General features: G+C 43.6%; 1 protein-coding gene, 1 long non-coding RNA gene and 1 other non-coding gene across 3 annotated transcripts; 2 read left to right on the top strand and 1 right to left on the bottom strand.

Moving 5' to 3' along the window:
• Positions 1–14979: 14979 nt before the first annotated feature.
• LOC122890350 (antifreeze protein Maxi-like) lies at positions 14980–16850 on the bottom strand. The gene is made up of 4 exons (XM_044225984.1): positions 16759–16850; positions 16318–16675; positions 16030–16256; positions 14980–15137 (listed from the first exon to the last, which is right to left on the bottom strand). Exons 1-4 carry the CDS (start codon positions 16848–16850, stop codon positions 15047–15049), a joined length of 768 nt encoding a protein of 255 aa, XP_044081919.1. The 3' UTR covers positions 14980–15046.
• Positions 16851–17555: 705 nt separating this feature from the next.
• LOC122889826 lies at positions 17556–41898 on the top strand. The gene is made up of 4 exons (XR_006380975.1): positions 17556–17595; positions 18499–18626; positions 40862–41005; positions 41810–41898. It is a non-coding gene; the product is annotated as an uncharacterized LOC122889826 (long non-coding RNA).
• On the top strand, positions 25443–25592 carry LOC122890781. The gene has a single exon (XR_006381203.1). It is a non-coding gene; the product is annotated as a small nucleolar RNA SNORA62/SNORA6 family (small nucleolar RNA).
• Positions 41899–72089: the final 30191 nt, after the last annotated feature.

The following is a 72089-nucleotide window of genomic DNA, read 5'->3' on the forward strand; positions in this document are numbered from 1 at the left end:
GCCAGTGGGACCTGTTCCATGAAGCACTAGAAAGACCAGAAAATTGAGAAAATGCTTTAGGAGCCTGGACTCCATGCTGGGTGCACAGTAACACCTGGACCTGTTAGCTGTGTTGCCCTGCAATGCCCGGGGTGACCGGCCTGTCCACTCCAGATGGACTCAGCTCCCCACAGGGCCCCGCAGAAGGGATGCATACAAACCTAGGCGTAAAACTATTTATTTCCATCTCTGTTTTATGCACGATACCCAGCTTTCAAATGAAAAAAAAATATCAAACCCACTGGAAAGCAGGAAATAACTCCATGGTCTAGAGCAAAGCAATAAACAGCATCAGACTCAGATGAGAGCCAAAGAGTCAGATGGAACTTCTAGACGTAAGCAGCAGTAACAACGAGGAAACAAACCCCTTAACATCAGTAGAAACAGCTGTGGGCATGTTCCGAGAACCCAGAGGTGCTCAATAGAAATGAACCAAACTGAAACACGAAGGAAAAAGAAAAGGAATTAAAAAAAAAAAAATAGGACAGGACATCCAAGAGCCAGGGGACACTGTCACTTGGCCTGATGTATGTAATGAGGGTCCCAGGAGAGGTGGGAACAGCGCTAGGGATGCGGGCAGCTTGAGTGAGGGGTAGGGGTGGTGATCATGATCTTTCCAGCTGTGATGGATTTCCACGTGGGCACCAGGCTCAGGCCTTGCTGGTCAGTGGTGGGGAGGGGCTTTATCAGCCCCACTGTATGCGCTTTGGAAAAAACCGAGGGGCTGCTGGGGAAGGAGAGGGAGTGGAGGGAGGAGCGGAGTCTGGGAGCGGGATCTGGAGGGTGTTAGTGATCTGCAGAGAGGGAGCTGACGGTGTGCACAGCTATTGTGATTTGAGTCACTGGAGGGTGAGAACGCTTAGGAAGGTTGTACTCTGGGGGTGGAATACCCCAGAGAGTGAGTTATCTTCTGTTTTTGGCTTTGGGGAGGTTTCTTTTTGCGAGCTGTGGAGAAGTAAGCCCCTCTGTAATAGTGCCTCGGCACCCACACTGTGGGGTCAGCAGCCTGCGGCCCTTGAACAGCCCTCCCCATGAGCGTGTGCCCTGGGCATCACAGGTGAGGTAAGTTCCGTACCACTCCCCCACCATCCTCGTGTCTCCTCTGCCTCCCAGATGGAGGCTTCCCTTTGTGTCCCCTTAGTGGAGACCCCCGTGAACCTTACCCAAACGCACTTTTTCACTGTTTGAATTGAGCAATCACGCCTTAGCCTGGGACTGCCAATGTGTACCCGCCCCCACTTGCTCTAACAGAGGCCTGTGCTGTAGGTCTTGCCCCTGGGCCTGCACCTGGCCTTGACCCCCCGCGTGGCACCCCCAGACATGTTGTGGACCTCCTCCAGGACCCTCAAGCAGTAAACTCTGCTTCAGGTTCTCTGGTGGTCTGTTGTTGAACCCTGTCTCACCACCCCACAGCTGGGACACTACTTGAGAAATGTTAATTTAACAAAACTCTCAAGAGCTATTGGTAGTCAATTGTGTGTGTGTGTGTGTGTGTGTGTGTGTGTGTGTGTGTTTTACAGATTTTATTTATTTGACAGAGCGAGATCACAAGTAGGCAGAGAGGCAGGCAAAGAGAGAGAGGGAAGCGGGCTCCCTGCAGAGCAGAGAACCCAATGCGGGGTTCGATCCCAGGACTCTGAGATCATGACCTGAGCCAAAGGAAGAGGCTTAACCCACTGAGCCACCCAGGTGCCCCTGTGTTTGGTTTTAAAAACTTGCTTGTGGTTTTGTGCTAAACTGCCAACTAAGCGTGGCCTCATTTAATCCTCCCCACAACACGTGGGGTTCCTCAGCTCCCTTCCCCGACAGGTGAGACCCAGCTCTGAGTCTCAGAGCTCCGAAGGCCCTAGGCCGAGTGTTTCCATTCCTGCTGAGTGAAGGATCGATATTTGGGCAAGGCTTAAGTATCAAAGCCCAATATTGCTTTGAATGTGCACAGCGATTTGGATTATTTTTCCATTTTTAGGGGGTGGTGTCAGACTGCGGTTTCTTTGATTCTGACTCTGTGCTAGGTGATCCCCCCCCACACACCCCTTGTCCGCATGGGGATCACACTTGGGAGGAGGCAGTGGGCAGGAATGCAGAGAGATGGGTCCACCCAGCGAGCCCCTAGAGGCGGGTAGCGGTCTTTTTGGCCCATGGGACGTGGGCGGTGAACGGAGGGACGTGAGGATGGGCTTGTCTCTATTCTCAAGATGCAGCAAGTCTGGGCCACCTCTTGTAGCTACTTTCTTAAATTTCTGGTCCCCAGCACTGGTCATGGTGACCCCTCACTCAGTTCCAGGCTTTGTAGAGAAAATCAAATAGCATCTGTCAAGGATCTGCCTTCTAGAAACTTCACGGAAGGAATCAAAGCCAGGTGAGAGAGGAGAAAATCATGGCATTATACAATGGTGACAGTGGGCCAGATGCTCACCCCTTGGTCACTGCCCCGGAGGAAGTTAGGACAAGAGAGCCATTTGTAGGTTTGGATTATTGGGGAAGGCTTTGTAGGATGTTTGGACTCTGTCCTCTTGGAAGGATCGGGCGTCCGTATACACATCTCCAGAGACAAAGGCCTGAACACGGGCATTGGAACTAAATGAGTTCTGGAACAAAATTCACCAGAAGGCACACCACTTCTGTCCCCTGGTTTACGCCCACGCTTCATGAGTAGGGACCTGGTCCTGCTGACCCCTCTAAGGGACATGAGAATGCTCCGGCATTAATTTATTCAACAAATGTTTGTTAAGTGACGAAACATATATGTTGAACCATTTGTATATTTCACTGGCTTCCAATGACTCCTGGGCACAGAAATTGTACCTGTAAAAGCTTGAATAGGAAATATTTTTAGGGGCGCCTGGGTGGCTCAGTGGGTTAAAGCCTCTGCCTTCGGCTCAGATCATGATCCCGGGATCCTGGGATTGAGTACCACATCGGGCTCTCTGCTCAACGGGGAGCCTGCTTCCTCCTCTCTCTCTCTGCCTCTCTGCCTACTTGTGATCTCTGTCTGTCAAATAAATAAAATCTTAAGAAAAAATAATAACAGGGCTTTCTTCCAATAAATGGATTTTGATGTTTTGGTATCAGACTCATGGCTGGTGAGTAGAAAGATAATGGTATTGGAACATGTGAGGGAACAGAGAGGTGTAGCGTTGGGAAGTCCGCATTCCCCGGGGAGGAAAGGCATCTTGGAAAGGGGAAGTACCTCTTGGAAGTCTGTTGGCAAAAGTAAAGAAGGAAGGGCCTGAAGATACACAACATGGTAACAGCAAAGAAGCAGAAGAATACAGAATCCTTCACTATTCAAACAAGGTGCCATTTAACTGCCCAGAAGAGGGCACTCTTGAACCAAGAAACAGAGTAAGCAAGTTGGACCCAATAGGCCAATCTGTTATTGCTGGTCAGGGAGAAGCCAACAGGAATAAACATAACAAACAGAATACAGAAAGTATAAATCAAACTTTTCAGCTAATGAAAATGGTATTTAAACTCACAAAGCAGAAAATGACTTAATACAACAGTTCAACGTGAGTTAAGTTTAATCCAACAAGTTACGGAAAAGCAAGAACACTGTACCTCACAAATGTAAAACTCTGGATAGGAACAGACAGTTGCAAAAAGAGCTGGCAGAATCCTGGAAAGAAATGGAATCAAAAGGCAAAAGTTATTTCAAAAACGACTAAAAGAAAGTTGTCTCTGAGATAATAAGTTAAAAGTATTTAGATGGATAGAAAGGACAGGAATTTGCACAAGACCTAACAAAAGGAAAACAAAGAAAGAAGGAAAGGATCCCCAAAGAAAATAATCATTGTAGAAGGCAGAGAATGCTCCAACACAGGGATAAATGGATACCTTTAAGTAAGCTAAACACTCAAAAAGAACTACTTGAAATTATTAACTATGCAAATTTCACTGAAATGAAATATGAAACTATCAAAAGAACCTATGATTATCACCCATACTATCAGAATTTGAAGATTTAAAAAAATTTAAAACCCTCTGGACCTGAAGACAGACTAACAAGTCATTTGATTGGGAAAGTAAATGAGGATGGTATTAGACTTCTTGATAGCAAAATGCAAAGCAAGAAAACAGTAAAGCAAAATTTTCAAGGAACGTTGGGAACGTAGATACAACAATAATTTATCTCCTGTATCAAAGCAGTGCTACAGAGGCAAGAACTGACAAAATACTGTAATCACAAACCTTACCCAAGGAATCTATTAATCAGGACCCAACAAATGATAATCCATTGGTCAAACCACTGCCTCCTGTTTTTGTAAATAAAGTTTTATTGGAACACAGCCATCCTCGGCTTGTATGGTTTATGTCTGACAGCTTGTGTGCAACGACAGCAAAGTTGAGTTGTTACAACAAGGACATATGGTCCACACAACTGCTAATATTACTTGTCCTTCACAGAAGGTTTGCAGTTCCTTTACTAGAAGCTGAACTTCATCCAATCAAGAGATGATTAGGGAAAATTTGGCAAAAGGACCAGTGGGGAGCTTAGAATATTTTTAATCTTGGTTCTAAGACTACCAAAAGGCAGAGAGGGGAGGAGGGTGGAAGTTCAACATCTAAATGAAGGTTCTGATAAAGTAGGAATAATACAACTTGTTTTTAAATATTTCATTTATTTATTTGAGAGAGAGAGAGAAAATGAGAGAGAGCATGAGAGGGAGAAGCCAACTAATTCCCCATGTTGCTGGGAGCCCGATGAGGGACTCGATCCTGGGACTCCAGGATCATGACCTGAGCCGAAGGCAGTCACCCAACCACCTGAGCCACCCAGGCGCCCCACAACTTGTTTTTAAATGGGAGAAGGAAGACAAGGAAAAATGAAGTAAGTTCACTGGTTTCATACAGGTAAGAGGTGTGTGTCTAAGGATATTAAATCTGACAAAGCAAAGAGTAGAAGCCTAATTAAGGAATAAGAAGGCCAAGGAAATTATATAAAGTATGAAGGTAACTGCAAAATTATAAATATTGTTACAAAGCAAAATTACAAATATTCTTAAATTAAAAATATATACAAAATTTAAAGAGATAAAATAATTCCGCATAATGAAAAACGTGACAGAATAATATGACAGAGCAAAGACCAAACATATTTTCTTTTTTTTTTAAAGATTTTATTTATTTATTTGACAGAGATTACAAGTAGGCAGAGAGGCAGGTAGAGAGAGAGGGGGGAAGCAGGCTCCCTGCTGAGCAGAGAGCCTGATGTGGGGCTCGATCCGAGGACCCTGGGATCATGACCTGAGCCGAAGGCAGAGGCTTTAGCCCACTGAGCCACCCAGGCGCCCCAACATATTTTCTTAACAACAAATGTAGATGAACTTAATTCATCCATTTAAAGAAAAATATCTTTAGATTGCCATGCAAAGCAGAGATAAACTCTATACTATATACAAGAGACAATGGCAAAAGTCGGAAGGAGGAAATAGAAGTATGCTATTGTAATGTTCGTAAACATTACCTAAAATTGAACAGTATATTAAAAGGACCATAGAGTATGCTCAAGGGGGATTTATCCCTGGGGTGCAGTGATGATCCAATATATGGAAATCAGTCAGGGTGATACACCACACTAAAAGAATGAAGGATAAATCAAGTGATCATCTCAATAGATGCATAAAAAGCATTTGATACCTTTCATGATAAAGACTCTGAACACATTAGGTATAGAAGGAAGCACACCTCAACATAATAAAGACCATATATGGGGTGCCTGGGTTTTGGGGTGTCTGCCTTCTGCTCAGGTCATGATCCCAGAGTTCAGGGATCCAGCCCCACGCCTGGCTTCCTGCTCACGGGGAATCCGCTTCTCCCTCTGCCCCTCACTCCACTCTCATTCTCTCTCTCTTTCAAGTAAATAAATAAAATCTTAAAAAAAAAAAAAAAAAGTAAAGGTCATACATGACAAGCCCAGAGCTAACATTGTATATAACAGTGAAAAGTTGAAAGCTTTTACTCTAAGGTCAGGAACAAGACAAGACTGCCCACTCTTGCTACTCCATTCAGTGTAGTTCTGGAGTCCTAGCCAGAGCCGCTAGGTAGAGAAAAGATAGAAAAGACATGGAAATTGGAGAGGGGGAAGTGAAAGTGTCTGTGTTTTCAGTTGATGTGGTCCTATATACAGAAAATCCTAAAGACCCCACCAAAAAACTGTTGAAATTGATAAATGAACTCGGAATTGCTACAGAACACAAAATTAACATGTAAAAATCACTTGTGTTTCTATATGCTAGCAACATACTATCAAAAGAGAAACTCTTAAAAAAATCCCATTTACAATAGAATCAAAAACAATAAAGTACTTAGGAATAAATTTAGCCAAGAATAATAATTGAAGATATATTGTGAAAAGTTAAAAATGCATATTGTAAATTCTAAAGCATCCACTAAAAGAGTAAAACAAGAACATACCGCTGGGCCACTGGGTGGCTCAGATGGTTAAGCGGCCGACTCTTGATCCTGTTCAGGTTATGATCTCAGGGTTGTGGGATTAAGCCCCGATTGGACTCTGTGCTGGGTTCGGAGCCTGCTTAAGATTCTCTCCCTTGTTTCCCCCCACCACTCCCTTTCTAAAAATAAAACAAAAAACTCACCTATGGCTAATAAGGCAATAGTGGAGAGAACACAGAATATTTTTTAACATAGTCTATTAGTTCACAAAGGAGAAAGCAGGCAAAATGGAACAAATCACAGATGGGACAAACTGAAACAATTTCAAGATGGTAGACTGAATGTAAGGGCATCAACCATTACATTAAAAATAAGTGTGGGGGGCGCTTGGGTGGCTCAGTGGATTAAAGCCTCTGCCTTCGGCTCAGGTCATAATCCCAGGGTGCTGGGATCGAACCCCACATTGGGCTCTCTGATCAGCAGGGAGCCCACTTCCCCCTCTCTCTCTGCCTGCCTCACTGCCTCCTTGTGATCTCTGTCTTTCAAATAAATAAATAAAATCTTTAAAAAAAGTGGGTGATTAAAATGTCATCTCGTAAAAAGTCCTTCTAGCTCTACTGAAAAATAACAAAACAAAGGTAACAGAATTTCTTACTTTAGAAATATAAAAATCATTTATTGAAGAGCCATCTTGAATGCCTATTATTAATTATCAGTGAAGAAATTCCTTACATGTTTCCAGTGTCCTATACATGCATGACATTTGGTCTTATAAATCACTTGGTGATGAAGAGTAACATACTTTCCAGTGAATTATGAATCTTTTGGCCCCATTTGGCAAAATAAAGGGAGCTATCTCCTGCTCAGGGAAAGCAAATCAGTCTAAAAATTGCACCGGGGTTTTGGTATAAGTAGTTCACAACTTTTTTAGTACTAAGGAGAAAATTCAGATATATTTAACATTACATAAATCAATGAACCCATCTGAACTGAAGTACGTTATAATGGAGATCTTTATTAATTATATGGAAAATATGTTCAAGTATAAAGTGAATGGCAATTTTTCCAAAAAGAAAGGCCAAATAGTGTTTTCATGCACTTGATTTTGACCATTTGAATATAAAAAAATCTGGGGGGGGTACCTGGGTGGCTCAGTGGGTTAAAGCCACTGCCTTCGGCTCAGGTCCTGATCCCAGGGTCCTGGGATTGAGCCCCACATTGGGCTCTCCACTCAGCGGGGAGCCTGCTTCCTCCTCTCTCTGCCTGCCTCTCTGCCTTCTTGTGATCTCTGTCTGTCAAATAAATAAATAAAATTATAGATCCTGGATATCAACCTTTTGTCTGTACTGTCATTTGCAAATATCTTCTCCCATTCCGTGGGTTGCCTCTTTGTTTTTTTGACTGTTTCCTTTGCTGTGCAGAAGCTTTTGATTTTGATGAAGTCCCAGAAGTTTATTTTCACTTTTGTTTCCTTTGCCTTTGGAGATGTATCTTGAAAGAAGTTGCTGTGGCTGATATCAAAGAGATTACTGCCTATGTTCTCCTCTAAGATTCTGATGGATTCTTGTCTCACGTTGAGGTCTTTTATCCATTTTGAGTTGATCTTTGTGTACGGTGTAAGAGAATGGTCGAGTTTCATTCTTCTACATATAGCTGTCCAGTTTTCCCAAGGTTGATATCCAGGATCTATAATGAACTCCTCAAACTCAACCCACACGAAACAGACAAACACATCAAAAAATGGGCAGAAGATATGAACAGACACTTCTCCAATCAAGACATACAAATGGCTATCAGACACATGAAAAAATGCTCATCATCATTAGCCCTCAGGGAGATTCAAATTAAAACCACATTGAGATATCACCTTACACCAGTTAGAATGGCCAAAATTAACAAAACAGGAAACAACATGTGTTGGAGAGGATGTGGAGAAAGGGGAACCCTCTTACACTGTTGGTGGGAATGCAAGTTGGCGCAGCCTCTTTGGAGAACAGTGTGGAGATTCCTCAAGAAATTAAAAATAGAGCTTCCCTATGACCCTGCAATTGCACTCCTGGGTATTTACCCCAAAGATACAGATGTCGTGAAAGGAAGGGCCATCTGTACCCCAATGTTTATAGCAGCAATGGCCACAGTCGCCAAACTATGGAAAGAACCAAGATGCCCTTCAACGGATGAATGGATAAGGAAGATGTGGTCCATATACACTATGGAGTATTATGCCTCCATCAGAAAGGACGAATATCCAACTTTTGTAGCAACATGGACGGGACTGGAAGAGATTATGCTGAGTGAAATCAGTCAAGCAGAGAGAGTCAATTATCATATGGTTTCACTCATTTGTGGAGCATAACCAATAGCATGGAGGACAAGGGGCGTTAGAGAGTAGTAGGGAATTTGGGTAAATTGGAAGGGGAGGTGAACCATGAGAGACTATGGACTCTGAAAAACAGTCTGAGGGGTTTGAAGTGGCGGGGGGGTGGGAGGTTGGGCTACCAGGTGGTGGGTATTATAGAGGGCACAGCTTGCATGGAGCACTGGGTGTGGTGAAAAAATAATGAATACTGTTTTTCTGAAAATAAATAAATTGGGAAAAAATAAATAAAATTTAAAAAAAATTAAAAAAATCTTGGGGATGAAGATGAAATTATCTATAACATTTAGTAAGTATAGTTCAATAGGCACATGTAAAGTGATATCAATGTTAATTTAGAAATCCCCTTTTTCACAATTCAGGGAATATTTTTATCTTAATAGTTTATAGAGGCACCTGGGTGGCTCCATTAGTTGAGTGCCCAACTCTTGATTTCATTTCGGGTCATGACCTCAGGGTCCTTGGATTGAGCCCCATGTTGCACTCTGTGCTCAGTGCAGAGTCTGCTTGTCCCTCCCTCTCTGCTACTCCCTTCAACTCGTGCATACATTCTCTCTCTTTCTCCCAAATAAATAAAATCTTTAAAAAATCGTTTACAGGCTGCTTCTATCTACTAGAGCCTGTATTCACATCATCTGCAAGTTTTTTAGAGCACTGGTTTCACTCCTTCTGAGTGTTAAATACAGCTTTTAATTTGCATATAATGTTGTCATTGAAAAGTTCCCCCAACATCCAAGCATCTGTTGTACAATTGCAGACAACACTGACTCCATCTTTGGCCCTCCAACATGTTTATGTTTGCTCTTGGGACTGTGTTCCAGGCCCCTTGGAGATTGATACAGACCTTAGAAATGCCCACTAAGGCTAGGGTTAGAGGAGACTTCTTTTGGCCATGAATTTGTTAGAGGTAACATAGTCTCTTCTCCTTGATGCACAGGTGATGACCAAGATCTAATTAAAGGTTAGCTGTCAATTAGGGGCATGCAAGCCCTTGGAGGTGCGTGTGAACATTTTGATCTCATGATCCGCACATCTCCTCATTCTGTAAAAATCTCTGGACTAACGTCTAGGTTTTGCAAAGAATACTTGTGCGACTGCCATGGACTGTTGCCCACCCGATGCCCTGAATACAGTTCTGTATAAACTGTGTGGTGGGGCCTCTTTTGGTTTTTGGTCTCAAAGTGCCTTCTCAGTTTGGAACTTATTTTCTGGTCCCTTCTCTACTTTTAATATCCATCCACTGAGTATGAGGATCATTTCTTTTTAAAAAATTCAACCTATATGTTTGGATTCATATTCTCCACAATCTAAACCCTTCCTATGAGGTTTTCAGATTGACCAGGAATTTGTTTACAAAAATATATAGTCTTTGTCAATGTGAGGTCATCACCCCTAGAGTAATGATTATTTGATGCTTTTTTGCTATTGTTTTCGTATTAGTTTTGTCAACAGACCTCTATAAACAACCAAACTATCACTGATTGAGAGCCTTTTAAGGTAACATTATTCTCTAAAGAGGACTTGATTTTTCATATAAAATAATTGAGAGGACACTCATAATATGTGAGACTTCATACAGATGTAAGCCCAAGTTAAAATCTTTTCTGGGGAAAGAACATTTTTGAAAAAAAGCTCCTTGCCTTATATTTGGGACATTCTGTTAATAATTGCTTATTTAAAAATTAAAAACAAAGGACAACTTTTAATTTGTCTTTTGAAAAAAAATATTTGTACTGAAGGAATGTTCCCACTAAGAAACCCCATTCATTGACAGGGGATCAGCCTTACGTGAGAGTTTCATGAGGATCTACCCTTTTTTTGGTAGAAAAACACTACTGTAATCTTTTTTTTTTAAAGATTTTATTTATTCATTTGAGAGAGAGAGCACAAGCAGGGAGACAGGCAGAGGCAAAGGGAGAAGCAGACTCCCCGCCGAGCAGAGAGCCTGATGCCGGGCTCGATCCCAGGACCTTGGGACCATGACCTGAGCTGAAGGCAGAAGCTTAACCCACTGAGCCACCCAGGTGCCCCACTACCGTCATCTTTTAAGGCGAGCAAGAAAATTAGTAGAGTAAATGAGTGGCTTTTCTGAACATTTTTTGGCCATTGAAAAGTTAGAAAAATTCCTTGAATTCAACATTTCTTTAAAGAAATTCCATATTTTTAAAGTCAAGAAGCCCTGCTTCCATCCATTTAAATTATCTACATTCTTACTAACAGTAATGTGTTAGGACAAGAGTGGGTGTAGACTTTGCAGTGCCTAAAGCCTATGTAATTTGCTGGTGTTGGGGAGTTCTTTAAGAAAAAGAAAACAAATTCATGAGTATAGAATTAGGTGCAGAACTTTTGATAATTAGTTTCAAGGTAAAAACCATCTTCCCTTGAGCTGGGGATGGGGATGGAAGGTGCCTTGCATGTATATAGAGTGAGGTCAGTCTTAGTGGATCCTCAGAACACATGCCCTCTGCCAGGCTTGGAGCCTTATGCAGGGCTTGATCCCAAGACCCTGGGATCATGACCTGAGCTGAAGGCAAATGCCCAATGACTGAGCCACCCAGGTGCCCCTAAATATCACATTTTTAGCAAACTTTGCATACCTGAGATAAATCCTCTGTGGCCATAGCATTTTATGTGTTGCTGAATTCAGTTTAATAGCATTAGTATTGAAGATTTTTGTGTCTACAGTTCTAAGAGATATTGGTCTATAATTTCATTTTCTTGTGTCATCTTTACCTGGTTTTGGGATCTCGCTAATACTGACTCTCACAGAATGAATGCGAATCAAGCCCCTCATCAGTCTCACTGCTCAGCAGGGAGCCTGCTTCCCTTCATTTCTCTCTGCCTGCCTCCTGCCTACTTTTGATCTGTCTCTGTCAAACAAATAATAAAATCTTTTTTTAAAAAAAGAATTAGCTTTTGTATATATTGATTTTCTCTGTTTTGTCTTATTTCATTTATATCTGATCTCATCTTTCAAAATTTCTTTCCTTTTGCTTGCTTTTAACTCATTCTTCTTTTATCAAGTTTTTATTTTTATTTCTTTATTTGAGAGACTGAAAGAGTGAGTGAGGAGGGAAGAGCAGAGAGACAAAAGCAGTCCTCGCTGAGCACAGAGCCCAACACGGGGCTCGAGCCCACAACCCTGAGATCATGACCTGAGCCAAAACCAAGAATTGGTCATCTAACCAACTGAGCCACCTATAAGCCCCTAATTTGTTTTTCATTTTGTCATTTCTTATGATGACAGGTTATTAAAGTGACACTTTCTTCCTTTTTAAATATATGTTTATAATCCTAAGTTTCCCTCAAAAAAAAAAAAAAACAACTTAACTGTATCCCATAAGACTTTGTATTTTATATTTTCACTTTCAAGAGATGAGCAATTGACAGATTTTTGGCTTTCAATAATCTCAAGGTATTTTCTAACTTCTACTGTGATTTCTTTTTTGACTCATGTCTCATTTGGGAGTGTGTTATTTATTTTCCTCATATTTGTGAATTTTCTGTTTCCTTTTGTGAATAACCTTTATTTTATTGCATGGAGTTAGAGACCATACATTGAGTGACTTTAGTTCTTCAACATGAATACTACATTTATAGGTCTTTTGGTTTTTCAGACTGGATAATCTCAATTGATCTCTATTTATATTCCCTGATTATTTCATCTTTTACTACCATTGAGCTCATCTGGAGAATATTTTATTTCAGTTATAATGCAACTTTCATTTCATTCTGTTCTAATTTTATTTTTAGTATATTTTTGATTTGGTGGGGTACCATTCTTGTACTTCCTGTGTATTCTTTTCTGTAAGATTTTATTGATTTATTTGACAGACAGAGATTACAACTAGGCAGAGAGGCAGGTAGAAAGAGAGAGAGGAGGAAGCAGGTTCCCTGCTGAGCAGAGAGCCCAGTGCTGGGCTAGATCCCAGGACGCTGGGATCATGACCTGAGCCAAAGGCAGAGGCTTTAACCCACTAAGCCACACAGGCACCCCGGTGTATTCTTTCAACATGGTTTTTCTTCAGTTCTTTAACATATGGAAACATAAGAATGATAGTTTTTGTCCACGTCTTTATCCATTCAACATATATCTGGAGTTCTTTGGAAATGGCTTTAATTCATTGTATTTTTTTTTTTCCTAGTGTATAGATAGCTATACTTCCCTTTTGCTGGGGTATTGTGCAATTTCTTGAGAAAATTAAGGTTTAAACTATATAATGTGGTAACTATAGAAAGTAGATCCTACCCCTGGGTTTTGAAAGGTAGCCTAAACATCAAGGCCAGATCTCTTGAGACTACATTTCACTCTGATTTCCCCCCCACATACACATATTTGTATTTTAATTATTAACCTGGGTAGTGGAAAGCATATGTCTATTTACTTATTTACTGATGTTTAATTTTGATGTTATTTTCTAATTATACAATGATTCTCTTTTAGCTGATACTCCATGGAGTGTGCATCAAGAATGCAACAAAATTCTATTGGCTTTCTAACCACAAATGTTGTTTTTCGTTTCACAAATGAAATGTGAAATTTTCACAAATGTAGGCTTTCATTTGACTTGAGCTCCCCAATACACTCAAATCAAGAAAGATTATTAAATACATAGAAAAATTGGGATTCAAATTGTGTCATGCTTTCTGCCTACGCATCATAGACATGTGATGTAAAACGGATATCGAGACAAAAGATTTAGCTTGGTTTTTAATTGTTGCACCTAAACACTGTCAGACTGTAGACAAATCAATCATTATGCTCTTATTTGTAAACTGGGAATAACACCAGGTTTACTTAATACTTTAATATTTATGCATTTTTACATCAAATATTACATATTTCTACATAAAAGTTATAAAATGCATTTTATTGAGATAAAATGTGTATATTTTCTCCTGTACCACCTAGTTACTGTATAATATATAAGGTTATAAATTACTTTCCCAAGGTTACACACTCTTAAATTGCATATTTGAAACTCAACCTTTTCTTTTTTTGTTTTTTTTTTCCATATGAAACTATGCGAACTTATTACACAGATGTTCTTAGCTCTATTCACAATGCTCCAAACTGGAAAACTACATGTATACACAAGTATATGCATACATAAACACATATGTATATATATACATGTATACAGAATGGAATACTGTTTTTTTGTTTTTTAAAATTTATTTCTTATTTATTTTCAGCATAACAATATTCATTATTTTTGCACCACACCCAGTACTCCATGCAATCCCTGCACTCTCTAAAACCCACCACCTGGTTCCCCCTACCTACCACATCCCCCCCCCCCCCGCCCCTTCAAACCCCTTAGATTGTTTTTCCAAGGTCCTAGGCTCTCATGGTTCACCTCCCCTTCCAATTTCCCCCAAGTCCCTTTTCCTCTCTATCTTCCCATGTCCTGCATGCTATTTGTTATGCTCCACAATTAAGTGAAACCATATGATAATTGGCTCTCTCTGCTTGACTTATTCCACTCAGTATAATCTCTTCCAGTCCCTTCCATGTTGCTACAAAAGTTGGGCATTCCTCCTTTCTGATGGAGGCATAATACTCCATAGTGTATATGGACCACATCTTCCTTATCCATTCTTCCCTTGAAGGGCATCTTGGTTCTTTCCACAGTTTGGCAACCGTAGCCATTGCTGCTATAAACACTGGGGTACAGATGGCTCTTCTTTTCACTACATCTGTACCTTTGGGGTAAATACCCAGGAGCCCAATGGCCGGGTCATAGGGAAGTTTTATTTTTAATTTCTTGAGGAATCTCCACACTGTTCTCCAAAGAGGTTGCACCAACTTGCATTCCCACGAACAGTGGAAGAGGGTTCCCCTTTCTCCACAACCCTTCCAACACATGTTGTTTCCTGTCTTGCTAATTCTGGCCATTCTAACTGGTGTAAGGTGATATCTCAATGTGGTTTTAATTTGAATCTACCAAAGGGCTAGTGATGATGAACATTTTTTCATGTGTCTGATGGCCATTTATATGTCTCCACTGGAGATGTGTCTGCTTTGCACCCAACACGAAATACACACAACCAAAACCACACATCAACCGCCCGAAAATGCAAAAAAGCCATCCTCAACAAGTTGGAAAGAGGACCTCAAGGAGAGCCCTCCACCCTCTCCCACACCTTAAGCAACAAAAGTCCTCCCATCAAAGCTAACCCAGATCTTCAAGTACCTGGTGGAGGTGCCTTCCCTCACATCGCAGATGCTGCCTATGAAGGCTTCAGTGCAGCTTCCGAAGGTGCTGATGCTCTAACCCCAAAAGCCTTTCTCTGCAGCAGGTTCCCTGGTCTTTCTGGCCTTCTGAGGAGGGAGGAGTGGGGGAAAGGGGAGGGAAGAGACAGGGATCCAGTTAAAAAGGAGGAGAAACAGCAAAATACAGGCAGTGGTGAGCCCTCACAACTTCGGAGGCATCCAGTGCTGCAAACTTGGCTGGAAGACCGACCACCCACCCACCCTTTCCAGGGACCAAAACAGGGACCGGGGAGTGCACGGGGCGCCCCCATGTGCACCCCACAAACTCTGGGCCCAGACCATGCTGCCTCCCACAGGCAGTGGAGATGGCAGCGGCCTGAGAGAGGCCAAGGCGGTCATGGGGAGCGGCCGACTTGTGGACTGCAGCGTGGGGCTGGGGAGGGGGCCAGCAGGGGAGATGCTGGCCAGATCTGGAGGGAGAATGTAGAGGCAGCCAGAGGCCTGTGACGGGAAATGGGCCAGCTCTTTCCCTCTCCCCTCCCAGGCTGGCTCCCTCCCTTTCTCCCTACCTGGGTAAATCTCCCTTTGCCTGGGAGGAATGGTAATGGCGGTGGCAGCGGCGGAGGGCCGCTGAGGAGGAGCTGCCAGGGCTGCTGCACTCAGAGCCGCCAGCCTCCAGCGGGAGCGACGGCGCCCACTGCTGCCGCAGCCTCCCCAGGATCTCCATTTTAGCAGCGCGGGCCTCCCTCCGCCCTGGGTAGCCACCGAAACTTGTCGTCGCCAGGCCCCTCTAGCCCCCAGCCCTCCCTCCCCTTCCACCCTCTCAGCTAAGAGCAGGTACCTGGTCGGGCTCTCCTTATCGCACAAGGACACAGGTGGGCTCTACCCCCGCACGCCACCCTCCCAAAGGCAAAAGTGGCGCCACTGGAAGGAAAATGCCGTCCACGAAGTCCTCACAAACCGGCCCCCCTCCCTTCTCGGCGACAGTCCTCAGCCCTACCTCTGCCCTTCCCCAGTTGCTGTCCCTCGGGCTCCCGCTGCCGCCGCTTGCGCAGGCCCCGCCGCCGCTCCGCCGCCGCCATCTGCGTTGCTGCCATCTGCTCCGCAGCCGCCCCTTAAGTTGCCAACACCGCTTGTGCAGCCAACGCAGTCTGCCCAGACGCCGCTGTTTGCTCCACCGCTGCTACCGCCGCCGCCGCCGCCGCCGCCGCCGCCGCTGCTGGAGCCCTGAACGCCCAAGCGGTTGCCGCTTGCGCAGTCCAGCTGTCTGTGCCCATGCTGCTTGCACCGCGGACGCCGTCGTTTGTGTGGCCGCCCCTTCCGCAGCCAACACTGCCTGCGCCGCCGCTGATGCCGCTTGTTCCGTTGTAGCCACCTCCATCTGCACCGCCGCTTGCGACGCCGAAGCCGCTGTGTGCACCGTCGCTGCTACCGACGCCGCTGAAGCCGCTGCTGTCTGCACCGCCGCGTTGTCTGCGCAGAGGCCGCTTGCACCGTTGACGACGTCCTCCGCCGTCGCTGGTTCCGCCGCTGACGTCCTCTGCGCCGTCACCGACGCTGCTTGTGCCGCTGAAGCCGCTGCCACTGCTATCCCCCGCCGTCGCCACCGCTTATGCCGCTGCCGCCACCGCTTGAGCCCCGGACGCCTTCGGAGCCTAAGCGGCTTGTGCAGCTGAAGGCATCTGCCCCTATGCCTCTTGGCGCCCTCAACGCCGCTGTCTTCGGCCACTGCTTACGCCGCAGGGCCGCTTGCGCCTCTGACGCAGCCGCTTCCGCCGCCGCCGCTTCCGCCGCCGTCACTGTCTGCGCCGCCAGCGCCATCAGCCTCCGTAGCAGCGACGGCGTAGCCTGGGCATCCCCCGGCGGCTTAAGCGGTGTCTGAGGCGGTGCAGAGGGCGTTGGCCGGAGAAGCGGCAGCGGCGCAGGTGGCGGCGTCGCCAGACAGGCGGGGAGGGCGTTGGCGGCACAAGCGGCCTGGGCTGCACAAGCAGCGTGGGGATTCAAGTGGCGGCAGCGGCGGTGGCGGCGCAGACGGTAGCGGTAACAGTGGCGGTGCAGACAGCGGCGTCGGCGGCGCAGGCGGTGGCGGTGCAGATGGCGGTGGCTTTGGTGGCGGCGGCGTTCTCGGCGGCGGCGCAGGCGGTGGCTCAGACGATGGCGTCGGCGGTTCAGGCGTCCTCGGGGCAGAAAGTGGTGGCGGTGCAGGCGGCGGTGGCTTTGGTGGCGGCGGCATTGTCGGCGGCGGCGCAGGCGGTGTTGGCTGCGGCAGCGGCCGCGGCACAGATGACGGTGTGGGCGGGCAAGCGGCCTTGGCTCAGACAGCTGGGCTGCACAAGCGGCAACCGCTTGGGCGTCCACGGCTCCAGCTGCGGCAGCGGCGGCGTCGGCAGCAGCGGTGGAGCAGACAGCGGCGTCGGCTGCACAAGCGGTGTTGGCTACACAAGAGGCGGCTCCGGCGCAGATGGCAGCAACGCAGATGGCGGCGGGGGCTGCGCAAGCGGCGGCAGCGGCAGCGGCAGCGGCAGCGGCAGCTCCAGCGAGGGCCAGCAACTGAGGAAGGGCAGAGGTAGGGCTGAGGACTGGCGCCGAGAAGGGAGGGGGGCAGATTTGGGAGGAATTCCTGGATGGCATTTCTCCTTCCAGTGGCGCCACTTTGGGCTTTGGGGTGGGCGGGCGGGGGTACAGCCAACCCTTGTCCTTTCGCGATAAGGAGAGCCCGACCAGGTACCTGCTCTGAGCTGAGAGGGTGGAAGGGGAGAGAGAGTTGGTGGCGAGAAGGGGCTGGCGACGACAAGTCTCCGTGACTCCCCACGGCCGAGGGAGGCGCGCGATGCTAAAATGGAGATTCTGGGGGCTGGGGGAGGCTGCGGCAGCAGCAGGCCAGGTCCCTCCCGCTCAGGCCTGGCTCCTCTGGTGCAGCAGCCCTGGTGCCTGCTCCTCAGCGGCCGTCCGCTGCTGCCACCGCCATGGCCAATCGTCCTAGGGAAAGGGAGATTTACCTTGGTGAGGAGGGAGGGAGGGAGCCAGCCTGGGAGGGGAGAGGGAAGGAGCCGGCCCACTCGCAGCCACTGGCCTCTGGCTGCCTCTGCGCGCCCCGTCCAATCCAGCCAGCATCTCCTCTGCTGCACCCCCCCCTCGCCCCCGACAGCCCCACACTGCAGTCCACAAGTCCGCCCGCTCCCTGCGCCCACCGCGGCCTCTCTGGGGCTGCTGCCATCTCTGCCGCCTGTTAGAGGTAGCAGGGTCTGGGCCCTGAGGTTGTGGGGTGCCCTTGAGGGCACCCCGTGCACTCCCCGGTCCCTGTTTTGGTCCCTGGAAAGGGTGGGTGGTCGGTCTCCGAGCCAAGTTTGCAGCACTGGATTCCTGGGAAGTTGCGAGGGCTCACCAGTGCCTGTGTTTTGTGTTTCTCCTCCTTTTTAACTGGATCCCTGTCTCTTCCCTCCCCTTTCCCCCACTCCTCACTCCTCAGAAGGCCAGAATGACCAGAGAACCTGCTGTAGAGAAAGGCTTTTGGGGTTTGAGCATCTGCACCTTCAGAAGCTGCGTTGAAGCCTTCATAGGCAGCCTCTGCCACGTGAGGGAAGGCACCTCCACCAGGTACTTGAAGATCTGGGTTAGCTTTGGTGGGAGGACTTTTGTTGCTTAAGGTGTGGGAGAGGGTGGAGGGCTCTCCTTGAGGTCCTCTTTCCAACTTGTTGAGAATGGCTTTTTTGTATTTGCAGGTGGTTGATGTGTGGTTTTCATTGTGTGTATTTCGTGTTGGGTGCAAAGGGGTCCTATTCACCGCATGACTTGTGGGAGGACATTTGTCCAAGTTTTTGTCTCCTTTCTAACGGGCTGGATTGGTTTGCCACTTGTATCCATTGGGTTATTGGTATGGATGGGCTCAAAAGGAGAGGAAGCAGGGATTTTTCTGTGGATTGGAGGAGTTTAGACGTTTTCTTTTGACCATGTGTAGAATGGTTTTAATTTGCCTCTCCTGAATTACGTTTTCTTCTCCTGAGCGATTTGGTGGTGCAGGTACAGTTATGCTGGTTGTTATGCTTTTCCTGTCTTGAGCGGCAAATGTCTGTTCCTTTCTTGTGTTTGAAGATAAACGTTGGGGTTGGATAAAGAAAGTGTAATTTTTTGTAAAGCTGAATTGTCAGTTTGTGTTTGTTTCTTTTCTGATGATCTTCTGCAGTGGTGATGGGTGTCTTTCTACACAGTGTTAAGGTACACATTAGTCTTTTTGGGCAGCTCACAATCTCCTTTCTTTTGGAGCAAGGGGTAGTTACTTCTGTAGGTTATTACTGTAGGCTTTGCCGTTTAGCTCATTGGGTTGGGGATAATGTAAAGTTGAGACCTTTGTATAGAGGCTAGTCTGCTTTTCCTTAGTTGCCTGCCATTTTCTGAGGCCAGGCCAGCTAACTTGTCAGTGTATGCTGTTAGTTGCTGGGATGGGAGGTTTGAGTGACATAGGTTCATCCTGTGCTTCAGTCAATGCTGAAGAAATTCCAAGATGATTAAAAACAGTTTTGGTAGGGATGCCTGGGTGGCTCAGTGGGTTAAGCCACTGCTTTCGGCTCAGGTCATGATCCTGGGGTCCTGGGATGGAGTCCCGCATGGGGCTCTGGCTCTGCGGGAAGCCTGCCTCTCTCTCCACCTCTGCCTGCCTCTCTGCCTGCTTGTGTGCTTTCTCTCTCTCTTTATGCCCCCCCCCCAAAAAAAAAAAAAAAAACCAAAACCAAAACTATTTTGGTAAACGGCAGCTGGGTGAGGAAGTGGTCAGCACTAACTCAATTCCTTAGAACTTCAGGGAATAGTGGATCCCTGGATGTCTCCTTTGTAGTCTGAACTGAAACATGCTGTATTCTTTTGGCTCTCAGTTTCTCTTTGGCTCTGTCACCTGGGCCTTTTTGGTTGTGTTGTCTTCCTCCCCATGGGGAAGTTCCCTTCTTCTTTTTAAGGGAAGGGAGTTTTGTGTTTGTTTGTTTGTTTGTTTGTTTTTAAGGCTTATTTATTCTCTTAAAGATACTTGTTTCCTTGAGAGAGTCTATGTGGGGGCAGGGGAGGGCAGAGGGACAGAGAGAGAATGTCAGGTATAGTCTGCACTGAGCCAGGAGCCAGACTGAGGGCTCCATCCCAGGACCCTGAGATCATGACCTGAGCCAGAGTCAGGAGTTGGATGCTTAACCCACAGAGCCACCCAGCCACCCCTTTAAGTAAACTTTTTGAACCGCAGCATATATACAGAGAAGTGCACAGATCATAAGCCAAAAGCTTGAGGAACCTTCACAAGAGGAACACACCATGTGACTTTACACCCAGGACCCCAGGGTCTGTGATAACCCTCTTGAGGTTCACTTCTGCCACGGTTCTTAACTTCCGTTGCTGGGGAGCTGTTGTGCATGTTCCTGAATTTGGTGTACGTGGAGTCATCCAGTTGGATGCACTCCTGGGCCTGCCTTACGGAGAGTCATCCGTGTTTGTGTGCGTGGTTGTGAGTTTACCAGTGCTGCTGTTTCATCCTCACACTATTTTAGAGCTCCACTCTGCGTGTAGACCCTTAGACATCCTAGAAATAGGATAGCTCCTTGGTGCCTTTTAATTACCTGCATCCTTGAACACAGGTGTCTTCTTTCAGCTGTAGTGTAATGATCAAGCTTGGTGTGTGGAACTTTTCTACAGCCCATAAATGGAGAAAGCTTTTGCCTCCTCAGTTGTAGAGTTCTATCAGTCATTGCTCTTTCAAGTCACTGGTGAAGTGGATAGAAAATGCCTGCTTTCAGGGAACCGAACGGATGTTGAAAAGGTGAGACAAAAAGGTCTTCAGTGGTGGGAGGCGCACCCATGGAATAAATGAGTCCATGGGAGAGACAGTTAGTCTCTGTGGGTACATTGGGAAAGGCCTTACTGAATCTGGGATTTATGATTCTTGGAGGTCGTTTGTTGGGCAGGCCGATACAAGTTAGTTGTTTGTTCCCTCCTCCATCCTTGTTAAGCTCTTCCTTCACTTCAGAGGTCATCCACACCTTTCCACTTCGCCCCACAGGCTGGTAACTACCATTTACTCTATATAACCATCACCAGCCTTATGCGTCCAGGCCCGAGGCAAGCAAATCCAACTCTCTCTGCTTGGTCAAATTAAATTACGTGGCAGTTTTCACTGCTTTTTTTTTTTTTTTTCTTTTAAAGATTTTACTTATTTATTTGACAGAGATCACAAGTAGACAGAGAGGCAGGCAGAGAGAGATAGAGGAGGAAGCAGGCTCCCCGCCAAGCAGAGAACCAGATGTGGGGCTGGATCCCAGGACCCTGGGATCATGCCCTGAGCCGAAGGCAGAAGCTTTAAGCCACTGATCCACCCAGGTGCCCCTCTCATTGCCTTTGAAGTAAAGTCCAAATGCCAAGCATCATGAGGGGCTCCTGATTCAGTTCTTTCGTGTTCCTTTAGGATTTTTGCAAGCAGACTGCCACCAATCCCCATGTGCCCTCCACATATAGGGGTCTGTGTTTCCTGCCAACTGCTTGTGTCTTGGGTTGGGACCATGGGACCTCATTTCCATACCTTCACACCTTCTCTTCCTCTGGATTTTCTCTGAAATGCTTTCCCTTGCTTCTATGTCCTGGCTCACTACCATTTGGACTCCTAGATGTCTCAGGAAGCCTTTTCATCACTCCAGTCAGGTGTAGCTCATCTTTGTAACACTCGAATTGTATTTTTATTGGCTTACCTCACCCTCCAAATCATGTACAATTCATTTAACACTTGAACAGAAGTTTTATGGGATCACCTATTACATTTTACCATTTTTGAGGGTAGGACCTTTTAAAAACAAAACAAAACAAAACAAAACAACCTAATGATTTTGAGAGAGGGAGGGAGGGTGGGGACAGAGAGAGAGAAAGTTTTAAGCAGTCTTCATGCAGACTCTGAGCCCCACATGAGGCTCCATCTGATGACCCTGAGATCCTGAGCATCTGACCCTTAACTGATTTGAGCCACACAGGTGCCCCCTGAGGGCAGGACCTCTCTTTTCACATCTTTATTTTTCTATCTGTGTAGTACAGTGCCTGGCAGTGACAGGGCTTCAGGAAATGTGTATAGAATAGATGAAGATGAGTTTTAGTTGGAATCCACCTAAAACTGTTCCATCCATTTGGAAGTTTTATGTAATAAATAAGCTTTCATACTAGGGCTCGAATCCTGTGTCTGTAATGTTACTAGGATAGGGGAAAGTTGTCTTTATGAAGTGTGTCCTTAAAAGTAGTATACCTGTTTTTCTCATTTTGTTTTTCTCACCCATGGGCTGGAAATTAAACGCAGAACTTGAGTCTTGGATGCTATAGGCAGTGCCTTGAAAGTACTTCCTGGAGTGGTGTGGAGCTTCAGAGCATGAGCACATTGACCTGAGCAACATCTCTGATGATTCCTAATCCTTTTTGGGTGTCCATTTGGTTATTTACGTGGCTGAGAAAGTCTTAAAAGTCTGCTGAGGAAGCGCAGATCCGTCATGCGCAAAATCGGTTTTGAGGAACTAGATGGGTGTGCACGTGACCTGGTGTCTAAAGGCAGTTTAAGAATGGGAACAGAACATGTTGGGTATCGATGGAGGGGTTATGCTGCCCATCGTGTAAGTTCTCTTGTGCTCATATACCTATAAGTTGGAAGTTGTACACAGAGTATATTCTGTTGAGGACTGTGGATTAATTCTGTTAAATGGAAGTCTTGACCATTCACTCCACGTATTGAGCTTTAATTTCAGTTCTATGCAGTGATTGACTGTCGCGTCCAAGAAGAATTGTCAGTAAAGACACTGCAAGAAAACTGCAGTGTTAGTCAGAAATCAGGAATAGTAGAAATCATAAGGTAAACAAGGGAAATTTTAATTTTTCAACAGGATTAGATAATGCTCTCCTTTCCCTCTCTTTCTCAGTTTAGAAAAACTATTTAAATGATCCTTTGGTTGAGAGAAGAAACTGGTAGAAGGGATATGTTAAAAAAAAAATCTTACTTAAAACTTCATATTAAGAGCATTCGCAATCCAGGTTTCAAGAAATAAAAATTCAGCTTAAAACGAACTTCAGTCAAAACCAAACCGTTCTGGGGCGCCTGGGTGGCTCAGCGGGTTAAGCCTCTGCCTTTTGCTCAGGTCATGATCCCAGGGTCCTGGGATCGAGCCCCGCATCGGGCTCTATGCTCAGCGGGGAGCCTGCTTCTTCCTCTGTCTCTGCCTGCCTCTCTGCCTACTTGTGATCTCTCTCTGTCAGATAAATAAATAAAATCTTAAAAACAAACCAACAACAACAACAAAAAAACATTCTCTGGTCTTGGGGTGCCTGGGTGGCTCAGTTGGTTAAGCATCTGCCTTTGGCTCAGGTCAGGATCCTGAGGTCCTGGGATTGAGCCCCACATTGGGCTCCCTGCTCAGAAGGTCTTACTTGGAGGGAAATGGGGCACTTACCCAGGTGGATAGGAGGTAGCTACCATAATAACACCTGCTTGTAACCGGGTTAATAGCCATGTGTTCACTTTGAGTTTCAAACTTTAATAAGCATGAAGGTTGGAACTCGGTTTATCTGGTACTACCAAAGCCTCTTTTGAATTTTGATCCCATGAAGGAGAGAGATTATCAGCGCATTGGTAAAATTTAAAAAATAACTGATGTACTTGTAGAGTATTTTCCTGTATCATTCCATATATTCCTGATTCTCCTTTCTTTTGGTTATGAAGGTGGTAATACATGCTTAGAAGAAATTAGGGGACAAAACAACATACAGGTCGCTTTTATTCTGCCCATGCAGAATAACTTTTATTTGACCAATTTATTTGTTTATTCCCTGGACCACAAATACTTGCATAATTATAGTTTTCTAGGTGCTGTTTAATATGCTAGTTCATTGAATTTTGAAAGTGCTATAGGTTGTAGTTCCGTGTAGGAATGGGGGTATCAGGCAGTGTATGATACAAAACTGATTGAGTCTCTGGTTTGAAAGACATCAGTTCTGACCTGTTGGTTCTCTGTGGTTTATTTTGGGTTTTTCTTCTCTAAGGAAATTTTTTGTGATCACTTCATAGTTTTAGGGATTCCTTTTTGTAGAAAATAAAGCTAACATCCAGTTTCCAGTTTTCTTTTTTTTTTTTTTTCCGTTTTGTTTTGTTTTGCTTTGGGGGAGAATGAAAATATGTCTCTGGATTCTTAGTATCTGTGGCGTGATTAACTTTGCTGAAGTCATTCATGAAAAGAAAAGGTATGGAGGGCAATCCAGATTTAATGTCTTTCTACTAAATTTGTTTAATGTTGTGGTGCTCCAACTTTCCTATGTATCGGAATCCGCTGGAATGCTTGTTGAAACACATTGCTTGATTTCTGGCTCTACCCACCACCTTCTGGGTTTTTTTTTATGAAGTAGGTCTGGGTGGGGCCTGTGAATTTGCATTTATTTCTTAGAAGTTACTAGGTGATGTTAGTGCTGGTAGTGCTGGTCTAAAGAGTGCTATTGGGAACTATTGGTTAGATGACCTTAAATGCGAAAGAGAAGCCAGCCATGTTTCTTAATGAAACTGGAGATAGTTTTGATGTTACAGAAAATTGATGTTTTTGTATTTCACAGGGAATTTAAGAGAAGTGATATCCATTCATGTTTTAATTAATTTAATTAATTAATTAAAATGATTTTATTTGTCGGGGGAGGTGGGGGAGAATGAGGAAGCACAAGCAGGGAGAGCAGCAGGCAGAGGCAGAAGCAGGCCCCCTACTAAAGCGGGAAGCCCCATGCGGGATTCGATCCCAGGACCCTGGGATCATGATGGGAGCTGAATTCAGTTGCTTAAGTGCCTGAGCCCACCAAGGCATCCCTACATTCATTTTTTTTTTCACTTAGAGCTGGAATTAGATGCGACTTCTTAATAAAGACATTGTGTGTAGTAGAAGAGCACTTATCAATTGGGGAACCATATCCACTAAATTTTTATCGTCCACATTGAAAAGTCAGATATTGTCTTGGGCTATTAATATGTGTGTTGGATTTCAGGTACGTGTAGTTTTAAAGGCTATTTCTCTGTAACGTATGTTAGAGCCAAGTTTGATGGGTTAGTAAACTAAGCTTTCAATAGAATGTTGGCCAAAGAATATGGATAGATAGTTAAAGAATGACAAATCAAGTCCAGAAACATGAGAAATATATAACTTCTATTACTTCAATACAAAACAACATTTTTGGCAAGTCAGATTTTAAAGACTACAAAAATCTTAGTGCATCTTGTAAGAAGTGGACATTGTAACAGCCTTGGTGGCTAAGATAAGCTGCTTTGATTTTTTTGAAGGCCAGTTGGTAGCAATTCCTTTAAAAATATTTTTAGCTTGTGACCCAGCATTTGCACTAGGAATTAATGTTCTCTGCATATACATTTTCTGTGTAAATTCATTTGTTACATCATTATTACAACAAAAAATAGCTGCCTGGCCAATGCACTCATTAAATGTTGGTAGTATGCTTCATGAGGGGCAGGTCTTTTGCTAAGACCACAAGGGTCTGTGGCCCAAAAAGTGGAGTTTGATAGTAATTCTTGCTGCAAGTTTAAAACAAACAAAACAGTCTACATAGAGGTCAGGGAATTGATACAAAACTGTGTAATAGTTACAAATATTTTGCAGGTCTTAATAATGTCAGCTTTACTTTTCATATGGTAAAACTGGAAATAACCCAAATGTCCTTCAGTACATGAGTGGCACATCCATACCAGATGGAATACTTCTCAGCAATTAAGAAGGAACAAACTCTGGATGCATGCAGCAACTAGTGTGGATTTCAAGGGCATGATGCTGAGTGGAAAAAGCCAATCTGTACAGGTCACACACTGTAGGCAGCCATTCACGTTTTTGTTATCACAAAGTTAGATTAGCAGTCACCAAAGGGTTAGGGCTGATGAGGTTGGGGGTGGGGTGGGTGGTTGTGACTGGAAAGGGGTACTGAGAGGGAATGTTTTTGTGTTGATGAAATCTGATCTTGATTGTGGTGGTTGTTACCTGAATCGACACTTGTGATAAGGTGACCTAAAATGGTACACATGCGTCCCAATGTCAGTTTCCTGGTTTTGATGTCCTGTAATCCAGAGGATGCAACCCTGTCTGGGAAATGGGGTGGAAATTATATGGGACTTCATACTGTTTTTGCAACACCCTGTGAATCTGTAATTATTTCAAATTAAAATGTGAAGTTTTAGAAAGAATATCTAATAAAAGGAAGTGTTCACAGTATTAGAATAAAACAAGTTTCAAAGTGATAAAACATATGATCCCACCTTAATATTTCATATCACTTAATACATTTACCTGGAAGTAATGAGTGATCAAAATATTCTGAGCAGTAGCATGGTGGATTCTTTTGTGAGTGTGTGTATGCTTCTCTATAATGTCGATAGTTTAGATGAGCTGGTTTCACTTTTGTCGTTTGAAAAACTGTATTCATAATAAGTTCCAAAAATCTAATTCTGGAATGTTGAAATTTAAATAACAGTTTCATTGAGATTGTACAGTTTTGTTTATATTGGTTACACCAATTTAGCATTTAAATAGCTCTTAGCTGAGATTGGAGAGTATATTTATCCTCTAAAACGTGTTGTGTATGTAAATTTAAAGCTGTTTTTTGATCTTGGTATGACAAATGTCCTGTTTGATGTTCTGACTCCCCAGTGTTGTCCAATGTAAGTATATACATTGCAGGCCACATGAAATTTCAAGCTTCATTAACCACATTGAGAAAGAAAAAAACAGGCAAAATGATTATTTTTAAAGATTCTATTTATTTTTTGTCAGAGAGCAAGAGCGAGAGCAAGAGCTGGAGCAGATGTGCTCTCAAGCCAGAGAGCCCCTGTGGGCACATGCACAATCCAGGGGGAGGGGCAGGCAGAGGAGGCAGACCAGGCAGAAATGAGAAGCAGGCTCCCTGGTAAGCAAAGAGCTGAATGTGGAATTTGATCCCAGGACTCTGAGATCACAACCTGAGCTCAAGCTTAATTAACTGAGCCACCCAGGTGTCCTTTGTTGAAATCATTTTTTTTTTTTATCCAGAATATTATCATTTCAATATGTAATCAGTATAAAATTACAGTGCCATGTTTTACATTCATTTTATCATACTGTGATAAAAATCATAGTGATGTGGGAAACAGAGGCAGAAGAAACATTATTAAATTTCCTTACCTCCTGACAAGCCCTTAAAACAGGGAGAGTGACTCTCCTCTAGGGACTCAACTACCCCACCTTAAGGGCTTGCTAAGGGCAAAGGGCAGTCCTAGCCTGACCGATCCCCTATCCCTCACCAGGACCCTGTGAGCACTTTAACAATTCCTTTGGAAACTTTTTCTCTATACCTCCCAGATAGTGTTGACGATCATTCCCAAGCATATGGCCTACTGATAGACATGTAAAAGGTCTCACAAAAAGGTTTTACTACTAGTAGTGAATAACCTTTCCCCCAAGAAATAGCTGGCCCCTCAAGGTCCTAGAAACCTTGCTTCCAAAATTCATTAGAGACTGACACCATCCCTAATCCCTTCCCCACCTTACAAGTGTATAATAGACCACTCCTGAGAACCCCCAGGGCAGCATCTCTTCCTGCCCACAGGTTCTGTTCCCATACTTTAATAAATCACTATTTTGCACCAGAGAGTCCTCAAGAATCCTTTCTTGGTACTGAGCTCCAGACCTCACCCCACCAAACCTCACCTATGTTCTAGAAGTTCATCATTTGGCGTCCAGCTGGGGCTGTGAGTCTTTACATTTGGACTCTGAGCTTTGGTGCAAAGTTGGTGAGTCTGTTCTCGCTCCTTCCTTTACTCTCACTTCAGGGCTTTTCAAGGAGTATGGTCTTATTGGAACACTTGCGTGTCAGTTGCTCAGGCTTTAATCCTCTAGCCCGTGGCTAATCCACAGGGAAGAAAACATCAGATTTTTGGCTGGAAGTTAGTATGCTGGCCGGAATGATAATAAGACCCAGAAACTTGATGTCGTCTCTTTATTCCTGTTCTTACATAAAGTTGGCTTTCCTGGGCACGGGACAGCCACCTAAGTCACCAGGAAGGACCGCTGCCATTCTTAAGACTCCCATGTGAGGTTTCTTCCTGAATGATCTAATGTGATCTCCTCCACATGCCTGGCCTAGCCACTTCCTGCCATGGGACCTCCACTGGGAGATGGCCAAAAGCAGTACCCGATTGAATTATAACACAACCGGGGATCGTTTCTTAGGGAAGTGGGCGGTAAGGACCCCTTGTGTTGGAATGTCACATAGACCATGATGGGTTTCAGTCTTTACTGTTTCACACCAGTGTCTTCTTCAAACTACTTAAAGCTATGAAATTTCCCCTTGCCAAACTTTTTTTTTGTTTCCCATGGGTTAAAAATGGCAGGGCAGCCCCACAACTTTTAGAGTATAGGATGGCACAATATCCTAGTCCCTTCACCGGGCACCCATCTGTAGCCCAGGATGCGAAGGGGAAGAAGAGGGATGCTGGCACCCATCCAGGGCCTGTTATGGCAGGAATGCCTTCCCGAGAAGGTAGAATGGTGATCAATAGCAAGGTCTTGAGGGACGCCTTCTTGAGGGTGGCTTTTGACATATGGGCAGCTCTGACATATCCTGTGTGGGACGCCACCCAGGCATCAGGGTGGATTAGGTAACGGACCTTCTTTCCCTTTCTGGGAGTGTGGCCTCAGTAGGCTTCTTCAGTCCAAAGGACTCTTCCGTGGGATGCCTTTGAACCCACTGGAAATAATTTGGATTGCAAAACTTAGGAGAGGACTGAGCTCCTGTAACACTGCATGGCCTCAGTGGGATCTATCAGTTAGATCTCCTGTACAGGAAACAGGGTGAATGAACCTAGGGTGCCTTCATTGTTTATGCCTAAGCCATCATTGCTCTACACCAGCACCCGTACCTAAGGGAGTTTTGCAGAATGTGTTTGCCTGAACGAGTGAGCTAGTCAACTCCCTCCTGACATATTGGGTGATAATTACGTAAATAAGTCTTCTAGTAAACCCAGGTTGCTAGGCCACCCCTAGGAAAGGGGACTCTGACTTTCCCTCTCTCTGTTTCTCCTCATAGATGTGGGGGCTTCTCCTTTACTCATGTCTGTGTTAATGGCTATAACTGGAGCCAACTGGGGTTAGTCTAACTCGAGATGGAGACTTTGAGGAATATTCCCAGGCAGCTGCCAAAACTCCCTTTGTTTCAGGGAAATTCCCTTTCTTCTTTGGCCTGACAAGGACTGCTTAACCCCTCCTTCCTGGCAGGAAAACATGGCTTCTGCTCCTTTCTTCGAGCTGTCCTTTTAACCATTGCTGGTACTCTAAGGTTTGCTCTTCCAGACTAAGGAAACTTTTTTCTTAAGAGGTCCGTGACTTACAGCAATGTAAAAATATTTATTTGTAAATAAAACATTCACCTTTTCTCTCTATCTGAACCCTCTAAAACTCAAAAGGTCTCAGTAAGTATTTTCCTCCATGGCAATCAGTCATTTGAATAAGTTCAATAAGAATCTGTTCTCCTTGTAATAGAACACCATGGGAAACATGGGTTATTTTACCAAGGCTTTGACTGGAATGCCCTATTTGAGAAAGACCAAAAGAACAACTCAGATATGACCAGACAGCTTTAAGGAACTAAGGTTGCCTTTTTGAAACCTGGAGCCATAAAGCCCCTTGGAACGGTTGGCCCAATACCTGGCTTCCAGTGTTCCCAGCAGCCTCACCAGGTGAGAAAAGAATGTCACTTCCTGGCAGGTGCTGGAACCTCAGGATACCCTGGGGGACCTTAAGAAGAGGAATTCACCCAAATCGTCAGGTATTGCAGGCATGTCTGATGGCAAGTACATGGCTTGGCTTCTGGCCTGGAGAGGCTATAACAAGTTCAACCTAGAAATTCCTTACAAGAAGTTCCAGTAAAGCAGATTCTAAAAGATCTATATGATCACTCACTGTTCTTGCTGAGCTTATGTAAATAATTAGGCCACATTTGTTAAAACTGGACTTGTTTTTCAAATAAACTAGTCCTGATTTGGCTATCTCTGGAAATGAGGGTTATTTTAGAGAGAAAAATTATGTTTTAATAACACCTTTATGAAGGTTACATTCTAGATTGGATTGTCTTTAAATGTTTGTTTACCTAAGCTAAACAATTTGAGGTGAACTTCAGAAAAGTTGCACAATAGCTCTTTCAGAGGATCTTCTTGCATTTTTATTCTGGGGGGGTTATAACAAGAGCCCATGGCACTTGGTTAAACAACTGGAAAATATAATTGATTCCCAAACAATTGTATAACTTAACTATGACCTTGACCATTGTACTTCTCTATAGAGCATAACTGTTCAGATGTTACTGATCTTGCTTACTGTATTTGGCCAGATTTAAGATGCCCCTGTATAAAATACAAATGATAGTTGGTTTACTGATGACAGTAGTTTTCATGAAAAGAGTAAGAAAACCTAGGTGTGCCATAGTACCCACTAGCACTTTGCAATTGCCAAAGCCTTAAAAAGTGAAACATTTCCTGCATTCAGCCTGGCATCCACAATCTTCTGGAAAGGTAGAAAAAACTAATCATACTTTAAAATGTCCTATTACTAAGCTTAGTCTATAAACCCAGGAAAATTGAATTACTCTCCTACCAGTAGGACTTCTCACGATGAGAACTGCTCCAAAACAACCTCTCGGACTCAGCCCTTTTGACTTATTACATAATAATATTACATAATAATGATTATCATAATTATTATTATGTAGTAATGAGTTATTATATATATGTATATAAAATATCTCCATAGATCTGTCATTGGATGAAGATTATAATGCCTTATTAAATACTCACTAGAGGCTGGTTTAACTTATAAGATACTCATGAAGATATAATCATGTACTCCCCAAACCTGATTTAATTATAGCTGAAAACCATGTAAATCTCAGAGACACGGTTTATTAAAAAAAAAAAAAAAAATTGGAAGTCACATACAACAGAAAGCCTACATCCAAAATGGAAAGGTCCATATCAGGTCATACTATGTACTCCCACTGCGGGAAAGCTAGATAGACACTCTTCCTGGGTGCGTATATCTAGAGTAAAACCCTAACCTCCTTCACAGGGACCCAGTGAGCAAATGAATGTGCCTTCTTACTCCTGTGAGCCCATAGAAGACCTCAAACTTCTCTTCAAGCCAAAATGAAGGTTGTAATTCTCTTTATCTTCCTTTCACCTATCTTAACTGACAGTTCCTTTCTACAGTGGGCACACCATTATACTGAACTGCATAATCAGTTTGTTGGATATGTGGAATTTTGCCTATGTCAAGTACATCCAGATTACCCTGGTGTGTTTTGCCTTTACAGGGCACTGATTGGCATTCTCTGCAGGATTGTATTTCAGATATAATATATAGAGACAGTACGTACCAGGATAACTCTATCACTAACCCAGATGTTTCTTCCTGGCCCATCCTCATTGAAACATGGAGTTCACCAGGACCCCATGACCAAGCTTTTTCATACTCTCAAACTATTAAAGTCCTAACTGACCTTACAAGCCCACAAATTAATACCCACCAACTAGGGACTAAGCCTAAGCTACAAAACCCTCCTCATCGCTGTACCAAGGATGGCATATATCAAATTTGGGATACATATTTGTGGGTCCTACCCACCATTGGACAGCTCAGTCAAAAGGCAGTTTTAGGCCAGGACCAAAGAAATCATACATATGATACATGGGCAAAATGCACACGACATCTGGGATGGCTATCATTAGAAATGTGTTCTGAAATAATAGTACTCCAGGCTACTGACAGGTTTGCTACTGATTGGGTAAGGTGACCTTGCATTAGATGGACAGCTCCAGACGGAACCCACTGGATATGTGGAACTAACCTATGGCCCTGGCTTCCTCCAGGGTAGATAGTTCGCTGCACCTTAGGATTTGCCTGGATTCATGGGCGGGATACTATAATCATCACTACTCCAGCTAATCTCCCAGTTTAAAGCAAAGATGGACACGATCTGTTTTTAAGTGGTATGATCACTTCACATCCATTTTTGCTCCATCTGTGGGACTAGAGGATTTCATTTGGCATGTAGAAGCCCTTAATAAATATACTGCAAAGGCAGTCAGTGATTCACTAAATAGCATCTCCTTACTTACTATCGAAGTCTCAATGATGCGCAAGGCAGTCCTACAAAATAAGATGGCCTTAGATGTCCTGACAGCAGCATAGGGTGATACATGTGCAGTTATCAAAGCAGAATGTGTGTACATCCCAGAATATCACAGAAATGTCACAGGACTAATAAAAGATAAGAATACCCAGATTGAGGCTCTGCAGGATCCTTCTCTCTCTCTCTCTCTCTCTCTCTCTCTCTCTCTCTCAGTGATTGGTTAAGTTCCTTGTTTAAAGGAGGACTGTGGCCAACAATTAAATATCTCCTTTTTGGCGTTCTCATCCTTATGGCCTTGATAATCTTAATGTGTTGCCTTGTTCAGTGTTTCTCTGCTTGGTGCCGAACTCCATTGCTGCAATGACTTCATGATGACAGATGATACTTAGCACGCACAGAGACACTTCCTCACTGTCAGCGCTGGATTCATCTGCCTCCGTCTTTTGTAACTTCCCTACAGGTTCCTCAACTGATCAATGTTGACCCAAGTAGGTAGGGACAACTCTATACCCCTATTCAGCAGGAAGAAGTTACAGAAGATGAGACCTTCCATCTTCAACTACCGTAAAGATTTAAGGGTCAACATAGTTCAGGGGGGAATGATGTGGGAAACAGAGGCAGAAGAAAAATTATTAAATTTTCTTACCTACTGACAAGCCCTTAAAACAGGCAGAGTGACCCTCCTCTAGGGACTCAACTACCCCCACCTTAAGGCTTTGCTAAGGGCAAAAGGCAATCCTAGCCTGACTGACCCCTACCCCCAACCAGGATCCTATAAGTCTACTCTAACAATTCCTTTGGAAACTTTATATCTAAACCTCCAAGATAGTGTTGACAAACATTCCCAAGCATATGGCCCACTGGTAGACATCGAAAGGGTCTCACATAAAGGTTTAATTACTGGTCATGAATAACCTTTTCCCCAAAACAATAGCTAGCCCCTCAAGGTCCTAGAAACTTGCTTCCAAAATTCCATAGAGACTGACACCATCCCTAATTTATTCCCTCCCCAACTTATAAGTACATAATAGACCACTCGTGATAACCCCAGGGCCTCTCTTCTTGTCTACCGAGCCTGTAAATGTACAAAGAACACCTCAGCATTCTTTATGAAGAACTCATTTCTGATTTTGGTGAATATTAGCAGCATGAAATTCTGCAATTAGAGTGTTTTTTTTTTCTTTATTGAACATTTGTGAGGATTGTGGAATGTGACTGTCCAGACTAAGTGAAATTCAATGTAATGATGTTTCATAGATTTTTTTTTTCTCAGTGTTTTAGGGTGTCTTTAAAGTTTCAGTATACACAGTGTCTGTTTATTGACATTACTTTGTGGATAAAAGCTTTAAAAATATCACACTGAAGGATATTATGTATGTGTAGACACTTATGCAGGTTGAGATTTTAAACCCTGGGGTGCAGTTAAATTCATGGAACTGATTGATTTCTTGGTTCCTCCAGTTATGCTGTGATTTATGTCAGTTTTGGCAGTTTCTAATGCAATAATGAAATACCTTGATGCCAAATTACTTGTCTAAAGTTTATTGAAAATAATTTATTGGTAATGTCTCACTCCTCCACCCCCAGGATATGTCAGTAGCTACTTATACATTTCTAGATCTCTGAATAGGAAGGTTTTCTCTGTTAAAACTTGTTGGCAAGAGTATGTGTAGTTGGGGATGCCGGGTGGGTCAGTCGGTTAAGTGGATGCCTTTTGCTCAGGTCATGATCCCAGGGTACTAGGATTAAGTCCCTCATTGGGCTACTTGTTAGATGGGGAGCCTTCTTCTCTCTCTCCCTTTGCCTGCCACCCTGCCTGCTTGTGCGCTCGCTCTCTCTCTCTCTCTCTCGAATAAATAAAATCTTTTAAAAAAAGTATGTACAGTGGAAATTTCCTTATTTAAGTTATAATTAAGCTTCATATGTTGAAATCCTTCACTAATAATCCTTCATTTATGGACTTAAATATATTTGTCCTTCTCTTTTCCAGTCTAAGAACTTAAACTCATCACAGACTGACCACATGACTAGATGCAGTAATCCTCCTATTTACAGATCCTTAAGATAAGAGTTTTCTGTCAAAATACGTGGTATGGAAGGTGTATTCCCTACAGAATCGTGTACTACAGCCCTACGGGTCATCATAGTCTTTGCTGTTTAATTAAAAGAAAGACTCAGTGCTTCGCTTTTTCTTTTTCTTTCTTTCTCTCTCTCTCTTTTTTTTTTTTTGGAAAGTATATTACTGAAATAGTTAATACTGTGTGATGCCCCAAGGTAACGTTTGGTTTTGTTAAAACAGGTGTACATTTGCACTTTTTCATGCTTAGTGTTTATTGAATGGCCATTATTGAGGGAGTAATCAGAACAACAGACCAGGAAGGAGCTTCACTGGGTAACAGGAAGAAGAGTGGGACACCTTATCAAGTCTTCATCTGTAACCTACACTCGCCCTAATACGAATGCTGATAAGGGCCACCACTTAACCTGCATTTAATAAATAGGCAGTATATTAAGCCTATTTCATGGATTGTCTCATTTAATCCTTTTAAGGGTGTGATACTTCGCTCCATTTGGCAGGTAACAAAATGAGCCTTAGAGTTTACATTTCCAGCTGGGTTTATATTGTACTATTGCACTTGACTCAGATCTTTTCCAACTTCACGTTTGTGTTGTTTTTAATAAGGTTTTTTTCTGAAAAGGGTATTACCATCACTACAGCCACCAGTCTGTACGCATCATTAGACACCCACTGTAGCAGTCTGATGCCAAATTCTGTTGTTTTATTCCTCCTGTATTCCTGTCACTACCACCTTAATTTAAGTCCTCATTCTTTAATTTTTCAGTTCAGTGTGAACTTCATTAATTGCAAATCTCTACAGTACAGACCTACACCTGGACTCTTGGAGTAGCTTTGCTCAGCCAGGTGTCCAGTGATCTCTGTAGGAAACATAGAGCTCATGTAGCTTGTCTGCCTAGAATTCTTGGTTGCTGCCTGATGGCTGCCTGATTGCCTAAGGAGGTATTGCCTTTTTTCCTTGAATGACCTGTGAGGCCTGTTCACGGTCTGGCTCTGTCCTACCTACCAGCTCATATTTGCTACTTCTTCCCATGCGCCTTTGGGTTAAACTTGTGTTCCTCAGCATGTTATCTCATGTCCCTGTGTTTCCTGAAGACTTTCCACCTCTTAGATTTACTTGGTAAAAGCCACTTTTAGATGTAAGACCCAGCTCTTGTAAACTCTTTTGGGAAACCTCTTGATTCCTTTTTTTCTGTGGTCACTGAAGAAGTATGTGTATTTCATTTTGTGGTGGAATTTCCTTTTTACATTTTTGCCCCAGATTTAAATTGGAAGCCCACATGGCCAAGGATAGTGCCTCTGACACACTGTTAAATCTTCAGAGTCAAGGTCCTAATGTTCTACAGCATTTGTACTCTTAGGTATAATTTTAAAGTGTAATCCATTCTCCCAATCACGAGTTTTAAAATGTTTCCTTTAAAAAATAATGTCCTATATTGGTCAGTTTTTTTCTGCAAATAGGGTATGTCTATTAAAAATTTTAAAAGGCACTTGGAGGGGGCACCTGGGTGGCTCAGTGGGTTGAGCCGCTGCCTTTGGCTCAGGTCATGATCTCAGGGTCCTGGGATCGAGTTCTGCATCAGGCTCTCTGCTCAGCAGGGGGCCTGCTTCCCTCCCTTTCTCTCTCTCTCTGCCTGCCTCTATGCCTACTCTATCTGTCAAATGAATGAATAAAATCTTAAAAAAAAAACTTTAAAAAAAAAAGCACTTGGGGGGCGCCTGGGTGGCTCAGTGGGTTGAGCCTCTGCCTTCAGCTCAGGTCATGATCTCAGGGTCCTGGGATCAAGTCCCCACATCAGGCTCCCTGCTCGGCGGGGAGCCTGATTCCTCCCGCTCTCTCTCTCTCTCTGCCTCTCTGCCTACTTGTGATCCTTGTCTATCAAATAAATAAATAAAATCTTTAAAAAAAAAGCACTTGGCAAATGACTTAGATATACTGCCAATATTCGTTTACTTCCTCTCTTTAGTTTTTAATTTTACTCTTTGTATAGCCCCTGTTTAAAATTTTGTTTGTTTTTATTTAATTTCCTTTCAGTGTAATAGATTTCATTGTTTATGCACCACACCCAGTGCTCCATGCAATACCTGCCCTCCATAATACCCACCACCAGTCTCCCCCAACCTACCACCGCCCCACCCCTTCAAAACCCTCAGATTGTTTTTCAGAGTCCATAGTCTCTCACAGTTCATCTCCCCCTCCAATTTTCAGAATTTTAAAAAATTTACTTACTTATTTAGAGTATATGAGGTCCTCTTTTTCCATCCTCATTTCTGTGAAATTTGGTGAGATTTTGACTGGATTGCATTGACTCTGTTGCTAGCACTGTCCAGTAGCAATAAGTTTTTGTAATGAGGGTAATGTTTCCCATCTACACTGTCCAGTATGACAGTGACGGACAACATGTGACTTGAGCACTTGAAAAGTGATTAGTAAAATTGAGGAAACGAATTCTAAATTTTATGTGATTTTAATTAAATGCAAATGTAAAGAGCCATGTTACTAGCAACTGCTGTGTTTTGTATCATAACTACAGGTCATTTTGAGGAAAATTGATTTTAATATTAATAAGTTTTCTCACCTACAAGCATGGTATGTCTCTTACTCAGTTAAGTCTCTGATTCTCTCATCAGTGTTTCATATATTGTAGCACACAGATCTCCTCCATATCTTTTTATATTTATCCCTGAATAGTTAATGTGTTTTTTTATGCTATTGTTAAGTTGTACTTTATGTTTTATTTCCAGTTGTTGGTAATATGTCAATAATATTGTATTTATTTTAGTATTTTCATGTTTCAGGTATGAAATAACTTTGCACTCCTGGTATAAACTCAATTCTTTATTATGTGTTACCCTTTTTATGTATTGCTGGATTCAATTTTCTAATTTCTTAAGGAGTTTTGGTTCTATATTCTTGAGAGAGCTGGATCATTCTCTTGTGTTTTTATTTTTGGTGTTCTGGTAATGCTGACTTCATAACACTGGGTTGAAAAGTGTGTTCTTTTGGGAAGGAAGAATTGGTGAAGAATTCTTTCTTAAATTGTTGGTAGAAATTCACCAAAGAAGTTGTCTTGGTGGCGGTATTCTTTTGGTTTTGTTGTTTTAATTGTTGAAGTCTTTAAGTACAAATCAGTTATTATAAATATAGATAGGTCTTTTTACTTCACCTATTCTTATGTAAACTTTGATAATTGGAGAAATTCTTTGAGACATCTTCTCTAAGCTGTCACATACACAAATTGTAAGTTTCCCTTATCCTTTTAATATCTATAAGACTTGTAATGATATCTTTTTCTTGATTCTTGGTAGAACTTGCATCTTCTTTTTTTCCTTTGACTTAATGTACTATTCCGTTTTTAAAACCTTTGGAAAGACAATCTTTTAAACTAATAGAAAAAGACAAAGAAATACTCATTTCCTAAATTTAAGAAATGTTAACTTTGGGGCGCCTGGGTGGCTCAGTGAGTTAAGCCGCTGCCTTCGGCTCAGGTCATGATCTCAGGGTCCTGGGATCGAGTCCCGCATCGGGCTCTCTGCTCAGCAGGGGGCCTGCTTCCCTTCCTCTCTATCTGCCTGCTTCTCTGCCTACTTGTGATCTCTGTCTGTCAAATAAATAAATAAAACCTTTAAAAAAAAGAAATGTTAACTTTTTGTGTGTATTTGATTTGGATAGATTTTTTTTTTAATTAAGATTTTATTTATTTATTTGCCAGAGAGTGAGAGCGAGCACAGGCAGGCAGAGTGGCAGCCGAGGCAGAGGGAGAAACAGGCTCCCCGCCAAGCAAGGAGCCTGATGTGGCACTCAATCCCAGGACGCTGGGATCATGACCTGAGCCAAAGGCACCCGCTTAACCAACTGAGCCACCCAAGCGTCCCTAATTTGGATAGTTTTGATTAAAATATTCAAACACTGAACAGTTTGCAGGAATTGAAACAGTTAGCACGTCTTCTTTTTCTCCCTCAGTGCCTTTCCGAACCACCATAACTGAAGGAGATCTATATCATTCCTTTGCGTATTTCTCTATTTTTTGGTGCATGTTTGTATGAATTCATCATCTGTATAAACCTTTTTTCTAGTTGGAAAATCTAAGTGGTGTTCTTTATGTATCTTTTTGCACCTTGGGTTTTTTGTTTTTGTTGTTGTTGTTTGACTTAGCATTGTGTGACATACAACCATGTTGATACTGGATCTAGCATGCATGAACAGAATTCCAATTTTCTTGTAGAATACCAACAGTTTGGGGTTATCAGGTTTCAGGTCTAGAAAAGAGAGTGGAAAATGGGAGGGTGGTAAATGGTATTCTAATCTTTTACTGTACATTTTCCTTATCCAGAAGTATAAACTTATTTTCGTATGTTTGTTAGCTGCTTGAAATTCTTCTGTTTGTTAACTGTGTTGGAATGTTAAGAAAGTATAATCTTCCGAACATTGTTCCCAGAGTTATAATTTGAACTTTGGTGTTCCTTTCATTTAGTGCCTTTATACACTTTTCTTATGTTTTCTGTCCTTTGTCTTGTTACCTGTAATTTCAGGGTGCAAAAGGACAAGAGTATGTGCCCATCTTGATTTTCTTTCTTTTATAAGTTTCAAGTAATGTAAGGATGTTACAGTTTTCAGATGGCTCCTTTACTGTTGCTTTTTACTTTGAAATGGGAAGGAAAGCTTCTCCACTTTTACTCTCCACCTTCCTTTTTCTGGCAGCTGTCCATTGCATGTGAAGACTTGCTGGGTGCCATCAGTAGGTCACCAGGTGGAAAGGGCATAGCTTTGCATGCTTTATGTGGAGTTAAGAGACAAACCGGGCTCCCAAAAGATTTCCACTAACCAGATATCCTATCAGATGGGAGTTGAAGGTGTCAAGGTGCTAAGAACCTAGGTTGGTGATTTGAACTGACTTGGTAAACTTGGAATTAATAATAAAGTGTATGCCTTTTTGTGTGTCCTACAATCTTGAAGGCATGGCTTCATCTGTACCATACCTTTCTGAATGAAGAGATTGTTCCAGGGTTTTTGGTTAAAAATTTAAATCCACCTCTAGAGATTGTTTTTTGCAGCTCGATGTAGAAGTTTTCAGTGCTGAATTTCTTTCCTGTGTTTGTTCTCTGGTGTTTAAGAATCAGTAGCTAATGATTGATTGAAATCACTTTTCTTTGCTCTGCTGTGTGGAAGGTTTATACCCCATAAAAAAGATTCATATATTGCAAGACTTAAAACGTGATGCAGCCTCAGAATATGTGAGCTACTGGTATTCTGTAGAGGTAGCAGTGCAAATATGCTATGTTGAAATTTTTTTAACTTTAAAAAAATTTTATCTTGAAACACTTGTAGATTTATATGCAGTTGTAAGAAATACTAGAGACATCTCACATCTCCTATAACCTTTATCCTGTTTTCCTGGTGATAATGTCTTGAATGACTGTAGGAAACAGTAACACATCCAGAAACTTGACACCGACACAATCCAGACTTTATTTAAATTCCCAAGTTTTACTTAGACCTATCTGTGACGTTGTCAGGTAGAGGAAATGAGAGAGAAAGAGAGTGTATGCGTAATTAGTTGTAGGTAATGTTACCATACATGTAGTTTGTAATGCCACCATCACAGTAAAGATAGAGTAAGTCTGTCACAAGAATCCCTACAGTCCCGTCCTCTGCTCCCAGCCTCTTTGGCAACCACTCATCTGGTCTCTCTCCAGTGATGTTGTCATTTCAAGAAGGTTTTGTAGATGGAATCATATATATATTCCCCATTAAGAGTAGATTTTTTTCACTTGATCATAATTTATTTAAGGCGAATTCAAATTGTTTGCTTTACTGGTTATCCCTTTTCATTCTTCAGTTGGTATTGAATGCTGTGGACATACTTCAGCTATAATATCCACCCATTGTAGGGTATTTGAGTTGTTTTCAGTTTTGGGCTATGATCAGATAAAGCTGCTAGAAACACTGATGTAAAGGTTTTGTTGTGAAAATAGGTTTTTCTTTCTTTAGAATAAATGCCCAAGAGTATACTTACTGAGCAATGTATTGATTGTGTTTTGGCTTTTTTTTTTTTTTTTTTTGACCATGTAGATGAGAATGAAATACCTGCTGTTAGACATTGCTAAACAATGCACCTTAAGTGGAAAACTGTCCTCTTAAGTTCCTTTTAATTCTATTACAGTTGGTGTTTGAAAATACAATCTTTTGCCTTTGGTAACTGTGAGAATATGTTGAAAACTAAATTAGCTTCTACTAAAAATTTTGGAGGGTTGGGTTTTCACTTATAACAGCATTTCTTTTAAAGATTTTATTTACTTATTTGACAGAGAGAAATCACAAGTAGATGGAGAGGCAGGCAGAGAGAGAGAGAGAGAGAGAGAGAGAGAGGGAAGCAGGCTCTCCACTGAGCAGAGAGCCCAATGTGGGACTCGATCCCAGGACCCTGAGATCATGACCTGAGCCGAAGGCAGCGGCTTAACCTACTGAGCCACCCAGGTGCCCTTATAACAGCATTTTTAAAATATTATAATACACAATTCACCTGTCAAACGATTTAGCGAGTTTATACATGTGTCCATTAAACAGATATTTATGGAGAGAGGGAGAGAGAATCCTGAAGCAGACTCCCCACTCAAGATGAAGTCCAACGCCAGGCTGGATGCCAGGATCCTGAGATCGGGACCTGAACTGAAGCCAAGAGCTGACCGCGCATACCATTTGGTTTAAATGGTAAAGATGTTTTTTAATTCCTAAGATACCCATTGAAGGGCAAAGGTCAAAATGGCTTCAGATGGCCTTAGAGATCAAGGCTCCCTCTGCTACTTCTTGGTTCCCTAAGGCTGGTTCCTCTCAGTTGGCAGAAGACCTTCACTGGTAATTTGGGCGTCAGCTCCTGGTTTAGAACACTAAAACTTTGGTTCCTTGTAGTGTACACCAGGGAGAGTTTAGGCTACCATAGCATTATCCAGGTTGTGTAGATCAGAGTTCAGGCTTCTGCACCATTTTTTGGTTGTAGCTATTATGTTTATTGGTACCTAGTTTTCCCACTGCGACCTGCCTAAGGGATGTGGAAGGACTGGTACCTATTACAGAGCTGGGGGAAAGGCTTAGGAAGTCATTCAGGTGAGTTTTAGGAAACAATCTTGGAGCTCTTTTCCCATAGACATAGAACTTGTGGTGGAGCAGAGTTGTCTGACTGGCTCTTGCCAGTGAGTTTGCTGAGGGAATAAATGGTGGCAGGTCTTCTAGGTGAGGTATGAGGTGAGGTGCTGTGCTCTGTAGGGTCCTGGGAAGGGAGTTAGGCACCTGCGCAAATAAAGAGAAGAAACGGCCACCTGAGAGGGGTGGAATGGTGAGGGGCTGTGTACGTGAGCACCAAGACAGATGGCTGAGTCTGCTGAGGTTTGTAATGGTGCATGAAATGTGCCTCTGATGACCTTTGTAGGTAGCTGATTGTCCTCATTGACCTGCTTCCTGAGAACTGGGCCAGAACCTATTGACCTCCCCTCACCTGCCTCGTTTCTTCCCTTCTAGGTCTGCAGTAAGCCTCAGCTACTGGCATGATCCTTCCATCCAGCATTGTATAAGACTGTCTAAGGAGAAGAAGGCCTCCAGAATTAACAGAGGCAAGTGACTCCCTCCCTCCCAATGTCCCCTCATCAGCCCAGAGGCCTGAGGTTTTAGGGGTTCCTTCTTCAAAAGAGAGAGTTCCAGTGTTCACACTCTCCAGTGGCATATGAAAGTGCTCATTTCCCAACATCCTCACCAGCACAGGGACCTTTTCATTGTGGTTCATCTGTTATGTGAAAAATGTGATCTTACAGTATATTTATGTTATTGTATTCCTCTTATTTGGGGGCTGAAATTAAGGATCATTTCTTTATGCTTAAGAACCATTTCTAGTATCTTTTACAGTGAACTGTTCAGGTAAGGAATCACCTTTTTGTCCATATTAAAGTGATAATAACACTATTAGGCTCTGCAAGTCCTTTCTATCAAGGGAGGCAATGAAAAGATTTGAGATGGGAGGGTGACTCATTCTCGATCAGATTGAGAAATTAGGCAAATGACCCCACGTCCTTGGGCATGCAGGGAATCCTGGCCGAAAAGATAGAGCCTCTGGGTAGATTTTGTAAGACATGCAAAGAAAGTTTAAAGTGACAATGAGGACAAGGACCTTCCTTTGAGCTAAGGGTGAACCCAGGCTTTAGGAAGATGGGACCAGGCCTGCCTAAGAGGCCTGAAGCCTCCGTCCGGGGCTCCTGAGGCAGCTTTCATAACCAGAGGCGGGGCCCCACCTTGGAGCCCTGGGGACCTGGGTGCCCTGAGGCAGCGAGTCAGCAGCCTGTCTGCCTTCTTTCTCTGCATGGGCTGGCATGTCCAGAGTGCTTCGCAAGTAGGGTGTGGTGAGCATCTTTTCAGGTTTTGTTTCAACATCCAGTCTGTTGTGGATGATACTGTGTAACATACAACAAAAATGATTTCCTAGAAATAAAATGCAAGATAACCTGTAAACTACAAGCTCAAATGATTTATTAGGAGAATCAATAGACACAGAACTCCTATATCACATTGCAGTACATTTCTAAATGCTGCTCAGGTTTTGTTCTTAAGATAGTTACACTTTAAGCAACAGGGCTGTAGAACACAGATTTTATCTTCCTTTCCCCCTTTTATTCACCATCTCCTTTACCCAAGCTCCTCACCCTGGAGCTGAATAAGTCCATTTTGTGGGCAATGTTTGCTCGTGCCTTCCTCTCCTGCAGTTGGTCTGTGAGGTCAGTTTATAAGCATAGAGACTTTTACCCACACAGGTTCGAGATGAAGGGAACATGGTAAGAAATACGGCTTTATTATATTTTATTTTATTTTATTTTATTTTATTTTATTTTATTTCACTTTGCTTGGACATTTATCTGCCCCATATTCTGACCGCAAAATATTATATCATCTTGATCTCGCATGTTGATGTTTAGCTGAGTCCTCAGTAGTTTGCACCTGGGCACAAAAAGCATATTTCGAAGAGGAACATTAAGTTCTCATGTTTTGATGTAGAACACTTGTCTTTCCTGTGTACAATCATAGGACACTTTATGGTAATCTTTAAAGATTTCATTTATTTATTTATTGGAGAGGGAGAGCATGAGTGGGAGAGCCAGAGGGAGAGGGAAAAACTGGCTGTCAGCCGAGCAGGGAGCAGATCCTGACTTGAGCCAAAGGCAGATGCTTTACCGACTGAGCCACCCAGGTGCCCCAAGGGACATTTTTATTTCTAAGCTCTTTATTTCCACCATTAAATCATTAAATAGATTGTAGTTACTTTGGTTCCAGCAGGTTGAAGTTAAAAAGAAGACGGTGTGAAAGTCTTGATTTCTCCCATGAGTCCACAGGAAAATCACTGACCCCAAAGAAGAGGAGCCGAATCCTCATTTCCTCCTCTCCTAGGGCGGGCTCTGCAGGGATGCTTTCTGATCTCACTGAGCGATAACTTGTCTCTGTGTCTCTGTCTCAGGATATTTTGCTCGAGTCTATGGCGTCAGTCAGCTGATAAGGGCATTTCTGCAGAAGACAGAATGTCATTGTCAAATTCTAAATCTTGGGACTGGATGGAGACCACCTTCTGGAGATTAAAGGTAAATGAACAGTCGCCCTTTTCTTTCCCAAATTGTTTCATTTGTGAAGGTGCCCGCCTGGTTCAAAATGTTAAAAATATATTAGGAGGAGATGCAGTGACCGCCTGTCTCCCATGCCTGTCCCCAGCTACTTGCGCCTGCTGCCGCCGTCAGCCATGTACTTGATGCCACCGGGGCTCTGGTGAAGGATGGGTGCCTGGCTTCTCATCCTCTGCTGTTACCAACAGGGCTCCTGATAAAAACCCTTGTCGACGTGTCCTCTGTATGAGCGGAAGACCCTGACAGTGGGACTGTGAGCGCTAGACTCCCGTGTCTGCTCTATTCACAATCACGAAGATTTTATTGTCAGCGTGACAGTGTCTTCAGTACATTTTAGAGACGTGCAAGGCTGGTGATAGTGATACGTACAAAGGCCTTTCATAGCTGCTCCCTGATTTCATCCCTCACCTGCTTGGTTAACGATCAAGAACAGTTTTAACTTCTCTCACAGGAAATGAGACAGGTCCGGTTAGTGGCAGAACCAGGACCGAATAGACTGTAGGTCCCGCAAGTCCTGGTTGCTTCCATGTTTCTCTGTACAGAGCCTTGCACTTGCTCAGGGGGGTCTTTGTGGTCCATCAGTCGGTGGTGCCTGTACCTCAGTGGCCATCGTGTGGTGTAAGGAGCTGGAACAGAATGCAGGGGCAGATCGTGTGCAGTAGGAACAGATGCCACTGGAGAAATGCCTCCTCTCAGCCCCACGTCCTTTCAAATTGGTCCCGAGGTTTGTTTTCTCCTTCGTGTCCTATAGTTGGGTTGGTCAGGAATACATCTGACATTTTCATTTCTGGTCCAGGTACACTGAGTCTTAGGTACCCCTTCCAAGGATAAGGTTATCTGCCAGTAGTAAGGAGGGCAAATAGCACAGGGTAGAAAAGATTTAGTGGAGGTGCTTTGGATCGGTCCAAAAGGTTTTTTAAAAAACTCAAGTCTCCTTGAAACAAAAGAATGCCTGTTCCTACCATCTTCATGTCCATTCCCTGCTAGAAGGTAAAACCACCTCACTTGACAATGGCAAGGTCTCCAGTATCTTGTAGGTCTTCCTTAGCATAGGAAAGTTCTTTTGAAACCCTTTCCTGTCCTTACCTCCCCCACCTTTCAAGGGTGTATCTGTTCCCCCCACAACACTGATGCCACGCTTTCTGTGCATGGATCCTGTCCCCGGGTTTTAATAAAACCACCGTTTTGCACCAAAGAGGTCTCAAGAACTCTTTCTCAACATCGGCTCTGGACCTCACCCCACCAAACATCACCTACATTCCAAAACTCTATGACTGCTCCCCTGTCTACCTGCCGCTTGGCATTATTTCTATCATTTCCTACAAATGATGGCAAAGGAGGCACTTCTAGGCTGTAGGGGACAGGCATCAACTCTGGAACCAGGATCAGTGCACAGTAAGATCATAGAGTGGAGTAGCAACCAAATTTAAAAAAGCCACTGAGTGAAAAGTTATGGGGGAGGGACCCCCAAACCCTCAATAGCAAGTTTAGAAAATGAGGGGGGAAGGAAAAGCATTTTGGTTCACACACACTAGAAGAACTGTCACATGTGCTTTGGCCAAACAACACTCCCCATTTGACCCAGGTGTTGGGGGAAAAAACAAAAAAGCAAAAGCTGTAGAAGACTCACACTTGGGCATCTCATCCAGAATAAACAGTCAGTAGGTCCAGTACAGCCAACAGCCCTAAGGACCTTGAAAGCTGTGCCCCAGATAACTGGGCATATGACCATCACCTCCAGGAGCTCTCAAAACCACCAGTGAGTGGTTCCTATTCCAACAACCAGAAGGTCTACAAACCTTGGCGTTTGCTGACATTTCATAATGGATAATGTTTCCTGTCAGGCATTAAAGCAGAAACCAAAGAAACTTGGAGAGGATCTGCATCCAAACCCAGAGGGAGAAAGGAAGTTTTAAAAGCTCTTTAAAAAAATAAAAAGAAAAATAAACCTAAAAGCCGGCCCAAAGCGTTTCCACAGTTCTTTTCTCCCAGAGGCCTGGGTTTGGAGGCAGCAGCACCTCTACGGTCCCTCCATGGATACCAGGAACTCTGGGAGGCCCAGACCTCCCCTTAATTCTTTCCTGCAATTAGGCACTTGGAGGCTGAGGATCTGCAGAGGTAGGGCACCCCCGAAAAGCAGAGAACACCTCCCCCAGAGCACAGTGTCCACGGGGCCTCAGGCACATCAGTGCCCAGAGTTTTCACCCAGGGCAAACCCTGGTGCGGGGGGCAGGGGAAGGCTCAGGTGCAGTCCCCCCAGGGCGATGCTGGGCGTGGCCAGGACAGAGGGCGGTGGACACCCCCTGCAGGGGGCGTCTTGGAAAGGCCAATCCACCAAGTAGCTCTTCCCAGAGTCTGGCACTGGCCCAAGCTGGCCTCCAGTCTGTGGCTTGGCGCAGACCCAGACCAGGACCCCTTGTGCCTGGTGCGTGGTGGTGGCAGGGGATGGGAGCACGCCACCAGGAGAGCCGCCAGCCCTCCCGTTCCGGCTCCTGACCTCACCTGGCACAATCCTGGCCCGAATGGGCACATTTACAGGCCAGGGTCTGGTTGGCCAGCTGCTTCACGCAGCAGAATTGCATCTTCATTGTGGCGATGGGGGGGGGGGCAGCTGCCAGCGCGGTTCCTAACCCTCTCCCCTGGACTAGCCTCAGTCAGGACTGGCAAGGGGGTTGGAACCGGGCCTCTGCTGCTGCACACCTGCCACTCTGTGCGGGCGGAGGACCCGTGGACCGGGCGTGTCCACCATTCTGCCCAACCACCTGCCTGGTCTAGGCGCACAGCTGTGGGAGGTGATAGAGGTGCAGCGTGGGCAGTGGCCATTGAATGGCCAGAGCAAATCACGACCATGCTGTCCCCGCAGAACTGATGGGGCAAGAAGGGACAGGGCACTCTGGAGCCACTGGAGGCTGGAAATACACAAAGTCTCCATGAGGGCCATCCTCTGTGCAGTTAAAGACCTCTGTGAAGTGCTCTGAGGATCCTCTCTCTTAGCTGGATGGATGTGTGTGACCCTGTAATTTACACCAGAATGAAAAATGTACTATTCGGTGGAAAGACCATACCACAGGACTTTGTGTATTGTGATCCCACTTAGGGGGAAGTAGAGGGCCATGTGCATTTTCTGGGGGCAGGCCCCTGGGTGCAGTCAGGCAGGATCATGCACTAGGGGCACACCCAGGTCAGGCACCAAGGAGGACAAGGGGCCCAGGCCTGGGTGGGAAGTTGTGGGGATGTGTTGTGGGGACAGGGATCCGGACCAGTGGCCAGAGGGCCTTGGCTGTTTGGAGCTACCTGACCAGCAGAGGCGCGCGGGAGTGAGCGGCAGGAGGTGGGGTGGCGAGGTAGAGGGGTAGGAAAGGGGCATGCAGGCATTGCCTGGAAAGGTCTGTATGCTTAGGCACAAGGGAGCTCTGGAGAGGGGGTGGGGGAGGGGCATGCAGGCGTTGCCTGGAAACGTCTGTATGCTTAGACACACCTGAGCTCACAGGAGGGGGCGGGGGAGGGGCATGCAGGTGTTGCCTGGAAACCTCTGTAGGCTTTTGATTCTTAGCCGTGTGCAGCTTGGGGTTCTGGGACACTTGGCGGGGTAGTCCGACTGGGCTGGACGCTTTTGTACCGCGGACCAGGACAGTTGTATGACCGTCAGATGTTCTCCTGGGCTGGTAGGCTGGGCTCTGGCCTAGGCCATTCCCTAGGGGCCGTGGACAGCAGCCAGACCTCTTTGACCAGGGACATCGATATTAAGAGACATGTGCTGGGGAAAGGGACTTTCCCTGGGGATGCCAGGGATTTGGCAGATGTCATCTCCACCCAGACACAGATCAGTAGACTCCTCCGTGAGATTGAAACATTGGAGGCTGAAGTGATCCATTGGAAGAAGTTGTGCCAGTGTTCCACCCAGGGACCAAATACCATCGGCCCAGAAATACTGTGGAAACTGAAGAGCCACATCAGGGACCTAGAGCAGCGGCAGAAGCGGGAGCTGGACGAACATCAGCTGGAGGTGGCGGGGTTGCAAAACACCCACCGGCGGAAGCTAGCAGACCTCACTGACCGGCACCGCCAACAACTTAGAGACTATCAACGGATGGATCGGCTCTCCAAAGAGGAGATTGGGAAACTCACTCAAATTATCCAGCAAAAGGATTTGGAAATTCAGGATCTTTCTAGGAAAATCTATGCAGCTTCTCACTGCCAGAATGGGCACGTGGAACAACTTCAGCGCCAATTGCAAGAGTGTACTTTGAAAAGCGAACAGGTCTTGGTGGTCCTAAATGAGAAGGCAAGGGAGAATAGCAATCTGAAAAGGAACTATCACAGAATGACCGATCGACTTGCTGCCCAAGAAGCAGAACTCCAGAGGATGCAAGAGGAAAATCAAAAGCTGTCCACTAGAATAGAAAGCAGTGGCCTAGAGTTGTTTAGAGAAACGATTCGGAATTTGTCACACATTATTCGAGAGAAAGACCTGGAAGTGGATGCGTTAAGTCAAAAATGCCAGACTTTAGTGACGATCCTGCAGACACCCAGCACTGGTCATGAGGTTGGAGGAGTTTCTATTGATCAGTTCCACCAGCTTCTACAGGAACGGGACACATTAACACAGCAGGTGAAGATCATGGAGGAGTGGAAAGAGCAGGTGCTGACCACAGTCCAAAATATGAAGCGTGAGTCACCCCAGCTTCAGAGAGATCTGCGACAACTCCAGGCGTGGGCTTGCACCAACAGCGAGGTTTTGAAACCACAGACAACCTCTCTTGACCATATCCACACTTACCAAGGACATGAGATAAACTTACAAGAGCTAGAGAAGGAACTGGCACAACTTCAGCTCCGCATCGGGGAGCTCTGCAATGCCAAGGACCTCCTTTTAGGGAACCTTGACGTGATTTTCCTCCGGCCCTCCAGCGACTCCGCAGAGGCAGCCAATTCTCTGAAGGCCGTGAAATCTGACCGAGTGAGTGAGTCTTCTCAGGTGCTCCGAGAGGAGGTAGAAGAGCTCAGAAAATCAGGGCAAGGAAAAGATACAATGATTCAAACCCTCCAGGAAGATCAGCAGAGATGGATTGCTTCAGGGGCTGCTATGGGGGAAGGAGAAGGGAAGCCACAGGAACACAGCGATTCTGATTCCCACATGGAGCAGCAGAAGGAGAAACAGGCTGTTCTACAAGATTTCCCTCAGGCTCAGGAGCTCCGAATCCCAGGGAAAAGTGAGGAACTGCTTTCTTTACAGGAGAAGCTCAGGGGCCAACTGAGTGAGAATGAGCTGCTGAGGCAGGCATTCACCAGTGTGAAGGAGAGGATAGCAGATTTTGAAATGGTTGTGTGTCGGCTGAAAGAGGAAAATGCAAAGATGGTGGAAACATGTAGAGAAAAGGACATGGAAAATCAGGCCTTGCAAGAGACAAATCGGCTACTTTCAAAGATGCGGAGGGAGGCAGAATCCCAGCCTGCTGCGATGAAAGAGAAGGCACTTGCTCTGGAGCAACTGCTGCGAGAGAAAGAACAGGGCGGGAGCGGGGAATTGAACCGGCATGTAGACGCCGTTCAGTCAAAGCAAGAAAAGGCAGTTGTGGGTCAACAGGAGAGAGATGATGTAGTGTTGGCACAGAAACAGAAAGAAACGGAAACCTGTGCTCACCAGAAGGAGGGTCACCAGTTACATGAGAGAGAATTGTGCCTAACCCAGGAGCTGGAGAGAGGGCGGCACGTCGCTGCAGAAGCCCAAGATTCTCGTCGCCTGGAACCTTTGGCTTCAGAAAACCAAGTGGCTCAGCTAAGAGAGGAAATGACGGTCCTGCAGGGAAAACTCGTTTTGTCTTCCGCTGCCATAGAAAAGGGCAGCCATGGAGCCAGTCTGCAGGTAGAGTCGCTGCGGGAGCAATTGCACGTGGTCACCCAGCAGAAAGAGGAAGCGGCGCTCCGGCTTGCCACCTCCCAGGAAGAGGGAAGGCACTATGATCGAAGGCTAGCGAACCTCAAGCTGGAACTCGCTGAATGGATGGAAAAGGCAGACACCCTAGAAGGAAAACTGAAGTCGTTACAGGGACGATTACATCAAACAAATGCCGACTTGGAGGTGAAGGAGGACCAACTCCAAGAGTTCAAGAAACAGAATGAGGTCCAGCAGGAAATACTGGAGGACACACAGAAGAAACTCTTGACCTTAGTAAGTAAGGCTGAAGGAATGGTGGACAAAACCCTCCTAAGGAGACTCTTCGTGGGATCTTTCCAGGCAGCTGATGCTGAACGGCAAGAAGCGTTGAGGTTGATGGCAAGCACACTGGGGATCCAAGAAGACCAGTTGCGGCAGCTGCGTGGTCAAGAGCCCGTGGGTGTGCCCAGCGGGGTGACTGGGGGGCCTGGATCCAGAAGCACCCCCAATGCATCTGGGAAGCCAAATCACCAAGCTGTGGCCAATCATTCTTTTTCAGGACTTTTCGTCCAGTTTCTAGAAGCGGAATCTCATTCAGCTTTTCCATCGCCAAACTCCTCTGCTCATGACGTGAAACCCCCAGATTCAGGAGGAAGGGGAAAACTGCCTAAGAAACAAGGCCCACCACGACTGAATGCTACCCTGGGATCCACACCCGGAAAAAAAGATGTCAAGCCCCGAACCACAGCTGTGTCTCTTATTAACCCACCTGGACCGGAAATGGATGGGTCGGAGCACCTTCTTCTAAATGTTATCTCTGATTCTTTACCCAGATACCTGCCCTATATACTGTCACCTGCCAAGAAGGTTGGAATGGCGGCCAAAGACCTCTCAAAGAAATAGATGATTGTCAAGCCAGAGACGAGACCACGCTTTGAAGATCCCAAGTCACTCTGTGTGTCTACCTTAACCCCAAATGCCCTTTTTCAAAATGTAAACTATTTGCAGTTCTGCTTTCAGCTTATTAAACACAGTATTTTATGACTTAACAGAAAAAGGGGTCATTTAATAACTGCAGAAGTATTTGCCAAAGTGAAAACAGTGGGGACTTCTTTTTCTTTTTTTAAGATTTTTTTTGACAGAAATTAGGGGCACACAAGCAGGGGGAGAAGCAGAGGGAGAGAGAGAAGTAGGTTCTCCACTGAGCAGGGGAACCTGTGACCTGATCCTAGGACCCCGGGATCATGATCAGAGCCAAAAGCAGACAGTTAACAGACTGAGCCACCCAGATACCAGAACAGTGGTTCGACACTGCTGGGCTTGGGGGCTGTGGTCAAAGGAGTCTTCCAATAATGTCTGTAATGCTTTAAGGTTTTCACAAGGGTCAGGTGTCGTCGTATATCTGATCTAGGGAACACATCAACTTGTCTTCCAAATTTATCAAATACACGAGTACACACTCCTTCTATGGGAAACAAAGTGAATAGTACGAAAGTACAAGATGAATATATGGTTAAAAAAAAAGGCAAGTTTGCTTTTCCCGGCTAAGTCTCATTTCTGTTAGCTTATTTTTTTATTTTCTATTTTTTCAAAATCATTTCCTTTTCTGTTGTCTGCAAAAGCACTCTATGGGTAACCTGAGTCCTCTTGGGCCTTATGTATATTTGCCTAGTTAGGAGTATTGTATTCTCTGACTTGTTTTATTTTTTTCCCTCCAAATCACTCTGCCTTGGAGACCATTTGAAATGGGAATGAATCCCATCTTATTCTTTAAAAGAATATCCAGCAGCTTATGGTTCTACCCTAAATTATGCAGATAGCTCCCCTTGATTAGCATTTAAGCGGTTTTTACCTGGAATGTCCATGGTCAACTCCCTTGTTCATTTCTTCAAAAGCCCCTTCAAACCTTCCTTTGCCCTTCGAGGCGAATTGTTCCATTGCACCTTGGAAAGGATCCGTTCAGATTTCTTTAAGGACCTCATTCCATTTTCCATTCTGCTCTCTCTCTATCCTGCCAAATATGGCCATTCCTTCCCTGCTTTCCTGTTGTCAGTGCTCTGATTCACACCCACTGCTGTCTCAGACGGTGCAGTAGACTCCCTAACAATCTTGCTGGTTACACTCTTAGCCTCCCTTGAATCCATTCTGAACACTGCTGTCAGGATGAACTGACATGAAAATGTGATGTTACTTCCCTGCTGTAATTACTGGAGGGTTTCCCCACTGCCTGGAGTTTGACCTTTAAGAGACCATCCAAGCCCTTGCCTTTGCAGCCTTCCTTCCTCTTCATCGTTCACATAAAGGCTGCCCTTTAGCTTCAGGTGAATTCTTGCAGGCCCCAAATAGATCATTATCCAAATAACTTCAAGTCCATGAGCCTCCTCATTGTGCCTTGACAAAGGTACAAGTGAGAAAGATTTCATCCTTCTCTTCTTCACCCGTTGGCGAAGGGAGGGATTCCAACCCTAAAGCTATGCAATGTCCACATGCAACATAGCTGAGATCCACCGTTAAGTTGTTACCGACCTATCCTCATGGCCCAGGGAAGGAGGACACACACATCATGCAGGGCCATAGGGGACGTTGGACCTGGGAACAGAATGGACAAGTGCTGTGGGTACAGACTATGTAGTAAGAGGAGAGCAAAGGTGAGCCCTACTTCCTGTAGGAGGGAATGACTGGCTTGCTGGATCATTCCACAGACTGTCAGGGAACTGGAGCTTACTACTTGGGGAGAAACTGTGCCTGGTACCTGTGCTTAGGAGGCCTTGATGGCCAGAGGATCTGATCTGTGGGAGCAGAGTGGGAAGGGAACATGGAGTGAGGCCATTTGAGGCCATCTGAATCTTAATCAAACTCAGGCTTTCAATCACAATGGACTCTGATATTTGGACATCCATTTCATCTGAGACCCTTAAGGCATAGGAAAGGTGCTTCTCCGGGACGTGAAACTGTCATGTGAGCAGGAGGGAGATGTGGTCATCAAAACCAAAATGTAGTATCTTCCATAGATGTTCACGCAGTTGATCCCAAGGAAATCTCTGGGTGGCCAAGGGGTAGAAGGAAGGGCTGATGTCCTCCAGCACCATGGAATCTGGCAATGCACTGTGGACAGAAGCCGCCACCACCACCTGCAGGTATGATAAGCCGACTTTGGCGTCAGCCTGTAGCAAGTAGGCCTTGGTGACTCTGTTAAGCTGGTGGGGGTGCCATGACCCAGAGAATAATAGACAGCTGGATAGGAAGGCTCAGAGCCTGTGACAGACTCTATTTCCAGGAGAACCCAGTGCATGGCCAGCAACTGCTGCTTTCAAGGTCTATAACCCAGGGCCAAGGAGGGCTGTTTCTTGCATTGGGATCCCATGGACAATTGACAGATACCATGGGTGGTCCAGGGACTCCAGGAAGAAGAGAGGAGGCTGCTGGGCAGCTCCTGGGCACTAACAGGCGATTTTTTTAAAAAAAGATTTTATTTATGTAGTTAAGAGAGAGCTCTGGCTGGAAGAGGGGGTGGAAGGGAGAGGGAGAAGCAGGCTCCCCACCAAGCAGGGAACCCCCCCTGCCAGGCTTGATGTCAGGATCCTGAGATCAGGACCTGAAACAAAGGCAGATGCTTCACCAACTGAGCCACCCCGTCACCCTCAACATGTCATTTTTACTTGCACATTTTTACTTGCCTTTTGTTGAGGGGAGAACCTCCTGTCTCATTGTGAGCTCATTGACAAGTAACAGCCCAAATGGGCTTCTGTAAAATTTATAAACAAGGAATATGTTGCCTCAGAACCCAAAAAGTACTGAAAGTTTTTGGACTTCTATGTCCTTTGTTTCTTTTTTAAAGATTTAATTTGTTAGTTGATAGAGCACGAGAGAGAGAGAGAGAGAGAGAGAGAGAAGAATAGAAGGGGCTGGCGGTGGCAGAGAGAGAGGGAGAAGCATGCTTCCCGCTGGTCAGGGAGCCTGATGCAGGGCTTGTTGCAGGACCCTGAGATCAGGACCTGAGCTGAAGTCAGACACTTAACTGACAGAGCCACCCAGGAACCCCCGCATTTGTAGGTCCTTCATAAGTTTGCCAAATAAATTTCCTCACAGTAGGATGTCTTAAATGTGATGTCACACCTATGTTCCTGGAGAAAGATGGGTGTAGTAAGTTCCTACACATAGAGGTTGCCTGTGATAGCAGAGCGGTTTGGATGCCCTTTGTATAACGAGGTAAATCATGTCTCCTTCAAGGTTGAGGCACACGTGCCTGAGAGGATGTTGAAATAGGCACTGAACAGAACATACTGGCCAAATCTACCATAGCGAAGTATTAACCATCTTTTAATTGGTTGGGCTCCCTCATTTTTTTTTATTTTTTATTTTTTAAAATCATTTATTTATTTTGACAGAGAGAGATCACAAGTAGGTAGAGAGGCAGGCAGAGAAAGGGGGAAGCAGGCTCCCCCCTGAGCAGAGAGCCCAATGTGGGGCCCGATCCCAGGACCCTGAGACCATGACCTGAGTTGAAAGCAGAGGCTTTAACCCAGTGAGCCACCCAGGTGCCCCATCCCTCATGTTTTTTTAAATGACTTTATTTCTTTATTTTAAAGAGAGAGAGAGAGAGAGATAGCAAAGGAGCGGGGGTAGGGGGTGGTGGTGGGAAGGGAAGGGCAGAGGCAGAGAAAATCCCAAGTTGACTCCACCCGAGCATGTAGCTGGGCATGGGACCCAATCCTATGACTCTGAGATCATGACCTGAGCCAAAGGCTTAACCCACTGAGCCCCGCAGGTGTCTCAGATGTTTTAAGGGGACTGGGGTTTATTTTAATCAGGTATGGTAAGACAGGCAGATATACAAGTAACTCTCACAACGGAAGAAGTGTTTTTGGACTCACAGATTCCATGAAAGGAGGTCCTGGGAGGCAGGGAGGGCCACCCCAGGAAGCACCAGGCTTGGTCAGGAGAAAGAGGAAGTGAGGGGACAATAGGGGGAAGACCCTTTATCGTGGATTCTGTGGGAAGGGGCAGGTGAGTCCGGGTAAGCACGTTTAAGACTGCCTAGTTTGTGTCATCTCAGTGGGTTCTGGGACACAGTGGTGTCTGGAGTAGTCTGTCCTTCCCCCTGGGATGATCAGGGCAGGGCATAGTGGCCCAGAGTGTAAGAGTTTCTTATAAGAGGTGGTTGGGGGTAAAGGCTCTGATTTGGTTGCTTTACATGTGAAAGGTTTGCTGGCAGGCAAGCTGCTGACCATCTCTAGGAATTCAGTAAGCCTGCCAAGGACAGTCCTCTGAAGTCAGCAAGGCCTGAGATGTCAAAGCATTAAATACAGACGATAGAAAATATGGTTATTATATTTCCTATAAAGAGGATTTGAGCCCTCATAATAAGTCCATTAAGGTTAGCCAACCAGTGCCTCCTAGCAACATTAGAGTTCATTCAGAACCTATGTTGTAGAGGCACAAAAGCCAGTCGGCCTCCTTTTATTTTTGCCAATTAAATTATTTTAGTAAATTTTGGATCTACTTTTTTTTCAAAGATTTTATTTATTCATTAGAGAGAGAGAGAGAGAGAGAGCGCAAGTACATGTGATAGAGCAGACCCCAGGGGGAGTAGCAGGGAGAGGTAGAGGGGGAAGCAGACTGACTCCTTGCCCAGCAGGGAGCTTGATATGGGGCTCTATCCCAGGATCCTGGAATCAAGACCCGAGCTGAAGTCATTGACTAACCATGTGAGCCACCCAGGTGCCCCTGTAAATTTTGGATTTACAGTTGGGTCAAATTTTGAACCTATGTTGAATTAGTCGGGGCAGGTGGGGGGAGAGTTCTGCCTCCTGTATTCAGATTTCTCTCTTCCACTCCTCCTATGCTTGGGTCTGTTTCTTCCTGGTGAAGAAACCCCTGTGGGGTGGGGGAGTGTCTCATTACCCTGCTCCTCTTTCTCGGTTTATTTTTCCAGAGTGTCTCAAATCAGCATCATCAGCCTTGGAGCTTCCGTTGTGGCAATGGTTGTATGGTTTCAAGTCTCCTGGTGTAAGTCAAGTGGGAATTGATCCCCTCACTGTGCCACAGGGGTCCCCCATATGTTTCCCCCATAACCCTGATGATCAGGATCTTGTGCCAAACAGGTTAGGCAATGGGGTGGTCAGTGGAAAGGCACAAGACCCACAGCCTAGTCGTTGATGAAGCAAAACCATCTTCTGCTACAGCCCTACCTTCTCTTAGTGTAGACTGTTTCCCTTCCCCCCTTTTCCCACTCTACAGATTCCCTCAGGATAGATTTTCATTTCTAACCACACAAAGTCATGAGATTTTGTTTCTGTCCCCATCTAATCACACATGGTGCACATGTTCTGCATGTTTATGGGGAAAGGGAGCTGGTTTGGTCAGCCCACAGATGGCCATCCTCTTCTTGTGGGAATGCCAGTCCATCTCCCCAGTGTTGGAGTCCGCAGCCAGGAAAATCATTCTGTCCATGGCCAGAGTCAGAGCCTCAAGCCCCCGAATCACAAGATTAGTCTATCGACGAGCTGGGGAGCAACAACACTACGAGAAAGGCAAGTGTGCTGGTGAGGTGTTTGGCACTGGGAGAGAAGTGGAACACCAAATGCCCCCCCCACTTTTCTGTTTTTAGATCAGCTGGTGGGCCCTGGGCTGCCATGGATGTCTACCTGAAAACCTTGAGGGCTCAGGAAGACACATGGTAACAGGGAGAGGAGTGGCAGCTCGGAGTTGGGCAAGGCCACTCCCAATGCCTGAAACACAGTGACTCGGGAGGCAGCCAGGGAGCCATTCTTACATTTCCCTGGGGCTGCGGCCTCCCTCCTTTGCACCCACAACACAGAGGGTCAGCCCCAGGACTGTGCTTGGGGTGCGCTTTCCCACATAGACCTGTACGTCAGCCCCAAGCACTGGGCCATCACCCAGTCCCTGGAACTCAAGCACACCAGTCAGCATGTCCTGCAGTTGCCAACCTCAGGCGGTAGCCTCAGGCATGCAGGCCACATGCAGGTCACACAGGTGACACCTCTCCCCCAGATACAGTCAATTCTCATTTATTCTCACCTTTTTAGCAAGGATGGGGTATTATTTTGGAAATGGAAGGCGACCTCCATTTGAGAGAATAGAACATGAGCCAACACAGCTTGCCAGTGATTGCCGGTTCCCTCCCAGATCGTGATTGTCACCCCTGAAGCCAGTGACTTAGCAAAGCAGCAGGTCAAGCTGACCCCTTGTCTTCATTTAATGTGGGGACACCCTGTTTGTGATGCCACTTGTTTGAATCGCCTTCTCCTCAGGTCCCTGATGAGGCCTGAGGAGACCTGCTCCAGATGTTTGGGGATCCCCTGACACCTGCTACATGTGATTAACAACAGTTTACTAGTCACATATACTCACACTTCAGAGGAGGAGGATACCAAGCACGGTGCAGGACTGCACAGAGATTGCACTTGGGAACAGAGAGAAGGAGCAGGGCCTTGGAAGGCAAGACTTGGTTGAAACAAGAGGGCAGGCAAGTACTGGGTCCCCTGGGTGGGTATGAGTGGCTTCCTTGAAAAATTCAGTGGGCTTCTAGAGAACTGAACACTGCTCCCCAAAAACCAATAGGCTCTATGTCTGGTCCCTGTGATGAGAAGGGTGTTTGGTTAAGAGACCTCCCCTGTGATAGGGAGAGGAGAACTTGCATGATGCCATTTGAGTCCCTCCTTGATCTTCCAGGTGTCAAGACAGCCCTTATTACTGAATCTTAATTTCAGGCCTTATGCCATAAGAGGGTACGACAAAGTAATTCTTACCTTATGTAAAGTAAGTTGTATTCCTCTATGCTAGCAATGAATATGTGGGCTCCACAATCAAACACACATTCACAATTACTCGTACAAAGAAACTACTTCGGCGGGGCGCCTGGGTGGCTCAGTGGGTTAAGCCGCTGCCTTCGGCTCAGGTCATGATCTCAGGGTCCTGGGATCGAGTCCCACATCAGGCTCTCTGCTCGGCAGGGAGCCTGTTTCCTCCTCTCTCTCTCTCTCTGCCTGCCTCTCTGCCTGCTTGTGATCTCTATCTGTCAAGTAAATAAATAAAATCTTAAAAAAAAAAAAAAAAACAAAGAAAGAAAGAAAGAAACTACTTCGGGATAAATTGTAATAGTGCCTGTCCAGGCATCCCATGCTGAAAGCTATTTAGCACTGATACAGGAAGTCAAAGATATAAATTAATGGAGAGATACATCATACTCGTGATTTGGAAGACTAAGCATTGTAAAGATGTCAGTTCACCCCAGACTGATAGAGTTAATGCAGTTCCTATCAAAGTCCTGTCAGCTTTGTTTGTTTTTGTTGAGATAGAGAAAAATATTCCAAAATGTATGTGGAAGGACAAAAGAATTAGAGTAGTTTCAAAAACTATTTTGAAAATACTAATGTGGGAACACAGTCTACAGAGTTTCAGAACTTAGTAGTTAAAATAAGGAAGACCAGGGGCGCCTGGGTGGCTCAGTGGGTTAGGCCGCTTCCTTCGGCTCAGGTCATGATCTCGGGGTCCTGGGATCGAGTCCCGCGTCGGGCTCTCTGCTCAGCGGGGAGCCTGCTTCCTTCTCTCTCTACCTGCCTCTCCATCTACTTGTGATTTCTCTCTGTCAAATAAATAAATAAAAAAAAAAAAAGGAAGACTGTGTGCTATTTGCAGGACAGATACATGGAACAGAGAAGAACAGGGGCGCCTGGGTGGCTCAGTGGGTTAAAGCCTCTGCCTTTGACTCAGGTCATGATCTCAGAGTTCTGTGATGGAGCCCCACATTGGGCTCTCCCCTCAGCGGGGGGCCTGCTTCCTCCTCTCTCTCTGCCTGCCTCTCTGCCTACTTGTAATCTCTGTCTATCAGGTAAATATATAAAATATTTAAAAAAAAATTTAAAAAGAACAGAGCAGAACAAAGAACCCAGGAATAGTCCCCACAAATAAGCCCAACTGCATTTTGAAAAGGGCGCTAAAGCAACTCCAATGGGAGAAAGCTGGGTTTTGTACACTCTACAGCTTTCTAAATCTTGTGGAAGTCAGAGAGGCCAAACTCAGAAAACAGCAGCAGCAGAGAAGGATAATGGTGCTGTGACTGAGGCCCTACCTGGTGGGAATGGGGAGGGAGAGAGATTGGGCGCCCCGGGTTGTGTGGGCAGGGTCCAAAGAGCTATCCCGTGATGCTTTCCAAAGGCTGAGGGAGCGGGGAAACTGTCCAATCAGCGTGTGGGCACAGGCACCAATGAGGGGGAAGGTGGTTAGGATATCTGACGGTGGCGGGTCACTGAGATGCCTAGGCTGAGTGTGGGGCGACCAGCTCCCATTTTCCAGCCTTCTGGAAAATGCTTCTTGCATTTTGCCTGGCGTCTCCAAATCCCGTTTCCTTGCCCTGGTGGGTGCAGAACCTCCAGACCCATAGCCACTGGCCTGAGGACGCCCTTTTTCACCTCCTGTACTTCCTCCTCAAGGTCAACGCAGAGGATGACGGAGTGAGCGGCCCCTGGGAAGATGCTACTCTGTGCAGAAGTACCTATGGGGCATGATGTCAGGACCCCGTGTCCCTGGGAGGCTGGGGCCTTGCTGGGAGGCAGCCTGTGTCTCAGGAATACACTGATTGTCTCGCAGTGATATGTGGCATCTTCTTCTAACCTCTTGAATTTATATGCTGCTATGCCAGTACAATACACAGACTAATTTAAAAATCAAATAACAGACTCTAAGAAGTTGTAACAATCCCTGGATTAGTATAGGATGATAACTAAGGGATATGCTATATTAAATCATGGCAATAAAAGTAAAATCCTCCATCTTTTCCTGGATTACATTCAGAGCTCAAATCAGAGAGCACTAAATGAATAATAATGAATGTATGCCTCTGTGAATGATTGAAGATTGAATCACGTTTTAACTAGACTGTATTTATAAGTCCCTTTGGATGACATAATTACAATTCAAACCATACACTAATTAGCAGCAAACATCTATTTATTTAGTGGGTTTAAAATACATTTTTTACATGTTTCTGAAAACAAATAAGAGAAAGAACACTTTACCTCAACACAAGAAAAGAATGTTAAGGCCCGAAGTCAACAAATAAGTTGGTGCTAGCTAGAAGCAAACCCAATCATATTTAAAAATAAATAGTCATATTTTTCTGAGAAATAATGACTAAATATCCTCATCTATAAGAGACACAGTGAGAAGGCTTAAAATACACTTTTCTCATACAATAACCTTTTTAAAAGATTGTATTTATTTATTTGAGAGAGAGAGAACACAAGCAGAAAGGAGGGGCAAAGAGTGAGGGAAAAGCAGACCCCTCAGCTAAGCAGGGAGCCCAACGTGGGGCTCGAGTCCAGGACCCTCAGCTCATGAGCTGAGCTGAAGGCAGCCACTTAACAGACTGAGCCACCCAGGTGCCCCCAGTAACATTTTAATAGCAAATTTACATTGTTTTCTATTTCCTATATTGCTTAGCAACTGTTTACAATTACTTTAAAATTGAGATAATTCTTCATCCATTTTATACAGTTAAATGTACCTTAATGGGATAATTTACCAAGAGCCAAAACTTTCTCAACATTTTATTTTTAGATAGAATTCCATTTTGCCCCAGCTTTGCCTGTCCAGTGAATACTGCTTTCATTGGGCTGAGCTCCTAACTGCATTTATGTCTTTTAAAAATGTTGACCACTATCTTCTAATATTGTTTCCTTTAAGTTCCTACGCTTTTTAAAGTTCCTGAGTGATGAAGAATTTAGGAAGAAAGGCCTAGAATATTCAAATACAGTAGTTTGAAGATGAAATTATTATTTTTTTAAAATAGGAGGACAATCAACTTTTAATATTTAATATTATATTTTTGGAGAGCACTAGTTAATAAAGCAATTGAGAAATATTGGTCACTCCAACTTATCATACCAATGAAACACTTCATATGTGCTAGACTTGGTTCCAACTGCTTTATATATATACTAATACATTAATTCTCATAACAACCCTGGGAGTTGGGTTTATGTTCACCCTTGTTTTACTGATGCGGTAAAGTTACATGCTGGGTCACAAGCTGAGGAACAGAAGTGTGGATTTGAACGGAGTTGATCTGGTTCTAGAGTCCATGTTCCAAGTGGCTGTGTTGTGCCAACTGTGTGAAACACAAATAGAAGTAGTAATTTTTTTGCATAGTTCACTAACAAAAATAGTCTTTTCAGGTTTTGATGTTCTTCTGTATTCCAGTTTCTAACTTCCAAATTACTAGTCTTCGTAAAAGTCTTTATAAAATATTAATTTAGCACTCTGAATAGAATAGCCCTAAATCACATCTTGGAGAATGAGAATCACTGGCACAAAGCATTAAAAAAATTAAGAACCCAGAGTCACTCAGTATGGCTGGACATCATAATGTGGGGAGAGCAGTACGGGCTGAGGCAGGGGACACGTTATAAAGAACTCTGCGGCCAGCTGTGACTTCCTGATTTGATCCATAGGTAATGATACCAAAAGTGATTTCCAGCATTGGCATGATAGAGTCAAATCTATGCTTCATAAGGATCATAAACTGAGGAAATATTGAACGTGAAGCGGAGACAAGCAAGTGATTGGCGATGCTGTTATTGTTACTAAGCAATGATGAGGTCTAAGTTAAAGCATTTAGAATGAGGAGGGGGAGGGACTGCACAAAATCAGCATACAGATAGTAGATGGATTTGATTTAGCAAATGATAACACTGGGGCTGTGGGTGCAATAATAAATTATGGGGGAAATTACAGTAACAGCTAATATTACATAAACATCAATGTGCTGACATTGTTTTGATTTTCTACAAGTAACCATAGTCAATATAAGAATGATAATAGAAGCCATGGCAGGAAAGGAAAAGAGACATATTATTATAAACATGGGTTTTTGTCACACACTATTCTGACATTAAACATCATTTAAATCTGCATTTTTAAATACCATCTAAAAACATTTAGTTCCTGAAAATACCAATCAATACTTTTTGTAATGTTACCTATAGTAAAATCAGCCACATAGTGTCCCAGGAAGCCTTTGATATAATATACTAAAAATTCAAGGCTGAATTTTTTTTCCTGTTCAATTTTAAAAACCACAATAAGTAATAGTCTCATAGCAAATTTTGTATGAAGAATTAGTTCAGTTGGTAGTATTTCCTGCTGTTTAACTGTAGCAGCTACAAACAAACAACATTTAAAAATTAACCCATTCATTAATTCATTTATTCATTCAAGCAGACCATGCCAGGGGAGCACTGGGTGTAAAAAGCTGTACTAAGCTCTTTGCAAAGTCAACGTGAGAGAGAAGGCATGATTGCTTTCTGAAGGAGGCTTAAAACCTGACTAAAGAAACCGTATAGGTGAATCTCTACCAGTAGCAACTAAATACAGCAATAAAAAACATTTCGTTTTCAGTGAAATTTCCTATATTCTCTTCTACCCACTTAGGACCAAATATAGAAAGGCTATATTCTCTTCTACCCACTTAGGACCAAATATAGAAATCATATATTTCACACTTTATAACATTTGAACTTTGTGGGTATTTTCTTTTGGAGGCACATATATTGGAGGGCTCTAGTATGGTACTCTCAAATTGGAAGAAGCTGGATTAGGGGGGAATGGTCCTAAATTACATTAAAATTTGTGTATAAGCATTTGTGAGAAGAAGGTCCATCGATTTCATCAAAATTTTAACTGGCTTCATGACCCGCAATAGGTTAAAACCACTGAATCTTTTATATAAATAGGAAATGGATCTAAACCATGTTTTTCCAAAACCAGTTGAAGTAACTTTTCACTTAAATGATATATTTCATCATATACTTCTCACTGCATTTTATATTTGCCAGCCTCTTTGACACTCCCCCAGTGGAACAATGATTATGGAACAAAAATATTTCAGTCAATATGGGGACAAGATGGCTCTTTCCTTTTCTGAACTCACTTAGCTCTTTTAGCTATAGTTGAATCACAATGAGTTTATATCCTGATCATGTAATTATTGATTAAAATCATGAAATGTTATTATCCTCTTTATGTGGGAATTCCTCTTGTGCTGTCAATGACAATGCCAAGAAACAGGCTTCAAGGTGGTTAATTTCTAGGTATCAATCTATCTACTTTACCAGGATTCACTCTTGCTGTCTGTATATCTGCTCTATATATGTGTATATATGTTATTTATTTGAATTGTCTTAAGTGCATACTTTAATAGCTTTTGAGGGTCAAAGAGAGTTCAAATGATGGAAAAATGGTTTGTTATTTTCTCCCTTCCCCTCCCCCCTGTTGCTAATGCTCACTGATGAAGAGTGCAGGCAGTGTCCTTCAATTTAAAGAGACAACCTTGTTCATTTGGAGGGTGTGAATGCCATTCTTGTGAAATACTGTAAATAGTAATTCACAAGAGGGTGACTTTTTTATTGATTTTACATTGATAACATGCCTTGTGAAGACTTACAGTTATTCTGCTGAATTTAAGAAAGATGGGAATGGAATGTGCATGTTAATTTAAACATCTGTATGTACAATACAATAATCCTTTATTATCTGGAAATCAGAACATTTTACATGTTTACCAATATTAAATAACTTTTTAGGTTGGTATCCAGTATTACTCAGTTTTTCCTCTAAGCACCTTCCTGAAATATTGAGAGAAGTCCTATGATCCTCATGTAAATCACTGAAAGTACAGTTTATAAAAATGCATTTGAATCACATCTAGAAGTCTGACTTGCCACAGCATCATCAGATACCAGAGCCAATGTTAACAACTCAAGGGCTGAGTGTTGATACCAACCAAAATATGGGCCCAGCTTATTGTGTATTGAACTTGTAGGCCGCCTATTATGCAGGTGGATAAAAATATAATGCCCACGTTTAAAGGTGACCAATGAACATAAAAATTAAAGACTGATGCTGTTCTCAAGACACATCCCAGAGCAAGCCCAGTCAGTTAGCTTTGCAGATTAACCCTGTGTACCTTCACAGTATTTCATTATTTGGTAAGGGACAGTAGAAGCATTTAAGAGTTTGAATGCCAAAAGCTGTTGAAGTAAGTGTGTGTTGGAATGTTTAATGGCATTAATTATCATTTATACATGAACCTACTCCTCCTTAAGGCCCAGGAGGCAGTGACTCACTGGGTTGTCATTAACTGTCATTATTGCTAGTAGAGTCAACTTCTTATTCATAAAAACAAAGAAAAAAATAATGAAAAACATGTCATTCTATAATACAGTGTTGGTGTTGCTAACTTATTCTGTGTCTTAGAATTCTATTGGCATTTTGAAATGTAGATGAATCTCAATATTTTCATCACAATTTAAACAATTTGTGTGTGTGTGTGTGTGGGTGGGTGGGTGTTTGATTTTTCTTTGTGCTAGCGTTCTCTTGGTAGGAAAAAAAAATACCTTACAGACTATCTGCAGAGAGTTTTGCTTTTGTTTTAGTTTGATCATTTCTGAAAGATGCACATATCAATTCAGAAGGATAACCACCTAGAGATGGAAACAAATAGTCGGCCAGGTCAGGGCAAAACTTCCTCCAGTATGAGGATTTGGCACTGTCCAATTAAACCATTCACATTTTGTGATCAGTGAGGGGAAACCAGGAGGGTGAATAGTTGTAGAAATTTTAGTTTCATTAAGTTAAAGTATTTTCAGTTTTATGTAGTGGGGGAGATGCTTTTCTTTATTTTATTAAGAAAATATTTACATGTAAGGGCCAGATGAGTTGGACTGTGATTTTTCTTTTTAAATCTAATATGTTTATTGAATTTTATTTATGGTCACTTGTTTCTGGATTTGATATTATTTTGTTTGGTTTACATGAAAGAAGAAAGAAAAATATCCCTGTACCCTTCCTTTGTGTTTTTTCTGTACCACAGGGTTTCTTTGTTTTAGGAATGCTACTTTCTTTGATTTATACATTGTAATAGCTTCAAATAATCCATTAGGAAAGCCAGTTTTTATTTCTGATTTTGCATTTTTATTTGTGAATTTTTTTTATCACTGTGGTTAGTTATGGGGTTCACGTGCTGACTGTATATATGAGTGTAGGATAGGCTGAAACATAAAGTGTGGTTGTTCTCATTGGTAACACTTACTGAGTAAGTGCATGTACTAAGACCAGAGTTGGTGAAATTAAAAAGTAGACGGCATTAGGATAAGATGTGGGTACAAGTTGACAAAAATAATAATATTAAGTTTTCTGCCCCCAGGGTCACTTAGACTCTTCTCACAATGGCTAATGCTGCTTCATGTGGAGACCCGCAGTTAATATGGTCCTTGTTGAAACTTAAAACAGCTCTATTAGTAGCTTGATTGAGAAGGGGGGAAGAGGCCTAGAGTAAACAAAAGTGTGCGTTGTCAAGACAGCCTAATTGTATACAGTACATTTGATTCCGCGGTTCCTGCTAATCCATCAAACAGTAAAATGCACAAATTTATTCTATTACAGGAGATACAATTGTTAGATAAGTCTAATACACGGACCAAACAGGGAAATGGCATCTATTTAACAATTCTCTATTGTTCAAAGGATCATAGAAGTCCTGTTGCCTGCCTATCGCATTCAATCAAGTTGTGTGAAATACTGCTGTGGAGAAAAGGAGGTAGGGAACCCTTAAAGTACATGCTTACACCTTTCTGCAAAAGTTCCTCCAGAGGGATGGTGATGAGAGTCCCAGGGGGAGGGGAGAATTGGGTGTTGTGAAGTGACAGAGTCATTGGTTCTCCCGCACCCCCATCCCTGTCTTTGACTTTGGTACTGCTCAGGAAAGCCACAGCAGTTGGAACTAATTTTAACTGGCTCAGGAAAGTATTCACTAGCACTACGGCACATGGTTACCAGATGTGCTGAAGGGCAAAGGAGGGGGGAGCCATCTAGAGAGGGGAGAGGAACAAGTAGCTTCATTTGAAAACTTAATAATCTGCCTTTTGTTTCCAAGTGTATTGTGTTAGAGAAAGGGGGAAAAAAGAGAGTTGGGGAAGATGAAATGCCCTCTTATTCACTCATTCTCTGGAAGCTGAATGGAACTCTTTGTTTCCTTCAAAATGTCAACATTTTTGGTGACTCTCCATGTGTTGTAAATGTTCCACTTTCTCCATGAGCGTCAATGAAAAATTACCTGGATTATAAAAACAGTTATGCTTCCTAATGGCTGAGATTGATAGTCCAAAATTTGGGGTTTTGAATGTAGATTTGATTTCTAAAATATGTAAATGATCTGTAAAAACTTTTGTCTTCAAATTACAAATTCCAGCTAAACATCACTGAAAACGAGAGAACAGGTTCTCATCTGTCCCTAATCCTGATTCGAGTCGGGGTAGCATGGGGCAGCATTGCATCTTCTTTTGTAGGACTGGGCTACTTTTACCTATAAAAAGTACTGATTATAGAAGCTTGAGTTAAATATGTTATTTCTACTACATACAGGTAAGCTCCCTGGAAATCTGGAGTCATGTTTACTCACTGTGTTCCACAAGAGAGCAATGAAGTAATAGAATTTCTATTGTTTCTGGAAATGTTATTTATCATATTCTCACCGAACTCTATACCTCTATCTATGGGCACAGATTATTCTGGAAGGCCAGTGAGAACTATTCTAGATGAAACCTCTGGTTTCAAAATAGAACTTTTTGATGCTGCAGATAATTGTGACATTTAAAAATATCATCATTTTAATTATCCTAAAGAGCAAAGAAACTTTAATTACTATTTATCTATTTACAGCTTGGATTGATTTTTTTTTTATTTCACTTTGCTGTGAAATAAAAATTTCAAAGTAATTTTTTTTTAAGTTTGGCATCAAAAGCTTTGAATAAATGATTTATAAAAATCTTGAATTCTGCAAATAAAATTTCAAGACTGGCTAGCTATTTTACTAGCAATTTTAAGACAGTGCCTTTTTGGGTGATGCTTTATCACTTCCATTCCTAATCCTGCAATAGAATCATAAAGACATTTGGAAAAAATTATAACAAAATAGACATGAAAAGTTACTTCAACTGGTTTTGGAAAAACATGGTTTAGATCCATTTCCTATTTATATAAAAGATTCAGTGGTTTTTAACCTATTGCGGGTCATGAAGCCAGTTAAAATTTTGATGAAATCGATGGACCTTCTTCTCACAAATGCTTATACACAAATTTTAATGTAATTTAGGACCATCCCCCCCTAATCCAGCTTCTTCCAATTTGAGAGTACCATACTAGAGCCCTCCAATATATGTGCCTCCAAAAGAAAATACCCACAAAGTTCAAATGTTATAAAGTGTGAAATATATGATTTCTATATTTGGTCCTATGTGGGTAGAAGAGAATATAGCCTGAAGGAAATTTCACTGAAAACGAAATGTTTTTTATTGCTGTATTTAGTTGCTACTGGTAGAGATTCACCTATACGGTTTCTTTAGTCAGGTTTTAAGCCTCCTTCAGAAAGCAATCATGCCTTCTCTCTCACGTTGACTTTGCAAAGAGCTTAGTACAGCTTTTTACACCCAGTGCTCCCCTGGCATGGTCTGCTTGAATGAATAAATGAATTAATGAATGGGTTAATTTTTAAATGTTGTTTGTTTGTAGCTGCTACAGTTAAACAGCAGGAAATACTACCAACTGAACTAATTCTTCATACAAAATTTGCTATGAGACTATTACTTATTGTGGTTTTTAAAATTGAACAGGAAAAAAAATTCAGCCTTGAATTTTTAGTATATTATATCAAAGGCTTCCTGGGACACTATGTGGCTGATTTTACTATAGGTAACATTACAAAAAGTATTGATTGGTATTTTCAGGAACTAAATGTTTTTAGATGGTATTTAAAAATGCAGATTTAAATGATGTTTAATGTCAGAATAGTGTGTGACAAAAACCCATGTTTATAATAATATGTCTCTTTTCCTTTCCTGCCATGGCTTCTATTATCATTCTTATATTGACTATGGTTACTTGTAGAAAATCAAAACAATGTCAGCACATTGATGTTTATGTAATATTAGCTGTTACTGTAATTTCCCCCATAATTTATTATTGCACCCACAGCCCCAGTGTTATCATTTGCTAAATCAAATCCATCTACTATCTGTATGCTGATTTTGTGCAGTCCCTCCCCCTCCTCATTCTAAATGCTTTAACTTAGACCTCATCATTGCTTAGTAACAATAACAGCATCGCCAATCACTTGCTTGTCTCCGCTTCACGTTCAATATTTCCTCAGTTTATGATCCTTATGAAGCATAGATTTGACTCTATCATGCCAATGCTGGAAATCACTTTTGGTATCATTACCTATGGATCAAATCAGGAAGTCACAGCTGGCCGCAGAGTTCTTTATAACGTGTCCCCTGCCTCAGCCCGTACTGCTCTCCCCACATTATGATGTCCAGCCATACTGAGTGACTCTGGGTTCTTAATTTTTTTAATGCTTTGTGCCAGTGATTCTCATTCTCCAAGATGTGATTTAGGGCTATTCTATTCAGAGTGCTAAATTAATATTTTATAAAGACTTTTACGAAGACTAGTAATTTGGAAGTTAGAAACTGGAATACAGAAGAACATCAAAACCTGAAAAGACTATTTTTGTTAGTGAACTATGCAAAAAAATTACTACTTCTATTTGTGTTTCACACAGTTGGCACAACACAGCCACTTGGAACATGGACTCTAGAACCAGATCAACTCCGTTCAAATCCACACTTCTGTTCCTCAGCTTGTGACCCAGCATGTAACTTTACCGCATCAGTAAAACAAGGGTGAACATAAACCCAACTCCCAGGGTTGTTATGAGAATTAATGTATTAGTATATATATAAAGCAGTTGGAACCAAGTCTAGCACATATGAAGTGTTTCATTGGTATGATAAGTTGGAGTGACCAATATTTCTCAATTGCTTTATTAACTAGTGCTCTCCAAAAATATAATATTAAATATTAAAAGTTGATTGTCCTCCTATTTTAAAAAAATAATAATTTCATCTTCAAACTACTGTATTTGAATATTCTAGGCCTTTCTTCCTAAATTCTTCATCACTCAGGAACTTTAAAAAGCGTAGGAACTTAAAGGAAACAATATTAGAAGATAGTGGTCAACATTTTTAAAAGACATAAATGCAGTTAGGAGCTCAGCCCAATGAAAGCAGTATTCACTGGACAGGCAAAGCTGGGGCAAAATGGAATTCTATCTAAAAATAAAATGTTGAGAAAGTTTTGGCTCTTGGTAAATTATCCCATTAAGGTACATTTAACTGTATAAAATGGATGAAGAATTATCTCAATTTTAAAGTAATTGTAAACAGTTGCTAAGCAATATAGGAAATAGAAAACAATGTAAATTTGCTATTAAAATGTTACTGGGGGCACCTGGGTGGCTCAGTCTGTTAAGTGGCTGCCTTCAGCTCAGCTCATGAGCTGAGGGTCCTGGACTCGAGCCCCACGTTGGGCTCCCTGCTTAGCTGAGGGGTCTGCTTTTCCCTCACTCTTTGCCCCTCCTTTCTGCTTGTGTTCTCTCTCTCTCAAATAAATAAATACAATCTTTTAAAAAGGTTATTGTATGAGAAAAGTGTATTTTAAGCCTTCTCACTGTGTCTCTTATAGATGAGGATATTTAGTCATTATTTCTCAGAAAAATATGACTATTTATTTTTAAATATGATTGGGTTTGCTTCTAGCTAGCACCAACTTATTTGTTGACTTCGGGCCTTAACATTCTTTTCTTGTGTTGAGGTAAAGTGTTCTTTCTCTTATTTGTTTTCAGAAACATGTAAAAAATGTATTTTAAACCCACTAAATAAATAGATGTTTGCTGCTAATTAGTGTATGGTTTGAATTGTAATTATGTCATCCAAAGGGGCTTATAAATACAGTCTAGTTAAAACGTGATTCAATCTTCAATCATTCACAGAGGCATACATTCATTATTATTCATTTAGTGCTCTCTGATTTGAGCTCTGAATGTAATCCAGGAAAAGATGGAGGATTTTACTTTTATTGCCATGATTTAATATAGCATATCCCTTAGTTATCATCCTATACTAATCCAGGGATTGTTACAACTTCTTAGAGTCTGTTATTTGATTTTTAAATTAGTCTGTGTATTGTACTGGCATAGCAGCATATAAATTCAAGAGGTTAGAAGAAGATGCCACATATCACTGCGAGACAATCAGTGTATTCCTGAGACACAGGCTGCCTCCCAGCAAGGCCCCAGCCTCCCAGGGACACGGGGTCCTGACATCATGCCCCATAGGTACTTCTGCACAGAGTAGCATCTTCCCAGGGGCCGCTCACTCCGTCATCCTCTGCGTTGACCTTGAGGAGGAAGTACAGGAGGTGAAAAAGGGCGTCCTCAGGCCAGTGGCTATGGGTCTGGAGGTTCTGCACCCACCAGGGCAAGGAAACGGGATTTGGAGACGCCAGGCAAAATGCAAGAAGCATTTTCCAGAAGGCTGGAAAATGGGAGCTGGTCGCCCCACACTCAGCCTAGGCATCTCAGTGACCCGCCACCGTCAGATATCCTAACCACCTTCCCCCTCATTGGTGCCTGTGCCCACACGCTGATTGGACAGTTTCCCCGCTCCCTCAGCCTTTGGAAAGCATCACGGGATAGCTCTTTGGACCCTGCCCACACAACCCGGGGCGCCCAATCTCTCTCCCTCCCCATTCCCACCAGGTAGGGCCTCAGTCACAGCACCATTATCCTTCTCTGCTGCTGCTGTTTTCTGAGTTTGGCCTCTCTGACTTCCACAAGATTTAGAAAGCTGTAGAGTGTACAAAACCCAGCTTTCTCCCATTGGAGTTGCTTTAGCGCCCTTTTCAAAATGCAGTTGGGCTTATTTGTGGGGACTATTCCTGGGTTCTTTGTTCTGCTCTGTTCTTTTTAAATTTTTTTTTAAATATTTTATATATTTACCTGATAGACAGAGATTACAAGTAGGCAGAGAGGCAGGCAGAGAGAGAGGAGGAAGCAGGCCCCCCGCTGAGGGGAGAGCCCAATGTGGGGCTCCATCACAGAACTCTGAGATCATGACCTGAGTCAAAGGCAGAGGCTTTAACCCACTGAGCCACCCAGGCGCCCCTGTTCTTCTCTGTTCCATGTATCTGTCCTGCAAATAGCACACAGTCTTCCTTTTTTTTTTTTTTTATTTATTTATTTGACAGAGAGAAATCACAAGTAGATGGAGAGGCAGGTAGAGAGAGAAGGAAGCAGGCTCCCCGCTGAGCAGAGAGCCCGACGCGGGACTCGATCCCAGGACCCCGAGATCATGACCTGAGCCGAAGGAAGCGGCCTAACCCACTGAGCCACCCAGGCGCCCCTGGTCTTCCTTATTTTAACTACTAAGTTCTGAAACTCTGTAGACTGTGTTCCCACATTAGTATTTTCAAAATAGTTTTTGAAACTACTCTAATTCTTTTGTCCTTCCACATACATTTTGGAATATTTTTCTCTATCTCAACAAAAACAAACAAAGCTGACAGGACTTTGATAGGAACTGCATTAACTCTATCAGTCTGGGGTGAACTGACATCTTTACAATGCTTAGTCTTCCAAATCACGAGTATGATGTATCTCTCCATTAATTTATATCTTTGACTTCCTGTATCAGTGCTAAATAGCTTTCAGCATGGGATGCCTGGACAGGCACTATTACAATTTATCCCGAAGTAGTTTCTTTCTTTCTTTCTTTGTTTTTTTTTTTTTTTTAAGATTTTATTTATTTACTTGACAGATAGAGATCACAAGCAGGCAGAGAGGCAGGCAGAGAGAGAGAGAGAGGAGGAAACAGGCTCCCTGCCGAGCAGAGAGCCTGATGTGGGACTCGATCCCAGGACCCTGAGATCATGACCTGAGCCGAAGGCAGCGGCTTAACCCACTGAGCCACCCAGGCGCCCCGCCGAAGTAGTTTCTTTGTACGAGTAATTGTGAATGTGTGTTTGATTGTGGAGCCCACATATTCATTGCTAGCATAGAGGAATACAACTTACTTTACATAAGGTAAGAATTACTTTGTCGTACCCTCTTATGGCATAAGGCCTGAAATTAAGATTCAGTAATAAGGGCTGTCTTGACACCTGGAAGATCAAGGAGGGACTCAAATGGCATCATGCAAGTTCTCCTCTCCCTATCACAGGGGAGGTCTCTTAACCAAACACCCTTCTCATCACAGGGACCAGACATAGAGCCTATTGGTTTTTGGGGAGCAGTGTTCAGTTCTCTAGAAGCCCACTGAATTTTTCAAGGAAGCCACTCATACCCACC

The sequence above is a fragment of the Neovison vison genome, chromosome 11, assembly GCF_020171115.1.
Source record: "Neovison vison isolate M4711 chromosome 11, ASM_NN_V1, whole genome shotgun sequence".
Lineage (NCBI taxonomy): Eukaryota > Metazoa > Chordata > Mammalia > Carnivora > Mustelidae > Neogale > Neogale vison.

Coding starts and splice junctions, on each gene's coding strand:
- LOC122890350 (XM_044225984.1), bottom strand. CDS start 16,850: ATGGCGCTGGCGGCGCAGACAGTGACGGCGGCGGAAGCGGCGGCGGCG. Junction 16,676..16,758: donor GCGGCCCTGCGGCGTAAGCA/GTGGCCGAAGAC, acceptor TAGGCTCCGAAG/GCGTCCGGGGCTCAAGCGGT. Junction 16,257..16,317: donor CACAAACGACGGCGTCCGCG/GTGCAAGCAGCA, acceptor TTGGGCGTTCAG/GGCTCCAGCAGCGGCGGCGG.